At 40.1% G+C, this 72,089-nt stretch overlaps 2 protein-coding genes across 2 annotated transcripts in view; one reads left to right on the top strand and one right to left on the bottom strand.

The window, feature by feature from the left end:
- glrbb (glycine receptor, beta b) overlaps nucleotides 1-13,499 on the bottom strand; it is a 20,512-nt gene extending 7,013 nt beyond the window's left edge. Inside the window, exons 1-6 of the mRNA XM_070913083.1 lie at nucleotides 13,378-13,499; nucleotides 10,771-10,877; nucleotides 9,490-9,557; nucleotides 5,380-5,606; nucleotides 4,426-4,508; nucleotides 3,120-3,260 (exon numbers count right to left, since the gene is read on the bottom strand). Coding sequence (XP_070769184.1) covers nucleotides 3,120-3,260; nucleotides 4,426-4,508; nucleotides 5,380-5,606; nucleotides 9,490-9,557; nucleotides 10,771-10,877; nucleotides 13,378-13,499 — 748 coding nt within the window. The remainder of the gene's footprint in view (nucleotides 1-3,119; nucleotides 3,261-4,425; nucleotides 4,509-5,379; nucleotides 5,607-9,489; nucleotides 9,558-10,770; nucleotides 10,878-13,377) is intronic.
- An 11,019-nt stretch (nucleotides 13,500-24,518) lies between these two features.
- On the top strand, nucleotides 24,519-66,984 carry pdgfc (platelet derived growth factor c). The gene is made up of 6 exons (XM_070913651.1): nucleotides 24,519-24,696; nucleotides 51,649-51,841; nucleotides 56,286-56,466; nucleotides 65,360-65,567; nucleotides 65,818-66,035; nucleotides 66,871-66,984. The coding sequence occupies exons 1-6, from the start codon at nucleotides 24,519-24,521 to the stop codon at nucleotides 66,982-66,984; spliced, it is 1,092 nt and encodes a 363-aa protein (XP_070769752.1).
- The last annotated feature ends 5,105 nt before the right edge of the window (nucleotides 66,985-72,089 follow it).

Genomic DNA, 72,089 nt, shown 5'->3' with positions numbered 1-72,089 from the left:
TATAACTCCTTTTAAATTCATCGTATTGGTGTTAACATTGGATTTTGTAGTTCTTTTCACCAAGTGGGAGAAATTCCAACTCTCCAACTTGGAATTACAAGGTGGCCGATGTGAACTTTTTTTTTTTCACATTGCTCGTAATAAGACCACCACCAATCAGACCATCTTTGTCAATTCAAATATGTTGGCTCACTATGACTTATTCTGTCTAGAAATATGAACTTCCAGGCCCTGAATTGAAACAGAGCAGGTGAGAGAAATGGCCCTACACTGACTTGCTCTATTAAATCCGTATTAGGTATTTAGAGGAAAGTAGGAGCCAGATGAAGTCATATATCTGATCTGCCTCCTTTCGTCCAGGCACAAAGCAAAGCACAGCTGTGTGCATCATTAGTAACAGAGAAAGCAAAAGAGAAGAGAAAGAAAAAGGTCAATGGGCATAAGGACTTTAACATCATTTCAGCTAACTTTGTTAAAGCTGAGACCTGTTTGAGCACTCAGGGCACCACCCCAAAAAGCACTGCTTCCAATTAATAATGTAGGAAACCTAGACCTGTTCATATAGGTTCATATTTTAAGTGGACAGGAACATGTTCCTGTTCTCAGAAGGTTATCATTCTTAACAGTACAGCATAAATTTCCATTCACAAATGATCCATTTTAACCGATCCGTCTCCACTGGAATTATGGTCTCCAGTTGGTCTTAAGGCGGTATGGAATAAGCATCGATACATTTCAGACCCCCTACGGCAGCGTTGCGTTTCTGCTCTTTGAGGCTGGTCGGTGGGTCCAATGGGATGGTGGAGTGGATGGACTGAAGTAATATTTAACTAGCCCGGGGATCTCTGGGTGAGCTTTATACAACATATAAGGGCTGCCTGTGTCACAGAGCAGGCTCGAACCAGTCGTACACAGAGGTGATCTTTGTGTCTGGCTAGGTTGTCATGGCAACTCGTTAAAAGGCTGACTCATTGCCAGCAGTGTGCCTCCAAAGCGCGAGAGCACTTAGGTCATACCAGCTCTGTTGGCTGATAGATGATTTTCCATTTCATTGTAAATGTCATTTTGTGGCTGTATGGCACAGTACCAGTACCTTTTTTTTGTAGTCTTCTATTTCATTATGGTAATATCAGTGTTTTTAGCCCTGCCAGCATCCTGGGGAGAAGCCAGTGTGACATGTCTTACATTAGTCTGAGTATGTTAGAGTTCATCTTAGCTACCTCCACCCAACATCTTTAAATCAAATGCTTATGTAGCCACACTAAAGATTGTACAATTTTACAATGTAAATCAGATTTTCCATGCAAAAAGTGACTTGTGCTTCCTGACAATCCAAGACACACTCGAGAAGTAACTACAAGGTTGAGATGGACAGGTACATACATCTGAGTTCAACTACTGAACCACTGAGCGACAGTGGGTGGCGGTAACCAGTGATGGGCCAACAGAGGCAGGGAAGAAGCTAGCGAGTAAACATGAATGTAGGCAAAAAATTCGGCTTTGCAAATGTTTCATGAGGAAGGAAATGCATTCAACACCTTTGTTAGACCTGAACACTGAACACTGAATGTGAAACTATTTTTTGTTTGTTCACAAGAAAACTCCACAGGGAACCGTGCATTTCTCAACTTATGCAAATATTAAAAAAGAAAAAAATATTTATTTGAAGAGTGAAGGTTTTTTTTATGCTTCATGCTTTTTTTTTTTTTTACAGAGGTTTGTTCAAAATAACCCTAATTCTAACTTGATATAACTCTGATATGGAGCTTTCTCAAAGCAAAGACGAACTAATGTCATTATCGATTACTTATTTCCATTCAGTTGTGCTAGAGGGGGTTCTGGTTGTTCATGCTGGCTCACGCCTGAATGTGATAGAAACATAATCAATAATAAATTACACCTGTGGTTTTCCAGCAATGACAGATCAAAATGTCTGCCACGACAAAGGTCTATGCTTTCAGACTATTATTGTGTGCTGTGCTTTTTGTCCTGGAAATGATCAGTTCACTTGGACAGGCGCAGAGAGTAACACCTTTGGCATGATCATACAACAATGCATACACATCATTGCTCTGTATTACAAAAGACTGAATCTCCACACTGCGAAATAATCCACAGTTCATCTTTACAATATTGTAGGTTACTGAGGTGTTAAAATTTAATTTCCTTGAGCAAACGGAAGCAGGATGATAGAGGTGTAATAATCTTTCGGATTTTACCAGAAAGATGGTCACACAGCATTACCTTTGGTAAGATAAGAACATGTAATTGAAGCTTGCCCACTGCTGCCCAGGATCTGGTCTGCTAAGATTCCATCTTTCAATGAACGGCACCAAACTAATCTTGCCTCAACAAAAAGAGTCATCATCCTCTCCTGACTTCTATGACTTGGAACCTTTAACAGTGCTTGTATGATGGCTACAGCCAGAAGGATAACAACCAGGGGTGTGACTGCTATTTGAAACTGTGGAACAATTTAGCAGCCTAACATTAATAATGTTAACAAATCAATTATGGTGTTGTAATGCTATCTGCATAAAATCACAGTCATTGCAAATAATAGTGCAATAATGAGAAGGAGCTGCTATAATTGATACGCTATCACCATGATCAATGAGGTAGTCAAGATCACAACAAAGCAATTCGTTTTTATTGTGTCCAAAGACAATTTTTGAGATGTCATGACAAAAAAAAAGCGTATTGGACAGGAGTGAATACATGAACTTCTTGGCGTGATAATAATCAGGACGAGCACCAGGCACACAAGCTTACCTCTGGGGTCTAAATGTAAGGACAGCATAGCTTTGAGCCTACCCAGAAGAAAATTTTCTCATTTCAGAGAGAATAATTAATGAATGGATGAAAGGAAAGATGAACAGCACTGAAGTCAAAACCTTGTTCAGCTTAGAGACATTGTGGTTGATGGAAATGCTTGAAAAAGTAAGTTTACTGGTTCAAAATATTTCACTCTGCTGTAAATTCAGTAAATTCAAAGGGGACATCTAGCGACTTTTGGCTCGACTAAAAGGAGCATTTTGAATGATTAAATAACTACTTTCCGTCATGACTTGCTGTTTAAAAATATGTAAGAAAAAATGAATTCATAACAAGGACAGTACCTGTTCCTGCATAGAATTTGGTGCAGTTCCCATAATCAATATCTTCATGTCTGATATCAAACTGTGGCAGAGCGATGGCGTCCATTTGCACTGGGTCGCCTGTCTGCCACATAAACTGCAGGTCGTCTGTGGTGTAGCCGACTGGATGAAAGAGGTACAAAAAGGCACACAAAAAGTTAAACACTCCTACACACAAATACACAAATGCATATATACATAGACCGTACCGTGTACACCCACAATATATGTCTGCACGTTGAGCACACTCACAAATAGAAACATACAATCAGAGTACAAAAATATAATGTGAATGCACACAGACCAGCAGAAAGCTATAACTCTCAGCACTCGGGTTTGGCATTAGTTAGTTTTGCTTATTTAAGTCTAAACTGCTTTGTAAACAAGATGCAATAACCACAGTCGAGCTCAATTAGCTGAGAGATTTTCACAACAACCTTAAAATATGATGATTTATTCCACTTCTGTGTTCGCCACTGAAATTGGCTTCTAAACACAAGCAAAAAGCTTTCATTTACCCCAAAACAACTATTTTAGAAAAACAACAAATATATTCCCAACTCATAAATACTAAATATAACAAGCAGATGTGTTAAAATCACTTTCAGTCTTCCATTTTTGTTGTCAAAAATAATGTCAATGTGCTTTTTAAATGTAAAGTTAATAGATTTTTACTATTAAAAGGAAGAAAAAAAAGGTCCTCAGCGCTTTGGCCTACATGTCTTGAGCAAACAGCATGTTGTTAGTGATACTGAAGAGTAAGGACCACACCAGTATCTAACTGGACCAAAGTGACATTTGCAGGTAAGTTAATATGCTGTTTAATGTGCTGCAGCCATCTATCATGCAAACATTTGCAGTGCACTTTTACCCAGAGAATGTTTGTTTGGTCACTCGTTCAAAAGCTAGTGTGCAGGACAAGACGTGTGTTCATGTTTGTTAGTTAGATAAGAAGGACACTTTGGCAGGAAAGCTACTGCGGGTTGTTGTTCAAAGTCTGTGGCTCTTGTGTTGTGTAGCAGGTTGCTGTCTGGCTCAGTGTGAAATTAGGTCTCCAAGTAGATGGATACCAGAGCGATATTCTGTCAAATTAATGCACAACTAGGGGGAGCCATCATGAAAGCCATCCCTTATGCTTTCTGATTTTTTTCTCAAAGGATAACACAGGCCACAGTGATATACAGAGCAGATATGTATGCTGGAGCAGACCAAAAAAGATGCATTTTAATTTCAGATAGACTTCAAATGATAAGGTGGTTTAAGGCGATATTATTTCAGGAAAACTCACAGCTTTCAAGTTGCATTTTACACCTCTGTGTGTCCATGGGGAACAACGTCAGATCCAGAGGACAAGAAAGGGTGACGGACAACCTGGAGGAGGATGAAGAAAATTCTGTTTTCAGTTTGTCATTATGTCCTGCTTTTGTTACTCTCTTAAGTACACTTATACTCACACAGAAGCCTTGTTTACATGACACCAGCATTACCTTGAGATCTCATAGGATTCAAGGGTTTACCCTTATGTCTCCTTTTTGAGAGGTGCATTTGTATGGGATGAACTAAATATTTTATACTCACAATTACAGACAAATTCATAAGGATTATCTCTGTAGACGGTTGAAACCTAACCCGGCAAAGTGTAGCTAGAGCCCCAAAAAGTGTACATTGAGCCCCTTGGAAGATAAAATGTTTTTTACCAAATGTTATGCATGTCAACAGTCTCATTATGTTTCGAGATTTCACTCGAGCAGCCTGCAGCCTCAATAATTCTTGACACAGAAAGAAAAAATACAAATATAGAAAACCCAGGGAATCGTTGCAAATATGGGAAAAAGACTACAAATGATCAATTATTACATTATCACATTAGGGTCTTCAGGTAATAGTCCTATGCAACTAGGCCTTAAATCATATGACATGTTTATTTACTCTTGTTTACACTCATATTTAAAGCTATATTTGGCAAACATGCACTTTCATGTCACCTGGCTAAGCTCTGATTGGTGAGTTGCTTCTCTAACTGGAGGAAATAGTCATTAATGGGTTGAACAGCAGACCATAGACTGTACCAGAGCTTTTAATTAACTGTGTGACATTTAAACATTATAAACATTCCATGAGAACTGTAAACTGGAGGACTATTGTTATTTTTGGATGCCATGCATATTAAATATTGACTGCAATTTGCCAATCACATTTTAACAAAGAAGACAATGAAAACAATATAATTAAAATTCATTACCTCATACTGATGAGGACGTCTCCATTACGGAAAATGAAGAGGAGAATGTTCTCCTGGGTAACGTCGTGAAAGTTGGCGCTCTTCTCGTTAGCGAAGAACAGATCAGGTTTCCAGAGACATTTGAACATCTTGGGATCGACGGTGAGAGAATCGGACTTGAAGTCCTGCGGTAGCTTCAGTCTGGGGTCGTTCCAGCGCTGCCGCAGGAAGATGTTCACTCTGTAGTCCTGTTAGCCACAACAACAGACGACCACAAACATGGTTAATGTCTGAACCGTGTTAGAGAAGTTGAAGAATAAATAAGACTAAAAGGAAAAAAACGTGCAAATGTTCCTGTTAGTTAGCACTTTTCCTACACTGCTTTTTAAGACAAGTGCTGCTTTAGTATACAGTAGTTCCACCTTACTGACAGGATTTTTTTTTTAACTCATTGACAAGCGGCATTTTCTCACAGCAAACATTTCAACTTCAACAAATCACTTAAGTGTGCCGAGTGACATTTCACAGCTGCAGCAGAAACACCCTTGACATTCACTTTTAAAGCAGTCAACATACAGAAAGCTGCACAGTCCAAGGGTCAAATGTCATCAATACAGCAACATGTGATACAGACAACATCTCATTACAGAGCTTATTAGTGAAATTTCCACATTCTTTTAGTGGGAAAGTATTTGCAACATTTTTTTTTTTGTGCCTGCTTTGGTGGCGTGCCTCAAGCTGTTCTGGGACCAGGTGTTAGGAAGCACTAGTAATGCTGAGGGTGAAGATGGATGACATGTCAAATCAGGCGGCCAAAATACCAGCTGTATGTGTGTGTGTGTGTGTGTGTGTGTGTGTGCACTCCTGGATAAAAAAACAACTTCATAACCTATTTTTATGATATTTTTTATTATTCTTAAAATTTTTGTTTGATGCAGTAGCTCATGTAGAGTCTTCTTAAAGGCAACATTTGTCATTGCTTCATGCTCGGCACTGTTTTCAGATTAAAAATCTCATATATATCTCATATACTGAGAACACAGTGAATTGCAGGCTTTCATGAAAAATCAGCAGCAGGGCCCATAATGGACCATGATAACATTCATATGAAAATTATCCATTAATGCGGCTGTTGGTGGTCTTATAACAAAATATTGAACTTAATGGTTAAAATTGTCAGTAGTTGGTCAGTAGTTTTAGAACATATGTCGCTTAAGAAACTTACATTATAATTTTACAGCTGTTTCTTCTGTCATGGATGTGTTTGGGTCACATGAACTGCACTTCCAACTTGGGCCACTGTGACATAAATCACCAAACCCGTCTCTTGGGGCTAACTTTAAACTGAAGTGATCCTTTTACTTACTTACTTAATCTTGTCCATCTCAGCGCAACCTTTGGGATGCTACCTGCCTCCATTCACAACACTTAATTATACAAAACAAATTCTATTCAGAGTTAGACCCAGCATTGTGCAAGTGTTGAGCATATAATTCTCATATAAAACTAAATATCATACTGTATACATCCAGGATACACAGTACACACTCATTTTCCTGGCAACAATGCAGAAAAGATATGATATGTGGTTGATCCATGTATTTGGTTCTGGTGCATGTTGATGTAAAATGAGAAGGTATATTTCCTCATTATGAATTATGAATAGGTGGGAACTATTTCAAAAACTTCTATACACAGATGTCTTAGGATGGTTTATAAATTCAGCAGTAACCCACAATGTGCTTTATTTTCCTGTCAGTAAACATTTTTGGGAGGGAGAGCAGTGGTCAAATTGTTGATATCTCATTTTGGAAAGCAAGCCGTCTTTTCTATACAACCTAATTTTAGACTCAAATGTCCAACTAGTCCTCAAGCGACAGCCTGAATAGCTACTGCTGTCTGACAGAGACGCAGGCCAATTCCCACACCTTCGCCTTTCTGAAAACTAGACAAGGAGATTTATCTTCCCTCTGGCTCGATATCAAGCTGCCAGTACTGCATTCGATTCCGGAGAGATTTAACACAACCGCTCGCTGTAATCAACGAGGAAAACTCAAGCTGAGAAGCAGTAAAAAAAAAATAAAAAAAACATACACACAGCCGCAATGTATTTCATCTCACAACATTAAATTAGTCATCATCTCCTGATGAATACAATCACAAAGTGAAAATAGATGTGTTAACTACAGTGGACGCGGGGTGGTGTTTGGCAGAGGGAGGTGTAAATGATGAGACAGGGTTTCTTGAGATCAGATACCCCACAGAGCGATAAATTGAGGAGGAGAGGTGACCAGCTGTCTCTTCTTTCTCCTCCCGGGTTTGTCTTGAACAATCTTCACTTTGATTCTCTTTCTGTCTTTCGTTGGGCGTCCAGGTGGAAGTGGGAAGACATGAGTTGCCTCCTGGGAGTCTCTCATCTCATCTGTCTCTCAGTTTTAGCTCTTACTTGTTCTTTTTCGATCATATCTGTTTCCTTCTCCTCTGTCTTTCAATTCTTCCCTTCCTTGCTCTCTTTGCATCTTCTCTGCTTTTCTCTTACTTCATCCTTTCCACTTATCGTCTTATTCTTATTCCTCCAACCTTCTCTGTTCCTCTTCACTTTAACTTCGTCATACTCCTTTTCTTTCCTTTTTGTCTAACTTTCTCTTCTTCTTTCTTCCACCATCCGTGCACCCTTCTTCTACACTTTGACTTTAAAGGATTTTCCCCTTTCAGTATGTATCACCCTAACTGGTCCGTAATTGGTCCTGGTGTGACACTCTCCACTGGAAGATTTTATAAGAGAACGCACTCTACTGATCTACAGCCAAAAGAAACATTTCCAGAGTAGATTTTCATGCAGCTCCAGTTCCAGGATATAGGATCTAAGGCTTCGTTCAGAGTATCACTCCTCATGTAATGAAGTAGGAGAACATTGATCACTGCTTAGGAATGAGACACTGTCCAGACCTGCAACAGGACTCTGGAAATAAAGGTCTAAAATCTGGTACTCTATCTGTTCTTATGAAGGCTGAGGTTGGCAGTATATTCCATAACTAAAACTGGATTGTTCTTAGCGAGCGAAAGGCACAGAGTTGTATGTTGGCTGCCACACAGTCTGCCACAGGTTTGCCTGCTAAACTTGTGAAAAACGTTTACCCAAATGTTTTCTTGAAAGTCTTTAAGGCTAAAATGCATTGCTATGATTTTACGTTTAGCTGTTTTTTTAAGGAGCATGCAAATAGTGTTTGCTCCCCATCACAATTTGTGGTCCTCTGGAGACAGTGACCAGGCAGCGCTAATATATGCACATTGTGAATGAAAAGGAATTTGCCAGCAGCGCTGCATTTGACAACAGTTTGACAGCTTTGAAGACACACACTAGATTTTGACTGCATTTCAGTTAGTTAGTTCAGTTATTTATGTAAAACTAAGTGTTTTAGTGTTGTTTATTATTTGGTATGTCAAATGGTAGGACAAAATAAAATTTCGAACGTTGATGTTTTATCAGATTATGCTTGACGATCCATCTTGTTACTTATAAGTCCAATAAGTCCCTGCATGTTGAAGTCTTGTTTTATTCCTGTGCTTTCAATTATTCCGTGAGAATTTGGGTCTTCTTTTGGAATAAAACCAGATTACAACCTGTAACCTGCATTGAGGAGTTCATGAAACAGAATCAAGTCAAACTGTGGATTCTGTCATTCTGCACTGCCATCATTTCAATTACCTTGTCCCATGATTTAATATATTTACTGAGAGGGACACTTAATGATTATTGGCTCCACCCAACAGCTTTAAATTAAAACACACCAGTAAACCTGGCTCATTAGAAACCTTCAGGAATGTTCCCTTTATTGTTTCCTAAGTGATCCAGATTCGACCCAGCGCCGTCCTTGAGTTTAATCTGCTCACTAGCATTCAAACTGCACTTCTTTATCAGCAATTAAGCCATCAGATAAATGAGGCATGAAAACCCCAGTCTTCATAATGATTCACTGCTAAATGGCCTGATTTAGAAAACATGCTCATGCATTCTTCCTAAAACTTGTATGATAAAGCAGTTTTCAGCTCGGATCCACTGCTGCTGATTGGCAGAAGTATTGATTCCCAATACTGTCAGGCTGAAGTGGGATTGAAGTGAAATCTTACCATGGTCGTTTCCTGAATGGAGCCAAAACTGTTGATGAAAATGTTCACTCTGTCTTCCACAGGAATTCCTGGATTTAGAAAGAGGAAAGAAGACATAGTAGTATTGAGTCCACTGTGTTTTACAGCTGCTTTGTAATGGAAGTGAGGCACTGTTGTGTTTGTATGTCACAATAAGTGTCAGTATGCTTTATAAAACCCTGTATGCCTTTATTTCTACATATTGTACCTGGTGATTCAATTGATTATGTTACTGATCAGGATTTGTGAAAGACTTTATCAACATTGCAAAGTAATCCCCTCTGCAAAGATAACATTGTAAACATATGAACTGGCATCTCTCTCTCGTCTTTTGCATAAACTAATAGAAGCCTTGATGAATGCAGACTGCTCATCCTGCTTTGAATAAATTATTTCCTTTGAGGTGTTTGCTGAGGCTCATGAGTTTCACAGGATAAATTATATCAAGCAATTCACAAAATAAATGTGCATAACATGGAAGAGGCATATAGCTCACGTCTTCCATGCATTAATGCACCAAAGCAAACAAATTAATATTCAAAAAACATTTCTGGTGTTAACTTAAAATTCTCTACATGGTGTATAAAAGCAGCTCACCATTTTATAGGCCTGGACAAAGTCATGCACAAGGTACAGTTTAAGGTGTAATTTGGGAGATTATGACATGGATGTTAATGGACGGGGAGCTTTCAGCCCACCCTGAAATCAAGAGCAGATGTTTGGCCGCTGGACCAGTGGCAGGCAGTCAGAGAGGGAGCTGATTCTGCTCACAACACATCAAACATCGAGTCCCACATACAGCTCCCGCTGCCAAGTGCCAGAGGATGGAAACTAACTGAGGATCTACCTGAAGACTGGTAAGACCATCCGTCAGACGTAGAGGTCGCCAAGCACCTCTTTGTTATTTTTATGGCTGTTTCTGTGAGAGTGAAGCCTGTTACTCCCTACAGGGGAGACATTTACAGCCCACTGTAAACACTGTATGAGAATGAAAAAAACACAGGCATTTCCTTTTTTTTTTTTTGTTATTGTAGAAAAAAGTTTATAATTCAAGTAATAAGGTTAATAGAATATCAAACAGCATTTTCACCAAAAGAAAAGTCATTTTCATTAATGTCTCAAGCCAGATGTATGCAGAAACCTGGAAGAAATCTGGAGGTACATATTTATCGTATACTTATTTCTTTAATTAGCATGACAGCACTGCAGCAAAAATATAAATTAAAAATAGACAGAGACAGATGAAGAGTCAAAGAGACTTGCCTTTGAAGTTGGGCCTTATTCTGGGATCATAGGTGATCAGTAACCTGTTCAAGATGTTACTGGTTGAATTCGCAGGCACTCTTGCCAGATCCTCGGATGACAGCTGTCTGCAAAAAAAAAAAGCAAAAAAAGAGGGAACTGTAGGCACGATTACATTAGCAGGTCAAATTCCTGGCAGATGAACAGTGCAGTTGCATAGTGCACACACTTCTACTCTGTCTACTCTTTGATTAAACTATAACCTGAGAGAGCAACCAGTCAGGAATGAAATTAGCTTTTAACATTTGGACCACGCGGGAAACATTAGAGCGAGGGAATGTTTAGAAATGAGACGTGGTGCTACTCTAAGATGATTCAGATCATGACAGAAGTTGACACGATCCTTCAGGCAGACAGAGGACACATTTTTCAACCCTCTAGGACAATTACACAACAGCTTTTGACTAAAAATCTGTACTAATGTATTAAGTCATTTAGGATCACATTTCTACAGCCATGCTGGCAGCTCTGGGAGGTTGTACTTGTAGCTGTGCTTTAAGCTAAAAGCTAACGTCGGCACGCTAACAAGCTCACAGTGACAACGCTAACATGCTGATGTTTAGTAGGTAATGTTTACCATGTTTACCATCTTACCGTGTTATCATGCTAACATTTGCTAATTAGCACCAAACATAGTAAAGCTGAGGCTAAGTAAATGGATTTTGGTTTGTCTAAAGATATGTAAAGATACAGGGGTCAAAGGTTTGATACAAAACAGTAACTCTACCATTCTCAAGAAAATTTATTTTCAATTATTTTCCCCCATTTTTAAAAAAATATATTTTTAGTTGCCCTGAGAAAAAACTCCTGATTCCTAAAAGAATTTAGTCAATTAATCTGCCATGTGGTTGGCAAGACATTTCTTGCAGTGTACTTCCACTTTTTATTGACCCCAAAGTGAAATCGTCCCTTTGAAACATCCTGCAAAATATCAAAAAACATCTGTCAACTCAAAATTACCAGCATAACATAAAAGTGGCAACTTTCAAAGACGTTCAGCCAAACAGGATTTGTTGAGGTTGACTGATGAAAAAACAATGGGACAGAGAGAGGGGAAAGGGGAGAACAGGATCTGGCAGGAGAGAAAGGAGAAACAGAAAGCCTCCTTGTGGGTGGCAATGAATTCTCCTGCCAAAGAATTTCCCCTTCTCAGAGCACTTTACATATCATTATGTAAACCTTATCATGCACCGAGGATGAGTTAAAGTGCTCCACAGGAATGCTGTGCAGTGTGTGTATGTTCTGCGGTTGCTCTGATCAAAGTGAAACACATAATTCCCATCCACTAAACCTCTTTTTTCTCTCTCTCTTTTAACAGACCCTTCTGACAACCTCAAGCACAACAGCTAAACTGGAACCAAGTGGTTCCCCTGATCCACAAAGGCATCTGCAGCACTAAACACGAAATATGTCATAGAGCTTACACTTGCCAATACTGGGACTACATCAAACGGTTTCTCCCTCATTTCAGGACGTTTCATTGTCGAGCCATTTGTTACCATTTAAGGAAGTAGAGGGTGCAGCTCTCCACTGAATAGAGACAACGGACAGTCCAAAGGCATGTCAGGATATATTGATGTCCATTCTTTTATGAGGCATATATACAGAATTCACCTTTTTTAGTTTATACATGACTTGACAACTTCCCTGTTTATCTAACACGTCCTTACACGGTTGCATATGTTACCAGACAGCTGCAGACAGCCAGCAAAGAGTAAATAAGGAAGTGCTAAAGCAGTGACCAAGGTAACATGAGTCTTGTACAAAAAGCTGGCTTTTTTAAACAATTGCAAACTGAGACCTTTTGAAAACATTTCGAGTATCTAGTACTTTTAAGAACATGCTTTTGGTGGATATGGTGTTGATTACTGGGATGTCCATTTTTCTTAGTGACTGTGTTAAAGATTCATATCAGACTTGAGTAGCTCTGCAGTGAAGCAGCTGATGAGATCTAGTGAAACATGACTTTATGGTGGATAAACACCAGAAAAGTAAGATCCATCAGGCGTAACATAGACTAAGTTCTGCTTTAACTGAATGTTTAACTGTCGATATTTGGGCCTCAAAAGGACTTTAAAGGGAAACTCTGGAGGAGCTTCGTCAAGTCTGAGAAAACAACCTTGGTGATGTCATCAGGGTTATCCGACTTGGACTTGGAAACTACAAATTTACAACAAAAAGCTTGTGTTAAGAACTGGGGTCCTGGAGTTTCAAAGACATCAGTCCCAGGCAAGGAGATTCCAATGAAAAGATATTATTGGGAAATGTAGGTTCTTGTGTTTTTGGAGCTTGATAATAGGGAGTAAAAGTTGCACCGCAACTTTAAAGAAGTGCAACTCTAAATCACTGAGGTACCCAAGTTAAGTTATGCAATGAATATAAAATGTTGAGAAAATGAGTCATAATTTCAATTAGTTAGAAATTCGTTTGAGCAGATAGCCACCTTGAAACAGTACAGTTAAACTAACTCACAGCATGATCTCGTTGTTTCATTACTGTGCTTAGTATTTGCAATAAATGCTACACGAAATATACATGTTGTCAAGGTCTTGTTTATCCCATACTTACGATGGACAGTAAACCTGCTTCCCTTTTTTCTTTCCCTTCTTTGTTCCTTTTTCTTTGGCGGATCCTCCCTCTAGACAAAGAGAGAGGACCAGGAGAAAGATGGCGAGCCTCTTAATACCCATTCTGATGTGAGTTGAGCCTGTGGAGGAAAAAACAAACTGTTTAAATAAAGAGAAGAAGCGACAGCCTTTAAATCACTCAAATTTAATGGTGTGCAATTGAATAACCTAAACTGAAATGTTTTCTTTTCACGTTCAAAACTCAGCATTCATTTGCACATGCGACAGAAAACAGCAGCTACTTAAGCTTCGCCCTCAGTGGGAGTATTAAGGCTTATCTATTTCCTGAACAATGTGACTTTGCCCGTTACGTTCCTGACATGATGCATTCCCATTTACTCTGGATGCATGTCACATACAGTGAATGTCTGAAATGTAAATTAATCAATCTGACATGGTTTAATCAAGTAGTGCAAGTTCAAGCATAAATCCAATCAGTGGAGTAATGCACCTGAATAACGATGGTCATTCAGGACTCGTCAGGTGACTGTGACCTCTAAAGGATGGCTGAAAAAAAAGTATTACCTGAAATACCCTCTACTTCAGTCAAGAACCTGCGGAGAAAAGACTTAATAACAATGTTTCAGCAAGCAGCTGTAGGTTTCCATTTTTATTGCCACCGTTGTTTATTGTGATCTATGTAGACTATATCATTTGGTTTAATCTATGATAGCTGTGGTGTTATAGTTCAATCCTTTCTCACACCACAAATGCTAAACTGTAGGAGATAATGTGGTTCTGTTTGTTTACCATAAATCTCTTTGTTAAAAAAATCCAAAGCCAGGTCTAACGGCAACACAACTATACCTATACAAATGTACCCTTCTGTGCACAAGCAGTGCCTTTTTGCATTTCTTGATAGGGGCCATTAATCAGCTAGTAGCCCTAGTACCTGTGTGATTCATTCCCCATCTAGGAAACCGGTGCCCTTTCATTGCATAGGGACATCGAGACCAACAGCAAAGCCAACAGTCTCATCTCCCCTCCCCACCCCACCCTGCCAGCACGACTATATATTAACTGAAGCAGTTTATTGTCTAGACAGAGACACTCTCTCTCTTTCTCAGTGCCTTGGCCCAGTAACTCCCCGACTGCTCCTCGCCTGCACATTGATCATCATCTTCTCCAGCGGAAATCGTTTCCACCGCTCTGCTCAGCGCCTTTTGTCTCCATGCAAACACCCAAGCTAAGTCAACGCTAATTTATTGAGTCGGAAGATTCCTGCAAAATGGAAGGTTGGTTGGTGTTCCCATTGTGGAGGAGAAAATGGCCAACAAGCGCCAACACTGACCCACACATATCAGATGGCAGCAGCTGGAGTGATGGGGAGAGTTTAACTTGTGACCTACAATTCCTACGTCCCATCTCTTTTCTAGCATTTCTCTATAGGACCACTCTGACCATCTACCCCAGTCTCCCTGACAAGGAGGAGGAAGGAGCACAGGATGGGTCGATAATGCATGCCACTGAAGAGATTAAATGAGTTACATCACAAAATAAGACACTTTTATTTTAGATCTTGATGTTGCCAATCACAATGCAACCACTGGCTGGAACATACATCACATTATGTCACTGTTTCCCAGCCTGTTTGGCTTGTAACCCCTTAATAGTCAAACAACGTCACACTTCAACTCTTTGTCACAGGTTACATGTGTCTTTAAGATGTGAGCAGATTAACTTAAGAGTGTGGTTCCCCTCTCAAATTTCAAGTCCTAAAGAGGAAAATTGGGGGAAAAAAAATAAACAGGTTTGCACATCAGAAATGTAACGTCCTTAGATTTTAAATTTCAGTAGTCCTGAAGGAGGAAAACTCTGAAAAGTCAGAAAAATAAATATAAGAAATTTGTGCAAATGTCGTTTCTTCTTCTTTCCTATCCTGTGAATCAACTCGTGACCCCTAAGATTTATCTTGCGACCCCTTGCAGGGTTCTATATTATATGCCTCATGCAGTTAGTGAGAAAGTTCTTTACAATTAAAAAAGTTGCACAACTCCTCTGCAATAAACTATGCTTCATTACCCAAACTTTAGCCTACAGTATTATCAGAAGCTGTTTTCTAGTTTGCGGGTGACTGATGCACGGTATATTAAAGCAGATTTGAGTGACTTGTTTAATTTAGCTTTTCTTGTATTGAAGCTCACACTTGTCTGCACCTTGCTGTGTTCTCAACCAGGACATTGTGCACACGGAAGATAAGCTGATTCCTGTGCAAAAAATGTGGGTTCAGCTGAGATCGAGTCCATAAATTGACCTTGGTACCGCCTGAGTCAACTCTGTGCCACCAGTGTAGAACATTGGCCTTGCTGTGTTTTACTACTGGCAATGTTAAAACTGCTGAGGCTCTGTCATACAGAGGCTGACAGTGACTCAAGCAGCCTTTCATGGTCTGCCCCATGGGTCCAAGGTCAATAAGCAATTCTGCTCTGCCCACATAGCTTCCTCAGGCAGTGCATTTTCAGAGTCTGGGCCATAAACATGCTGGTCAATGAAAAATAAATCCTGTAAGAAGGTGAGAATATTTAGGTAAATTAGTGTCTTTTTATTTATTTATGAGCTATTCATGTCAACAGTAACACAATGAAGATATGTGATTTTGTATACATTTTAATATTTTGTTTTAATAATTTGATACACTTCAATGAACTGGCATCCTTATCTAACTGCAAAATGCTTTAATCCACGAGGAGAGGCCTGTTCTCTGCTTATGTAAATGCTGATATGCAGCCAATGCAAAACAACCGGTGTACGCCGACCACCGGGGCTCTCACAACCTGTGGCTGCACCTCGCTTTAACAAGAGAAAAGTAAGCAACAGAGGCGGACACTTGCCCAAAGCCTGAGCATCAGAGGAGCAGAGGGACTCTGGACGGAGAACAACACAGCAAACAGCATCCACCATGACGGGGGAGGGGGGGGGGGGGCAGGAAGAAGACGCCAATACATATGAACGCGAGCATGCGATTTCACCTCACATGAGCGCACGCTACGAACATAAATAACACGGAAGTCGTTTATCACAAAATATGTCACGCAGTCTCACTCACCGTTAGGCTTAGTCCCCCGGCAGTGCCTTAGAAAACTCGACCTAGTAAAGCTGACAGTGCAAGTAGTCGTTAGAGCCTCACAGACCAGCCGCTGTCTGTCTTTCCCATGCTGTTCTCCGCGCTCTTCACTGAAGCAATTTCTTGAATGGGTTTCGGAGAAGAAAAAGTTACATCTCGGCAAATTGCCAATTTTTTTTTTATTTCCCGGTTTGTTGTTATTTTGGAGTCAGTGTGTTTATGGCTGCTGCCCTTTCGCCTCAGCTCGGGATGCCCAAGATGGAGGCTTGCGTGTACCTGACATGCAACATGCGCAGTAGCGGCTGCACGGAGCCGGAGAGCATCAGTCCTCCCATCAGCACCACGGACAGCCGCTCCCCGCCTCCACAGCCGCTGCTAAACGCTGAAAACGTGACGTGACGGCAGGAAGAGACGCTCTCGTTCACGTGATGGACACAAACGCCTCACTATTTATGCCAGCGCCCGTGTGGTGTTTAGCGACAGATGGACGTGAACAGTGACGGCTGTAGAAACCATAAAGCAGAGACCCACTGCACATTATGGAGGCAATACAGGCTCAGGCTGAGGGCTTCCATTGGTATTTATTGTTGTTAATTCTGTGGTATTCAAAGACCAGACTAGGCTTTACAGACTGATGAGCATGAGGTTTTTATGTCTAAATGTAAATGAGTAAATGACTGAGAGAAACAAACAATGCACCATCAATTGACAATCAATGACCTTACATCAGGGCAATTCTAATTCTATTATGCTGACGTGTTTATTACTGATCTAAACAAACATTTAGTATGATTAAAAAACTATCTCACCACAAGGTCCATTAACTTGCTCTTACAGGAGCTTTCAATCATGTCCCATGATCTTCATCAGCAGATGAAGATTAAAGTCCGTCAAGTGCTCAGAAATGGTTTTAAATTGTGGCAACTGGGCAAACTACACCTTCTGATGAAGATAACGTGAGGCCAATGATTTAGATTTAGCTGTTAGCTGCTTGAAATGTCTCCGTGGTGGGTGACCCCTTTTGTTTACATCTTGCTTGTGAGACAATGAATGAACTGAAGAACAACTGAGAAGTGATGAATGAATGAATAAATGGTTTATATTAGAAAAAAAAAAGGTTTCGCAAAGGACCAGGAGCTCATCAAATATTATTACTTAATATGTTCACACCATTAATTTGATATACAGTCTATGAGATAAAGGGATTTTACGCAGCATGTGTAGGATTTTTATACGACACATGATTGATGTTCCTCTTCAGCACAAAGTATTCTGTATGGAGCTGAGCTTTCTGCTGGTGGCGAGTAGCAATTCAAGTGTCTCTCTGCTCTAGAAATCGGAGGCTGGGAAGCTCAACTAACATAACGTTTGTTTACAGGAATGTGTGTGTATTAGGCTTAGATGAGCTTCGATATAATGTCGACAACTGCTAATGTGATGGAGTGTCGACAGCCACACACTGTAGATGAAATCTTTGAAAACTCGTTCAGGTGAAAATGAAATTGCTTTAGATGAGGTACAGCAGGCAGGGTAATCTGCTGTACCTCATTTAAAGCAATTTCATTTTCAAAACAGAGGTTGTGTCGCAACATAGTATAGTGCAGTTTAGGGGAATCGCTGGAGAAGCACTGAAGGCAATGAATGTATTTTTTTGCATATAACAGCTATCAGCCACTTACTGTGAGTGTTTGTATCAGTTGCACCTTAGCTTTTTAGTTTTAACTGGCGTCCAGATGGCTCATATACAACTGTTGTAAGCTTGGTGATGATAGAAATTACTTTTAATGTTTTGTATGCTCAACAGATTTGGCATTCATTTCTATAAACCCTAGCATGTGCCTTGATTTTGGTGTGGTTATAACTTTTCTACGTAAACCACTTTTTACAAACTGTGTCATTTTTCATTCGTTTTGTGACTTTAGTTGAAACACATTAAAAGACGCTTGATCTTTTGTTCTGTCAGTGAAAATAAAATCCATCGCAGAACGCAGCTGAGCTGATTTTTTCCCACAGTTTTGATCCATATCTCATTCATCACTTTGTGTCAAACAACTTGGGCGGCCTTTCCAAATTGATCCCCGTAGGATAATTTTGACTGACAAGGCATTTAATTTGCATACACAAATTAATCAGCACCATATGCATAGAGATTAATGATTTATGTCACAGGGCACGGCTCTGGTGTTACAGTCAAGAGGGGCTTGCAATCGAGCACAAGGATCCTTTTGTGTTGTCTACAAAAATGTTCACTGGCTGGATATGAGCCATATGTCTGATGGACAACCATGTGCCATTCCAGAAATATGTCAGGCTGGATTGAACCAATCTACTGTGGTTTTATACCTGGCATGCAGAGCACATTTCTACGACTACTGTAGCTCAGATGAGTTATAATGTGTTGTCACATTCTTATTCAGATGAAAATAAAGCTTTTGACAAAGGCAGACTCGCACAAGTGCTACTAAACATCTTTTTCTCGATGTGCTGCTAAGCAACACGTTTGTTTTCAATTCAGAAGTGATGGGTGATTCTTTAACTGAACCCAGATAAGCTTCCCGGGCATAACTTTAGATCTCACTGATCTAAGTATCAAGGTAAATTGCTTGGAAGATGAAGGAGTCAAAGCGAATGAGACTGATGAAAATCATCAAAGGGCAGCAGGACTCATGGAATTTGAATATGTTGAATTGTGTGTGTGCAAAGTGAATTTGATGTTGGTCATTTTGATGAATGATAACATTATACATTATTGTGGGTAAAGAAATAAAAAGGAAATACTAAATGGTAAGTGGGGATGTACGATGATGTTAGCTGTGACTGTAAATATATTGTTGATGTTATCTGATGTGTAGCCTCCTCTTCAAGGGGAGCAATAAACCGCTTCTCTTTGCCAGCACATCTATTATTTAAAGATTTGTTTTTTTCTGTTTACCTCCGCGTTTACCTCTGCTTTTTTTAGCACTATGTCTGAAGATGACCCAGAATAAAAATGGTTACTGTTCTTGAGCTTTTTTTATGATAGTTCTGATCCTGGTCTCTTTGACATTTACTACATTACATAAAAAATGTAAATAAGTGATACTGACTTGAACCTGTTTTCCCTATTCAAAACCATGTAATTATTTGCTGGCTTGAGACAGAAAGTCCTTTATTTTTTTGGATCAGCACCCTCATTACAGCAGCACAGTAAACGGCAGGTTGACATTGACATGATCAGGTATCGACATCTTCCAAGTTGCTGAGTTCTCCCTTTAGTTATTGATTAGCCTCTTTCCCCTCTGCATGGTGCTTCCCCTATCTGTATCAAAACATGTATGAACCCAAAGAGACCCCTAATATAGATGCTGAAGCACTTTAATACAAGACTGATTTGCAACATCTTTCACAACACATATCAGTACATAAAATCCAAACTGCACATATTCAGTATGCATATTTTATAAATTGGATAGGTAAGAGTAGACGTGTGCACAGAGCTGCAGGTTTGCAGATGTTCACCCTCAAGCTATTCATCACGGCACGGTGCTGGGCTCCAGTACAATACTGTATTGATGAAGTTTGGCAGTGTAGTAGATTTGACCCCTGGATCATTAAGATTGCCATTATGGAAACTGAGTCTTCCCCTCCGTCAGCAGATGTTTAATAAGTGCAACACCGACCAAGATTATGATGGAGGCATCGAGCCAGGAAGCTGTTCAGCGGGAGAGCTCCTTCCCAGTAGTTTTGGACTCTGCTCTCTACTCAAGGTTAAGGAGGGAAATCCTCAAGGAGCAAGAGGTTCTTTCCAAGATGATTTTAATGTTACACTGACTGGAAATATGAGTTTTTTGTTGAGATTTATAGTAAACTAATAATGGTTTGCTTGCAACATAATATCTCTGTCACAATATCAGCCTGATTTTTGCCCGTTTCCTCTCCTAGTCTGTTCATTTACCTGCTCACTAACTCTCTTATCATTTCAGACCCTGCCACCCCCTCCTGACCTGTTATAACCCGTCTTCCTACCATTCCCCTTCTCCTGACTGGCCCACCCACCTGCTCACCTGTTCCCACTTCCTATCCCTGCAGCTTGGATACCAGCCCATTTCCACCTGTTCCTGGTCCAGCCACTTTATCTGGCGGCCTGTTACCTGGCTGCATGATCTTTTGCCTTTTTGCCTCCTCGCCTGGTTAAGTTTGCCTTTCTTTGTTTGTCTGCCTGGTTTCCTGACTCCTACTAGTTTTTTTTTTTACTTTTAGTACAGGTAAACTGTATTTTAAAAATTTACTTGGTCTCTGGGTTGTGCTTTTGCATCCAAACCTACATTTACTTAGTCATTAGAAGCTCCTCTGTTTATGAGATCAGATGAAATCCTGAAAAATTAACACCACTTGAAATTAGATTTTATAATGTTATTATAATATTTATACTATTTCAACAGCACAATAAATCTCAACTTCAAATGAGGTATCTTGTTTTCATCCCAGCTTGTACTGTCAAGGTGCAGACTTTCCTCAGTCTCATTTTCACAGCATCCAGGATAATAACAAATAGAGTCAGACAGAGGCCACACAAGTAACAAGCGGATTTAAAATGAATTCAGTTCAGGTTCTGCTGTGAAACACTGGCTGCAGACAAATGTATCAGCAGCCAATAAAAAAACACTTGCAGATTATTTTCTTAAGGTAGATGAAGACCTTGGTGTCCAGCACCATTTGAGAAGCAGCGGGTTCTGGGGTTTCTGAGTCAGGGTCTGACTCGTAACTACAAACCAGGCACTGAAAAACAACGGTATAACCTTCTATGCTGTTCTAATGATGGGTGTTTCTAGAGGTGGAAAATGAAGGTTGGATGATTCCATTAGAAGATAGCATGTTAAGGTTGTACCCTTGAATTTATTTGAATCACATGATGACAAGCTTTCCTTTAGTAGAGACTCGAATCAAAACAAGCGTTGTTTTGTCCAGACCTGAGCCATGTTCCACAATACTAACAGTGGCTTCAACAAGTGTTCAAAGGGCAAAGGCCTGACTGTAGCCCTAAGGGGCACCACCAGGGGGCTCTGGTTTCAAAGCCAAGTGCAGTCAGGGGCAATTAATCACCGTGATGCCACACTTTTCAAATCTCAAACTTAAGCATTAAGTGTGTCCACATATTGAAGGACACTGCACTCTTAGAGCAAGCATTAGTACAACCTTGTGTCTGTGTTTTCAATGATAAGGCCATCAGGCAGTAAAATGAGTGTAAAAGACTTCAGTTTGTTAGAAAGTCGAAGAAAATGTGAGTCATTTCTTTCTAAATTCCTCTGCTGGCACATTTCCCACTTTCAGCAAACCACAGACGACTCCTCGCAGGACCACACAGCAAAACATCCTCCTGCTGCTACAGGAGGTTTTACCATATAAATGAAGTCATCTCAAAGGCCTTTTCCTTCAAGGTGCAAATAATGAGCTGCGATCTGGATTTAGCAAACATGTCCGCTCCCTTGTGTTTCACTTCATTCCACCTGGAACAAAACTGGTGTTTCGCAGACACTGTGACAGATGCGTTGTGTAATACAGACTGATTGGGAGAGGACATTTGTTTGTTTGACAGTACATGTCCCGAAAAGGCAAGCAAGTCTAATGGGATTTAGCTGGGAGCTGACAACTGTGAATTCTCCGTTGTATACATTTCCATCTCCACTCTGCTCGGAGGACTCAGAGCCCTCCTGGCTGGCATGTCTCTGTATGTTAGCCGTGACCCAAAAGACCCGCCTTGTTTCTAATTTCCTCTGTTTATTATAATTCTTTTATCAAAGCCTCCACGTTTCACAAGACCACCGTGGAAGCTGCAATCAAATGTGGACAAGGAGACAAAATACCCAGCTTTTACAGACAAAACCTCAAGGGGTGACTGAGTGTGTATGAGTGTGTGTGCGAAAGAGAGAGGGATTCCACAATGTGAAGTGCTGACATCTGCTGCAGGCCCTTGCAGGGCTGGAATGTGATACTCTCCTTTACACAAAGGGCCTTGGCCCTTGCAGCAGGCACAAGAAGACCTCTATATGCCCCTCTCTACGGGGGCAACACACATATGAAATGACTGTATCAATGCCCCATGCCTTTTTTCCCAGCCATTAACTTTGATTAAAACCACAAACCTTCCTTCATACCTTGATGCCGGAGAGATGGCTGCTCTGCACTCCCTTTGAGGTGGTGGTTTCTGAGCTATGTGAGACTGGGGGTAAATTGCTGCAGCATTGCATCATGTGTCTGGCTCAATGGGTTCAATATGTCTCCAGCTCTCCTTTGATTGTTGTGTCTGTGCTGCAGCAGACTTGCTATACAGTGGGGGGATACACTGGTGGATTTTGCCAACAATAGAATGGGAGGAACCACATGAAACGCAGTTGATGAGGTACAACAGTGTGCCGGAGAGAAAGGAAATTGGGAACAGGAGGGAGTATTGTTCCAAGCGGTGTCTCTGCTTTGATATGACAAATTGAGAAGCCCTTAAACATTTCCTTCCACAGTAACATTTAGGACGAATGCACAGCGGCGTGTTGAAAAGTCTTGTGCGGGTACACTTTTATTTTTCATCTCTCTACGGGGAAAATAATCAAGGCTTTAAACAATCACTCCATGGTTACAACAAGCTTACGTAGGCATAATCTTGAACGATGAAGCTCCTCATGTGAATATGCACTGTGGACTTCATTGTTTAACCATGTATGTGTTATAAATTTGATGGACCATGATGCACTGGGCAAAAAATGTAAGTGGGCCACAAAGGCCACAGTGATGTAGCCCAATAGAGAGAGTGGGAAAGAAAGATATTTATGAGCACAACACAGTGTGAGCAAATGGGAAACACACAGTAGGGGGGTGGATTTTGTGATATTTACTTTTCTTTTCCCAAATAGGCCAAATTGTTACAACAGCCTTCTTTTTCACTGACATTAGCCGAAACTATTCAGTTCAGTAAAATTCACAGTGATTAACCCAATGATCAAAAATTATATAAAATCATATTTTGTATTGTGTGGAGTGAAAAAATACACATCGTCTCATCTTAAGTCTGAAAACACAATTGTTGTTTGAACATGTGACAAATTTAGCCACCATAATGTGAAATTCTTCATTTTCTTTCTAATTCTGCTAACTTCTACTGTCTCTTGTATTGAGCTCTTCTATTGTTTTGTCTAATTGCCTCGCATCAAGACTCACTTCTCCACGACAGACTGTGCGGATCTGCTTTCCTCTCATAGTTATCTGAAGACGCCGACACTTTTCCTGGAAACTGCTGGAAACGTGTGAAACTGTTTGCAATAAGTGGAGCTGTATTTGCCAATTTGTGACTGACAGTGGGTGAAACACCTCATTGGACCAGGCAGCAACGGAATAGTTAACATGCCGGGGAGTTTCCTTGGCTGGGAAGTTGTACTTTATGTATAGCACCTGTTGTGCCGTCAGTTGGCAGTCTCCAAAAACCCAACCCCGGCCGCGCAGCGATATTTTATCTCAGTCTCCACCAAGTTATGACTCAAGACCTTGCCAGACAACAGAACTCGTCTCGGTGTTGCGAGTGGTTTCTGGGTACAGACTGTATCAGGTTGCTGGACTCTCTCGCTGTCTCTGTGTGTGAGCTTTTGCTGTAATGCGTAAAGATCTGCGGGGATTTATTCAGACGGAGTCGAGAACGCACCGTGGACGCGCGCTTTAGCCAAAATGCATCTGTGCTCTTCAAATGATCTCGTGCCATAGATGATATGACTGCACAAGGACGCTTTTACAACTAATTCCAGGATTATAATTACTTAAAGCCAAACTTTGTCCAACTCAGTATCCAACTTTCCACAGAACCAACAGGTGCTCACTTGCATTGCGCAGCAGCGGCAGTTCTGGAAGCTTTGGAGGAGGATTTGTCTTGATTTAGGGAGATATTAATTTCACTTTTTTTTCCCAGAAGGACTGATGATTAAGATTATGTGGATTCTACTCTGCGTTTATCCTCTCCAAATGTGTCCAAAACAGCACTGGTGTCCTGTAAACGACGCATGTGTGTGGTGATACAAACCATCCCGTCAACAGCGCTTTGTGATCGCCAACCACCACTCATCCAAATGATCCTTCCATTACTATTCCTTCTTGCATCGCTTCTCCAACAATATGGCTCGGAAGCTGAATCAAGTCATGTCAGCAAATTTCACCCTCCAAGTGTAAAGGAGCAAAACGGTGAGTTTCCATCGCTGTTTGTAACATTCATTAAATTGAACATGAACTCTGGTATTTCTCACACACATAACGAAATGCTTATTCTTACTAGGCTTCAAGCCATTCTTAAAAAAAATCACATCTTGCTTGAGTTTAAACTGCAATGAATGAGAGTGTTTCATTCGGTTCAAACAGCATTATCCAGGATAGGAAGTGCAAAATTACCTTGTACCTTTAAAGTGTACCCGTGTATGTTTAAGGGGGAAAACCCTCTGAAATTCCAGGTCCCCCGGGAGAAGTTTTCCCTGTGATCATAAAAAAGGGTCCATTCATGCAGCAGTAGTGGCTCCGGGCGATGTAATTTGCTTACCGTCTGAGCTGCACTGAGCTGCACTATCACATTCACAAGTGTTTAATGTTTCGTCCACGTTGGGCTGAAGTTGATGGTGTGTCTACCTTGAAGAAGTAGCCTGAATAATTACCCTCCAATGATTCGTTTTTTCCATAATGGCTAATTTGGCAATCAAGTTCTTTGTTGTTACAGAGTGTGTTGGCGCGCGTGTGTGGGCGCGAGCGTGTGTAGTGGGGAGCATCCTCTAAACTTAAATACATTTCTAGTGATGCATTTGATGCAGCAACTCTCCACTGGTTCTTTACTTTTACCAACAAGACACTCACTTACATACATACATAATTATACTATCATACAAATTAGTTTTAGTCTGTACAATATGATGCAATTAATTAAGAACAATAACGCCAGGTCAAGATATACTGGCAGTAGAAATGTAGACAGTTTTACCAAAATGAATCCGTCTTAAATGGGCATTTAACCAATCCTGTGCATGCTGCACAGGCCTTTAAGGGCGGAGCAGTAAAATGGGACTTATTCAAGGCACATAATCGCTTCACATTCTACAGTTAAGTGCATACCACTTTGTAATAATGCAGCCTTTATAAAAGGATTATAAACTGTACTTAAATGGGTAAAGTTAATGGTTAATAAATCCTATATACAAAGGCTTTCTAGATCAGTTAAGAACAACCTTTTGGTTGCTATTCTCCTCCAGCATGACACTTGCTTTGTCTTTTAAGCTCTTTAATTCATCAGGAAGAACCATCCAATGCACTATTTGACCACTTTAAAAGTTCATGTTAATAAGTTATATGATAATAAAATCAATGGATTTAGTCCATCGTATGTTGTTTTTTCATTAATGGCTTATAACTAAACAAACAAACATTTGTTTTGGACTGCCATATTGACAACATTAAGAGACAACAGGACCTCACAGGGTACAGTTTGAAGGAGCAGCATGCCTGTATCCTGTTGCACGGGTCAAACTTCATTCATTACTCAGTCCTCTATGGCCAGTGGGTTTGACTGGCCTTGTGTGAGGACATGCAGCGCTGACTTCACTACAGTAACAGTCAGGGCTGGGAAATCAGAGCCTCCCGCTGGGATCTCCAGGTTTAATCAGGACGGCTGAGAAAGGAAAACAATAAGGAGGAGAGAGGGGAGGGAGAGGGACGGAGGAGGGGGGGGGGGGGGGACGGGGGAGGTGGAGAGATGTTAAACTGTCAAAGAACTCTTTAAAACGACGGTCACGCATTGGCTGAGGGAGATGCTGGCCAGCCCCTCTGTAACCTTTGACTGGAGTGTCTGAGTGTTCACCGTTCTGGCGCTCTTGATTGGTGATGCTCTGTGAGACAATTTGATATTGATCTGAGGGAGCGCAAAGAGGCCTGTCTGGCATGTTTAGTAGTAGTTGCCTGGAGAGTTACAGTCCCCAGTCGTATTAAACTTGGCAAGCTGCTGCTGATGACTCTATAAGATATCAGAGGGGGCCGTCTCCCATCGAGGGCCGGTGCTGTGCGGGGTAACCATCTGTCACAATGAATGATTTGGACAAAAGTCTCAAAAAGGCTAACAGAATGGGCATGAACTCTGAAATGTAAATTTTGGGTGTTGTGGTGATAAATAATGTGAACATTTCCTTCCTCCACCATAGAGGATTGCGTTACAATAACATTTATCGCACATGTCATTTTCATGTGTTCGCCACATGGCTATAAAGTTTCATGGTTATTAAGAAAAACCATTGCTAAAAATGACATCTGCAGTTGCACTACAGAAATGCTTTATAAGATTCTAGAAATGAAATAGGGTTGAAAGAAAATGCACGTACACATCCACCCTGACCACCACCACAATCATAGCTTGTGTCTATAAGTTATCCTTTTCTTGTGAGAAAAAAATCTTTCTCCTTTTACAGAGGATGTTATTTGCAGGATATCAGGCTCAGTTATTCATGACGATTGGTAAAAGGCTTATGCAGTCATCATTGACCGCACTGATTTCTAAAGATTTATATACAACTAATTGCTTTGGCAAATATGTTTTGCAAGAAACGTAATGCCAAGTTGCATACGTTTTTATATCAACATAACGAGAAAACACGTATGTCAACTTTTTGTTTTACCTTCAATATTTGCTACTGGAGACTGCTGATTAACCGTTGTTTTGGTTACCTTATGTTAAGGCAACTCAATGCACTTGGTTCAGTCTGGGTTAAATATTTAACCAAAACTGCAATCTTTCTTCTGAAGAAAGTGTTTAAGTTGCCTAAATCTAACAACGTGATGCAAGACATCAACCACAGACAGCATTATGTTTCTTCCAAGAGGCATTTGGAAAAGCAAATTAGTAGTATATGAATACATTTCTGAGGAGACAGAGTTGTGATATGTTATAGAACTACAGGATTTATAGTCTGTGTATTTAATAGAGAATTTTTTAGAGAAAGTTCAATCAATGTTGTCCTCCCATTTAAGCAAATAGGCTCAGGCATATCACAATAAAGCTATAGCTGCACCTTGTCTTCAGGCTTATTAACTACCGGCCCATATAAGTTTGTTTCATTACACTGAGATGGCCTTTGTTCATGCTACAGTGTTTACAATACCTATTTCCATTAGGCTGTGATTTGCTGGTAGAGCCGCATGTTGTATAACACTGCAACATCTAGCTGGAGATGCATTTCAGCTTCCCAATCACACAGGTCATCTCAGGGGGCGCCTCTTCACATCACTTCTCCTAGTTAAGTGGTCTGGCTTCACTTTCCTGTAGAAGGCCATGTTCTCTCCCCCACCTAGCCCACCCATAAGCACAGGCCCGGGTCTTATTAGAAAAATCCGGCTGCAAATATTAGTAGGAGATGCGGATTACCTGCAAATATTCCCACATACACCCCCACACACACACACACCTCCAAGAGACGGTATGCAATGTGCTAGACCTGCCAATGATCACAGAGGCTTCTGTTCCGCTAAAGATTACGAGATTAGGGGGAGGACTGGGGTTATAAGGGTCACAGGCCCTTGGGGACCATGTGCAATTTTCCACGTATACATACATACATGAAGCGTTGAAGATACAGAGGTGCATTGTGCATTCATTAGATTATGATGCGGACAAATAAGCAGTTTATAGTGGGGACTTAAAAAGCAGGAAAGAGAGTGGGTGGCCTTGTTAGGAATCGTGACTGTTTCAAGTGTAGTGTGAAGTGTACATCACTCATTCATTCAACAGTTAATAGTGGGAGGAGTTATTTTGGTCCTGTTCATTATTTACATAGACAATGTTAGGTGACTGACTAAGGCTAAGGCTTCTATAAGCACAGCACTCTCACGTTTGAATAGGTGAAGATTAGCAAGTGCATTCGAAAATATCTGCTTCTGTCATAAAATGTCAAAGGTACAACCCTACTGTACATAAAACCTTATAGTAATAAGGCATTCAGCAGTTTAAATTCATTCACTTTCGGATTTTGGGTCAATTTTAGATTAATTCAGTAACTATTACAATGACAGAGCATTCTGAATTTGCTTCTTTCCCTCAGAAATGGCAGCTGAAGGAAATATAATTAACAGAAAAAGTAGTAGTAGTAAAATAGTTTGAAACAAATATTTTCTTTCATACAAAGTCAGACACCCTCATGTTGCCTCATATTGTAAATGCATGTTAAGAACAATCAAAATGTTTTTTCTCCTTCTCAGCCATCTGCTACCAAATCTGTCCTGAGTAGACCAAACACTGATTTATATAGTGTAGGTGCAAGACTCTTCTACTGGCAGCTACAAGTGTGGCCAGCTGGCATTCAAGTTTCCACTATGTTATTTTAAGTGGTTTCCATAGTGCTTAACTCTATGTTTTAATTTGAAATTACGATACGCCTCTTAAACCAGTGAAACTAAACTGGCCGGTCTTGGAATCTCCTTTCATTCTTTAATACAGGTCAGATGTTTCCTGAGCCTGCTGCCCTGGGAAAAAAACTTGTTTCCAGTTAGAAGAGGCTGTACTTTGATGGATATGCTTGAATGAATGAATGCAGCACTATGCAGTTAATCATTGTAGTGGGCAGTGCAATAGCAGCCAGTATGCTTGGCTGAATTAAAAGCATCAAAGAAAATGGACGCCTCGAATATTCAATGAACTCAGCCGGACGCAATGAGGGCAACAATTACACTGAGTATATCACTATTGTCAGATGAAAACCACATATATACAAAGAGGTTTGTCAGGATGGCTAAAATGGTTTTCCCTCGCTGATTTTTTCAATGAAGCCAATGTATTTTCTAATTTGAACAATGGATTGTTAACTGGTTTCACAGCCGTGTCCATTCAGTCACTAAACACGTCAGTTCCCATGTAAACATTCAGTGTATGTAAGAAAAAGAAAATCCCCAAATCTGCAGTTAAATGATTTTTCCACGATAGCAGCAGCAAAAACCCTTGACCTCTGAATACAGGCAGGTCTATGTCTACTGGCAGGAGGAGTTTTTCCCCTCAACATCTCACTCCAGAGAGGGGGACCCTGGATAACAGTGTCTATGTTTTCCCTGTCAGCACTATTTGAACATAGAGTGCTGTATTTGGCAAGCAAAGCATGCCACCGCCTGCCTGCTGTTTGTCATTTCAGGCAGCGAGAGCACCGTCTCCCCCACCTCCTCAAGCAGCCAAGGGAGTTTTCAAGGGATCTGGGTCACAGGTTTAAGCTCTACTGGAGAAGAAAATGTCCTCCACAGACACCAAATCTGTCTGGGCCCTGAATCTATGTTAGAGAAGTTTTCTTTGCTTACTGTCAATGCTTTGGCAAAAAAGCAGTAGTGACCAAAAAGTGGATGAGCATGGTGCTTTGAACTTGCAATGATATATTTTTTTGGCCACTAGAGGGCAACGCAACAAGCTGTAAACACAACTTTATCAAGTTGATATGTCGAACGTGTTAGCAAACAGTTTACACATCCAGCAGCAGCGTTTACCTCTATTTGGAGTCGTGTTTTTGACCGCCTGATAATTGTAAGTACAACATTCACTTTCTTTTTAGGTCTGTTTTGGGCTCCATCCAAATCAGCTATTTTCAAGTATGAAAGATTCCTCCCCTGGAGACTTGAAAAGTGGCTGTAAAATGCTTGTTGGCTGTTGTCAGCTTGGATTCACATCAATTCCAATGGTGACAAGTTGTCATGGAGGAAAAAAGTATGAAATTGTAACCACTCCTGCAGCATCATACACTTCTAATCTATCCATATGACCCATAGGCTCTGAATTGGATGTGCAGTTTCACGATATCACACGGGGGGGGGGGGGGGGGGGGGTTGGGGGTGAGCTGGCATGGGATAGTTTGTTTGATTGTTTTTTTTAATGTATATGCATGGGTGTAAATAAAGGATGAATGGATGAATAAATTAATTTAAGTTTTCTTAAGCAAGGCACTTAACCCCAGGCTACTGAGCGGCCAGTTCAGTGGGTGTACTCGCAGCTCCCAGGTGTGTCTGAAAGTGTCTGAATAGAATTCAGGGTATTGGTGAGGAAACACATTCATGCTCAGCAAACATTGCCTTTATAAATAACGTCTTTAAATAATACCTTTGATGAGGCACTGTGTTTCTCTGCTTTCAGTTTCTTATCGGCTCAGCTTCTGTGGTGGCCTCATTGTCCTTTCTCCACCGGCTGCCCTCCAATAAGGAAAGCCACTTTCTGAAATATTACCAGTTTGCAGATAAGGATTGTCAGCGGGCAATATCATTTCAAATGTTTGGCTTTTACATTGCAAATGCTTGTTCTGAAAGCTGCCATTTCATTGGCAGTTGTAAAGATTGTGTATTGCCACTTTCCTTCACAAGCCAAATAAATACAGATAACATTTCTATCCTGTTTTTTTCCCCCTTATCTACAGAATGAAATTACTTGAATTGAGAAGCAATTTAGCTTCCTTAGCGGATGGACTTGGTGAATATTATCAGCTGTTTCTGCACCATGACTCAAGTAGCTACAGTCTGACCAGCTGGCACAGACCAAAGCAGCTCCACATGAAGCAGACTGAATAAAACAAAGCAAAAGAGAAAATCAGCAATTGCGAGTCAAGTCAAGTGCGTGTTTCTGAGACTCCCAGAGCAGAAAAATGTACAGTATATAACTTTAGACTTCTAAACAAGGAACTCTAAAGAGTCCCAATGCTAACATTGATTCTGACGGGCAGAGGAAAGTGTCTGCCTGCTGCAGTCTAAACATGAAGGGTGGAGTATGTCTGCCTGAAGTCAAGATTACTTGTCAGAGCAAATACCTGACATTCACTGAGAGCTAGCATCGTTTCCTCAGCTTTCCCTTTGTTTTTTTTGTACTGGGCTGATTGTTGTCCCGGCCAACTGCTTTACTGCTCTGCTCTAATATATTGCTGTTGTGTGTCAACAACACATCTACGAAGGAACGTGTGCTTACTTTTTTAGCCGCTCAGAAGGACCTTAAGGGTCATGAAACTTAACTCAAAATTGAAAATGTATACAGTAGATTCACCATAACCCAAGCAACATATCCCTGAAAACCTATTCAGCATAACATATTTTGTTTCCATAGTTTTATCTACATAAATGACGTAATCTTCATTAAGGGGTATATCAGAATGGTAATTTATGTGCATTTTGCATGTCCAGGCAAGTAAATGTATTTATCTCCTAAGCTAGTATAAAAGCTATGATAGTCTGAAAAAAACAGAAGCTCTGAAAGATTGTTTGATCTCCTGTAAATGTTGGCAAGAACGATTATCATTCTTGTTGTTACACAACTGATTTCCTCTAAAACAGAAGCTTCCATTGATAAAACATTTGGATCAACTTTAGGTTGTGAGGGTGGAACCATTGCCAGTATGCCACTGCTTTTATACAGACCTCAGTTGTCCTGTGAGTATTGGTTTTCTTTTGGCAACTGGAATTCCACTGGACTTAAAATCTTGGCAGCGAGATGAGTTGACCTTGGATACCGTCTCTGGAGGGCATGTCTGCATAGCTTGGCAGATGTCATCACCTCCTATCAGAGAGGTATGTCAAAGTGTCCTGTAATGACTCTAGTCTTCAGTTCACCGGGCTTCATGGGCATCACCTTGCAGTTGACTGACAGGGAGCTTGACCCAGATCAAGTGCTGAGGAATCCCACAGCTGTGTCTTTTGTGAGTTTCTTGGTAACGCTTTACAATAAGGTAGACAAAATGGTTTGATCCACAGCTCCGCCAGTGCCCTTGTGCAAGACAATGAACCCCACATTGTTGGAGCGCTTTGGATAAAAGAACTATATAAATGCCACCATTTGAAATAGTTGCCTGTATATATAAAATACTGAGTCGTTACCAAGGAACATGTAAGAAACAAATCAGAAACTAAATTCTAATTTATGAATAGCTCTGAGTTCCAGAAAAACTTTGAATCAAGACCTATATAAGTTAATTGAGAACAGATACTTAATGAACCAGTGTCTAATGATCTACATACTGGCCATTTTCTAAATGAATCATCCCTGATTAGTTCTATATTAGGTGGCAAATGAAATGTAATCAATAAGCAATCATTAATTCCATATTATGTGCAATATTAGTCATTATTTGTGTTCCATTCTGTCCCCATTTGTGATAAACAGAAACGTTTTAACTTGTAATACACCATTTGTTTATGAACGACACCTCCAACAATCAAACAACTTCATAACTGAATAAAGATCCTTCAGGATTCATTCTAAAACTGCATTAGTATAATTAATATATCAATTATTGTAGCCATGAAATTACCAAAACTTATTTCAGTCTGTTCCCCGTGGGGCCATATTTTCTAATAAAATCATGTGTTTATGTTGCATTTCTCTAGTATTTCCACAGAAACACTAGACAATGTAGCCGCATTGCTTGATAGCAAAAACCTTACTGTCTCAGAGGTCACAGTAATGAAACCCATCACTGTGGCAGAAACAAACTCAACTGGTTCCACTTTACTGTGTCTCCCTTCCTCTTCATTATTATATGAAGGGTTCCTCATGTGTGAAACCGAGCTACTAGATTCATCAGATGCAGCAGAAACATTTCATGGTTATCAAGCACCATCATTAATGATGCTAATTTTAGAAAGCAGCAATGAGAGTTAGTGATGTGTGAAAAGCCTCCTACAGTTTAGAATTCACATTGGACACCTCAGTGCATGAATCAGCAGTTGAAAGAAAATGAAGATGTGACAATTGTTACAACATTTTACTGACTTCCAAACATTATTGTGCAAATCAAAAGTGTGTGCCGTACTAACAGAATCTATTGAGGTAGACTGGATGATATTATCTTAACTAATAACACGGTGACTGCAAAAACATATTTAAAAGCCCTTCTTGTATTTTATACATTTACTGAACAGACTCATGGTGCACTGCTGCTCAGGTTTGTGCTCAATCAGATCTTAACACAGTAAGGACTTACAAGGTTGTATAGATGGTGACCTGCTTGTCCGGCCAAATGTTGGTTTATCTTTCACTGCATATAATGCCAAATATTGTTTTGGACTTTTGCAGTTTGAAATTGCACATCTTACGTGTGAGTTGATACTTATTACACGACAGGTTGCTATAGAATAAATTGCTAGTAAATGTCAGTAATAGTAACTTCAAAACTCACCAGTACACTCCTTTTTCCAGTTGATGACCTTTCAGTTACTGTATATTATATTTATATTAACCTCCTATATTATACATTAATCTATGTTAATCTCTTTTCTGCAGTGCAGCCTTATGTACCTCAGGTTTGAGATACTACTGGGACACTGGGCTTGTTTGGCTTGCTAGAGCTCATGTATGCCTAGTAAATGTAAACCTTGACAGACCCTTTTTTCTCCATGTATTGTTGACGCAGCACACAGTGCATCCTGCCGTTGACTCGTCACTCAAATATGTCTCCCTCCAAAGTTTATTTGGAGACATTTTTCTTGCTTTCAGTTCCCCATTACCTAAAATACTTAAATACTAACTCATAAGTCATGCATGCCCATGGAAATCCAACACCACTGTGTCTTCTTTATGTGCCATCGGAGGAGAGTGAGAAAAGAACCAGAAGCTATTAAATGGAGATGTGAAATATCCCAGCTCTAATGCATTTAGGTGGGGAAATAAAAAACACACCTGTCCCAGTAATCATCGGCGCAGGGCCGTCCCGTGCTCGCTGGATTATGTCACCTTGCACATGGTGAGATGTGATATACGACACTGTGCCAGTGGAATACAGACACGGTAACCCAATCACACATACTATTTTGAGAATGTATGGCTTTTCCCAAAGCACAAATAGGTTTTCGGTGCAGACTGGATACGCTCTGCCACGGCATGCTTACACTTGGATCCCCATGGGAGAGTATCCATTTCTACGGCCCAAATGGAATGAAAATGCACATTAGCTATTAGGTCGTATGACTTGCCGGAATGATTTTGCCAACTGTGTGCGTGTGTGTTTGTGTGTAGCTGTCTGCACACCAAACAGGATCTGCACCAATCTCCATTTAATAAAATAGAGTAAAATGACCTCTTACTCAAGCCAGCTCCTCTGTAATACAGGATTGTGTCTGCGGTACTGGAAAATGTTTTGTCTTGGAGCTACAGCCTCGTACCATGTCACTCTGGTAGCTTCTACTGTTGGTGATCTGGAATTTTACTCTGCTGTGACATTAAAAAAGGACAAGGGTAATAGAGGACACACTTTAATACTCAGTCAATGATTTTAAGAGCAGGGGTATACAGAATATCCTGGCCCTTAGCTTTGCCTTTTCTGTTCCCAATTGTTCATTGAGGAAACGTTTGTTGTGAATACGATACAATGTGCAATCTGTAACTGTTGCAGCACGAGGAGCTGCTGTCCTTGTACAATGTAAAAAATAACTTGGCAACACTGACTGATTTACTGGAAGAGTGCATTTATTCATTGAACAGCCCTGTACCGAAGGACACAGAGCCTTCCAGTAAGTCAGTTAAACATGCCCAGTTATTTTTCACATTTGATTCTCTTGTTACTTGGACATCTAGTCGACTGCTGAAGTCGCGACACTCTTCCTACAAGTCCTTTGAACTGTGTGCCAGTGCGAACTATGAGTACGTGATTTGTCTCTGCACACGTTGCCATGCTAAATGCCTGTAAACGTATCGGACTGGATGATTAAAATGGAGTCCGATTCTAGATGTGGTTAGACACATGGTGCAGAGGTGTGGAGAGGAAAGGGCTCAATGCCCAGATGTTGCGTGGCTCAGTACCAGTTGAGGCATACCACTTATGACAAATTCAGTCAAGTGGTGAAAACACAGGCAAGTTTAAAAAGGATCTGGAATTACACACAGAGACAAGATGGTTAGCAGAGGATGTCAAATGAGCTTAGAACTGGAAGTAATGTGATATATGCCAGTTGGTTGATGCACCAAAGTAGGAAGTACTCTAGGAAGCTACTGTAGGTAGGATGCATTTTGACTATACAGTTCAGAAACAAATAATAATAATCAGAATCAGAAATACTTTCAGAAATACTTTCCCTGTGGGGAAATTAGACAAGTTACAGGTGCTCCCATTCAAGAGTAGAAGAAGTAGCAAAGAGCTAGAAATGAGAACTATGTAAAAATATAAGATATAAAAAAATATGTAAGAAATATATACAATTGCAGTATTTAAGTGAAAAATAAAAATATATATAATGACAATGTATATGTATGTATATATATCTGTATTGCACTGGTGAATTATTGCATAGATTATTGTAATTTTAAGTCAGTAACAGTCAGTAGTGCACAGTTCAAGTATAAATATAAATATAGAATAAATAATGAGGTAGTAGTTGCTGACCGACGGGAAATGAGTCCAGAATCAGTCTGTTCATTCTGAGTGTCTGACACTCAGAGGGAGGAGTTGAACAGTTTGATGGCCACAGGCAGGAATGATTTCCTGTGGCACTCCGTTGTGCATTTGGGTGGAATGAGTCTCTCACTGAAGGTACTCTTGTGCCCGACCAGCACATCATGGAGAGGATGTGAGACATTGTCCTAGATGACCCGTAGCTTGGACTGCATCCTCCTCTCTGACACCACCGTCAGAGAGTCCAGCTCCACCCCGACAACGTCACTGGCCTTCACTGGATCAGTTTAAATCAATAAATGGAGAATCTTAATCGTAGGGGATGTGGCTAGCTAATAGGCATTTCTCACAGTGAATATTTTGACTTGTCATAGCAGGAAAAGCACAGGTGTAACTAATAACCTTAATTATGGCTCTATTCCATTTAGGTATGCCAGTAAGCCGTGCCAATAGGCCAGAATGCAAAACACAGAGGTCCTAGAACTGGCACAACTTAATGCAGTGCAGCCTTTATTAATGTAAGTAGTTGGACCTGTGATTGACATGTCCACTGTGAGAAAGGTCTATTTAGTGTTGTTGGTGACACAACGTAGTGTGTACAGGAAACAAGAGAGGTCCAGAAATCCCAAAAAAGTATTATAAAAAAAATGTGTAAGTTCAAGGTCTTTAATCTTGAATGTGGTTAGCGATGGTGATCTTGGTCTGGAATGTGTGTGGAGTGAGTTGGTGTTTCCGTCCAGGTGATAATTAACATGACATAAACTGGGCAGTTCGCCACTCACGTCAGTAACGGGCATTAGGAAAAGGAAAACAGTGTTTCAGCCTTGGCACATTCGCTGTTCGTTTATGTGTACTTTACACACACGGCTGCTCTCTTATCTGTTCTGTCAGCAGTTTGGTGTTAAATCTCAGTTATCAAACACATGGGCAATGCAATTTTTGCTTTTTCTAAGGTATGTATTCCTCTTTGTTCCTCTTCCATCCACACTAAACCGCCATTTTTCACAACGGAAAGTGGTGCTTAAAACTGCTCTCCAGAGTGGCTAAGTCTTAAATTGATGGTCTTACATTATAGTGTAGAAGCAAGTTATTTTCAGATTTATCTGCCTTAGTCGGGCCTAAATCGCACGCTATACATTTGAAGCTGTACCAATGCATCAGTGTACACAGTAAACAACTACTGCTGATTCATCGAAGTGTGCACACCAACCTTTTTCTACAGATACTCAAAATCTACAAATCTACATATACTTAAACATAAAAAATAAAAACAAACAAGGAAAAAGACCTGATAGTACCATTCAAAATGTTTGTCTGCAATCTGTAAGAGCTGCAGTACCAACATGACATGCAATAACTGCTCAGATTAAATAGATAATATACAGAGATATGTAGGTTCCTCTACAGAACACCTTCATACTTTGAAGCACTATGAGACGGACCGACCAGAATGTTAAACATTTTACTCTCTTCATATCCCCTCAAGACTTTTCTCACTCCATTTTCTTCTTCACAGGGAGGATTGTGTGATCACAGCTTGAAAGGACACCTTGTGAATGAATAATGCTGAGAGAAAGACAGACTCTGTAAGAAGAGTATGACAGGTTACCAACCAGTTAGGAGAAAAGGTGTTAAGCCCCCCCCCCCCCCCCCCCCCCATATCTTCATCTGTTCAGCTGCCTCTAATTAGGGCTTTTAGAGACGACAGCATTAAAATAGCCCGGAAGCACACCAACTAATGAGACGCCATTGACAAGGCAGATCTTTCATGCACAACTTTGTCAAAATCTATCTTTCATTTTCTGCCTTGACAGCCAAAGTTTGTTCAACACTTTGTCTGCCTTCACACCTGTTGACAGGCCTGAGCTGAGATTTAAAGAGGGTCACTGAGTTGGTTTGTTTTTGCCGTAGTTTGCAGAACCGGATGCTCGTGGTGATGGATTTTTCTCAGGCAGATCGTTGGCATGTTTGCATGCATGCTGTGGACATGAACCATTTTCACCACTCAGTTGTTGCCAGTATTTCTATTATGCTGAGCAGAGTCAATTCATCCTTACGCTCTTACAAAGCATTTTTGTTCACAGATAGAGAGCGAGAGCAGTGCAATTGAAACCCACATTAGCTCAGTAGCTGCATATCATACATTTCTTTTACATGGTATTACAATTCAAAGAGAGCACTGATGCACATTAGCTTCCAAAACACAAGCATTTTGTGACCAAGTATAAAATACAAAGTATAACAATGAGACCTAACCTACTAAAACCACAATAGCGTGGTCTTACATCATTGAAACACGGTCATTAAAAATGTAGATAATTACCATTTTTAAATGTCCTAAACAATGATTGCTAGTGAAAGGAATCAAACAAGGGATGACGACATCATTTGGAGGAGATACAATTAATTTTGGGGTACATGAAAAAGGGGATTAACCTCATTCACTGCCAAATATGAGCTATTATTAGCTGAGTGTGTGTTGATAGGTAAGATAACTATGACCTTATGAACACTCCTCTCAGGGCTGAAGCTATAATAACCCTTTAAAAGTAGGAGTAATGTGAATAGCTCATGTATTCACAACACAAATGAGTAATTATAATTGACACATATAACTATTTTGTAGCTATTTGATGATAATTGATCTGTTCTCATCAAGTCATTTACTGCAAAATATTGTGCTGAGAATTATGTCATGAACTGTTAAGTCAGAAGTAACAATTACTACTCATATATATATAATTATATAATATAATTATTATTCAGTCTTGGTGGTCTAATATAGAGCAACTTTCCAGATCATTTACCCAACAATTAACTAATCAGTAATACACTTTTGATTTATGGGAAACCAACTCTGCAGTTCCTCATAAACATGCTAATTACTGGTTGCTGCTTAGGCCACAGCTTGTGATTGGGAATTTAATTGTGAAGTTTTAGTAAGAAGTATTTACCCAGATGTACAAAACCACTTTCCACAAGCACCGGAGAGAAAGGCATCTGCTTTGTAAACATTTATCTCAGGAGGTAATTACTATTGATGACACTATTGTTCCTTAAATGCAGCTTCATGAATATTAATTGTTCCCAAAGATAAAATAAAGCTTTTAGCGGCTGGCTGTGTGCTTCCATTTCTTGTTCATGTTTTTCCGATAACGATTGCATCAAACAACGGGGTTATGTTTAGAGCCAAATGGACACAGATGATTGAAAGGCTTTCTCATGAGCAGTTAGAGAGAGTCAGACATGAGTGAGTGCTGGGAGGCCTTTTGTCAAACGGTGGACAGTCAGAGGCTTAATGACCTGTGTAGACTATTAGAAAGGCAAACTGGGTGCTAAGTGCTTAGCGGCTCCATTTATTTGTCATTTCTCAAACCATTCCCCAAACAAGCTCATAAAAATGAGACCCACTGAGTTTAGTGACATCACAGCAGCCCCCAGCATATTAGTCATGGTGGCGTGTGAACGTGGTTGGATGCAAAGGTGATTGAAGGTCAAACAAGAGTTACTTGCAGTTCGGGTTCATAAAGAGACTTCCACCTCTGCAATAAGAGACATGATGAGTTACAATTACATCAGAGGGCGACTGATTAGATAACATACCACTGGGTTGTCTAGATGTGAGTAAATCATAATCACTTTGCTTTTTCAATTACAGCTGCAGGTTTTTAATTTAGTCGCTGGAGGTGTTAATATGGAGCAGGCTTGTTTCAAATGAGAATCAAGGTCAAGGTCCAGCTAAGGTGAAGCACGAACCGTCTCTGAATCCTCATCTTCATTTGGTGTTCAATAAGTGAATCAAGGAGTAAACTTCCTCCATGTTTTTGAGAAGACAGTGGCTTGACTATCAGACTCAATTGCCTTTTCCTTTCAATTCATTCATTCAGCCGGGCTACCTAACCCATGTTAGCCGATTTTTTGTAAGGAAGGAGTTATTCAGTTTTTGTTGTCGTTGTGTTTTTTTTCATAACCAATCAGTAGGGAGCGCCAAATCAATCCCTTCGACGTAATTTAACATTGATGTGAATTTACAACAACTTTCTTAACCACGCTTGTGTGCATTTTTCTGTGGATATTTTTCATGAATGTACTGTAGCTCGGTAGCTAAGTAGCTATGTAGGAAGATGATGTCCCCATTCTTAATCTCACATAAACTCTGATAGGTCAACTGTTTCTCTAACTTATTGATTGGTTGTTTTGGGGTGAATAGCCATCAACACCAGACCTAAATAAATCGCAGATTTGAAAACAAATCTGAAATGTGGACGACACGTTGTTTTGATTCGAATTTCATACTTCTGACATATGGCCAACTTTTGAAAGACTACTTTACTGAACTAATTTAACACTAAATAACACTTGAGATGAAACAATTAATAAAAAGATTTTAAGTTTCAGAGTTTTGCCAGTTGTAACTTTGCTTTCCAAAATGTGTATACACTCCAGTGTCTTTCTTTAAACAGTGGTGCCACAGTGATTGAAATACAAATCCTTTGGAAACCCTTGGATGAATGGATCCATAGAGAGCTGCTCTGTGAGCAGCATTGCAATTATACAATAATTGTATTCCCCTCTTATGGGAATTAACCTGCAGACACTAAGTCACTGCCCTCGCCTACAGACGTTTCCCCTAAGAAACATCATCATCCCATTTTCTAATCCTCAAATTGCTACTCATGTCAACTCTGAGGATCCAGGTACAAACTTGCTTGGTTTAGCAAAGCCAGCCCTGTGGCAAGTTGTTATACTGGGATGTATGCTCAGACATTGTTCCCTGGAGTTTGGAGGAAATGCATTTGGTTTTGGTATTGAAGGTAGAAAGCAGTGGACTGCGTGGATGCATGGTGGTGACTGAATTAGTAGCAAAGCAAGCTTTTGAGCAGGGGGTCGTCAGTTTGAATCCTGTGAGAATGTTAGGCAGTAAATTAAACACACTCCTCTCCTTTTTCAACAACTGCAGTCACAGTGCTTTAGACCAAAGCGGGAAACCGTGGCTGTAGTGGGTTGCAACAGGCCTGTGTGAGCCAGAGCAGGATGTTACAGGAAAAGAGCAGTTGTGTTCAGCAAACCCTCCCTTGGTAAATAGAGGTTGAAAGGAATATACTTTCACTACCCTGGGTTCTGCACTGCAGCTCCTTTTCCTTACACAGCTGAGCCAAAAGGTTACGAAGGCTTGTTTGGGTGGCAGTAATTAGAGATCCAGGGCAACCCGCTTAAAGAAATCAATCTGTATCTGGAAGTAAAGCCAGAGACCAGAGAATTTTATCCTTAAACTGCCACAATTAAAATGTTATTTTACTTGTCTCCTTGTCTGCTGCTTTGGATTAATCATTCGATTTGCCACAGCTGAAAATCTCATCAGACCTTTGAAGGCTTTACCCAGATTTGCTTGCATTGCTCGTAGCTTCTTAAAGGGTTGTTCAGAGGTTATGTTTGCCATGTAAATTGTATGATTTTTTGGAATTCTACACAGCTGTTGTGTTTAGATGAATATTTGCTAGTGGCTATAATACTCATTTTTAAGAGCCAGGGAATTTAATACAGTGAGCGCTGTGTTACTTTGATTTTCATGATTTAAGATAAGATTAAAGTAATGGGACAAGAGGTGTGAAGGCAAACTCACTCGGTGTGTGAATTTGGACATTATCCAAGTTGCAACCTAAGCTTTACTGAGATTCCAGGGCAGATATGTGCGCTCCCAGTTCAATTTAGAAATCATTACTTGAAAATATTATTGACCCGTTGCAAGCTGTTCATTGCAGATTTGAGTGTTTCTGTCTTGGGGCCAGGGAGCTACAAAGTGGATTGTGAGCTGCTATCAATCCTCTCAGCTACGTTCATTGCAAAACCTGCATCTTTGATCAGCCTTAATGGCAGTGTCTGGACCTGGTACGGCAAAGCTGTCTTCCAATCTGGCTCGCCACAGATCAAACTGTAATTTTCTCCAAACATCCAGCTGTCCAGCTCACAGATGTGACTACAAGGCAGCCTGGAGCGGCCGTCCACAGCTGTGGAGAGAAGTTTTAAAAAAGACGTGGTTCATCTGTCAACGCCTGGTTTCCAGCCAGAAGGGGAGGTTAGGCCCATCTCCCAGTGTTTGTGAGAAACATCTCACAGCCTTTTTTACTTTCTTTTTTTTGTGCTAAACTATCAATACATCCACTTAACAATAATTAACTTTGATATTGATTCTGAGTTTGACGACTGACAAGCAAACTGAGGCTGATGCAGGGCACTCTGCATTAATGAAGGTGCAGGACATGATTGTAATTTGAAGAGAGAGACTTACAGGCCTATACACTGCTGTACCTTGCGTAGATCTACAATCAAGCAAAGATGAATTACACAAAATACATTTGTGCATATAAGAGTCCTACTCTTTATTGATGGCTTTAGCAACTGTCTTGGTTCTCTGTTAAACTCTTCTTGTTGTCTTGGTTACCGCTGTAGTATTTTTGCACTGCATCTCCTAGAGATCACTTGTTAATCATTGTCAGTGGTATTGTGGTGTCATGCTTTTCTTTTTCTGTGGTAGCTATCGCTCTTTTGTCATGCAAAACAAATCGAGGTTGATGCTAACAGAAATTTTGCCTCATAAATTAGATTACAATTGAGAGTAACAAAACGTGATAATTTTAAGAGGTTTTTACTTCTAATAAGAAATACTACATTGGATTTGCTTGAAAGTGTTGGTGCACTTTATAAATGAAAAGGAGAAATAGTAAGGTTGGATGGGTTTTCTTCGTTTCATAGCTGATTTTGGCACTGATATCATGTCTAAATCCAGGCTCAGGGGCTCAGACACAGAATACCAGAGGGTCAACACAAATAGACGGCTGTAGTGAAAAGACTGACACTCAATCTTCCTTTTTCTGGATGCCAAACACAAGTGTAGGCACTAATTAGAGGCTCCCAGAAATCATTCAGGGGTGGGGAACCATTGTAACCTGAGGAGAAGCCGTTGTGTGGTGACAAGTTTCAGTCGCTGTGCTGGACAAGCCAAAGCCTGAGGGGCTGAAAGACTTCAGTTTAGCTTTGGTGTGTCTGCTTTTCACACAACACACATGTGCTTGCACACTACTGTGCATTCGCTATCATTAACAGCCTGCAGCTGTGGCTTTATAAAACCTTATCACAATTTGTAATCATTTCTCAGATAACACTTTGTGCATAGCATTAAGGGTACATTTCATAGCAGTTGGAAGTTAAATCCTTCATGGGCTCGAGGGCCTCATTTGTTATTCAACTCAAGCTATTTTTAATGAAGAATTGACTGGATGTTGGTTCGTGCTTTAATTGTTTTCTAGAAACTGTGAGCAAAGTTTAAGGCTTGTTATGTTTGGTTCTTGAAATATTTTCACCATAAATTTCAAGTTTTTTAGATTTTTTTAGATTTTAAGTTTCTACACATTAAATGTTTCCTGCTCCAGGAAGACAAGAACTTTTCCCAAGATCCCCCTATATCATACTATGATACAGTTTACAATATGTTGCCATCTTCATTGTATGCTGGTTTACCACTAAAAATGTATGGTAAACTAACAAACAAATACCATTTGTTTGTAAAAATGTAAAATGTATGGTAAACTAACAAACAAATGTATTTGTTTGTTAGTTTTCCAAAATGTTCCTGGAGCTGTTTTATATACTTTGAATAAATATACCTTAATTCCAATAATTCCTCTTACTAATCTGTTTTAAGTAAATATAAACATACAAACATTTACCCACTATGGACCTTCTGTGAGAAAGCTGTAGACAGAATATGACAGTGTATACATACATACACACACACACACATACACACACACACACATACACACACACACACACACCAGTGGTATCAGGTTGGGCCATCTGATATGTTCTGCAGATGTTTTGCTTTGCCTCTGCAGCAGGTGTCAACAGATGTCCCTCTGGCTCACTTGGCCAGGTTGACCTCGTGGTTAGAGAAAGACCACCCTTCAGTCAGGCGACCTCTGAGTGCAGCACCCCTGCTGGAAATGATCTGCCCTGCTAAAGTGTTCCTGAGCAGGTCATTACCTCCCTGCCCCCTCAAGGGTCACTGGTCTGGCCTCCCTGTAGATAGAGGGGCATGGAAATGGAGCATTTCATAGCAGGGATCAATAAAGTATTACATTATTATGTTACGACACAGCAAAACCAAGGGGCTCAGTCCTATCAGTGCTGGGACTGATTACATTTCTTGTGACCTTTGACCTCTTCACTTAAAGGGCTTTCATGGGTCATAATTGTCCACCTGTTGACGACAGGACTTGAAGGGGTTTAAAAGATGAAGTAGACAATAGAGGGAGCTGATGCAAAATGCAAAATTATTAGTGTGATGTTTTGCCTCTTTTTGTCGGTTTTAAAACATTCGCACTTAAGTAACAAGTAAGCTTGCTGGCATGCTCTTATATATTCCATTAGCCAATGAAGTAACTGCCATATTTGTCATAGGTCCCATCACACACAGACACAGACTGTCCCCCTCCATCATACAAACCTACTTTTCTCTCTTTTCAGGCAAAGCAGATTGAAAAGGTTGTATTGTATCACCCAACCCTTAAAGGCTGAAAATCCCAGTATTCAAGGGTTGGGAAACCCCCCCAAATGTGGATTAATTTAAAAACCATAACATTTATTGAATGGATAGTATTTACACTGTGACTACATTTTGTAATGTGGAGCCATTGTGGGTTTTTTGCAGATGTGGGTGATTGGACAGTTAGTATTGGTGAGCCCCCTAGAGGTTTTGGACCCAACTGCATTTACACGCTCTGCATGTCTAATAGCTTTAGTTCTGTAGCTTTCATGACACATTTGGCTCAATACCAAACACTATAATATAATTTAAAAAACAGATATACTGATTAGAAATTACTTAAAGAAACTGAAAGACTGTTGATTATACATTATTATCATTAGCATCATCATTTATTTCATTAGTCGGGGAAAAAAGTGTCCAGTGTTCTTTTCCAGTGTGACTTACAATAAGTGAGTGAGGTAGAGGTCTGTTGTTTTGCTCAAGGGCACCTTAGCGGGTCAGACAGTATGTGTAGTTGGTGATCAATATTATCTGTGAAATTTCTGCCATGAGATGGTCTCTAATCACTGGGCCAGTCATGTGTGGAGATAAGCAAGATTATGCAGCTTTGCTCTCGCTGTCAATCAAACTGTATTGGATAAAAAAAAACCTTCGAATATTGAAAGAATTGTATTCTTACTTACTTTTAAAAACCATAACGTACACACACATTGAGTATAAATGTATACATTGTCAAACACACGATAAAGATATTTGTAAAGTCAGCTCGCGTTGGATCACACTAAATACCTGCAGTGAATAAATGATCCTTCACAGGGACTTAACATAGAGTGCAAATGTATATGTTGTATTGTTATATACTTTATGCACTTCAAAATACATGAGACACATGTCTGTTTTGCCTCACCAGCTCCTGCTATCTTTTCACCCTTATTTCAGCATCCTCTGCAGGGAATTTGGGCGTCAGACCTGTCAAACCTGTTTCCTCTTCAGCCCAACACACAGGAGCATATGCCTGGCAGATTAAATCGTTACAGAAGGGTCCCACGCAGCCAAAATAATTTTTTAATGGTATGAAAGATTCCCATGGCGTGTTTCAGCCCCTTTTTTGCCCGACCGACTGTAAACCCAAAAGCAATAAATATCCTAAGCAGGGTCGGGAATTTACTGCACCTGTAGTAACCACTGCACCGTCTTAATAAGCTACAGATGTTGGAGTGATTGCATTGAGCCTGGAACACATGCATTGAAAAAAGGGGATTCTTTGTTAGGCACAGTTTCATCACCTGACCAAAGCTGTTTTGACTCTGTTGCTCAGGGCCTCACATTCATTTTGATCAGAAGGTAACAGGGCTGAAATTAAAAACAATTTGGATTTAGTGTCACAGTGACTCGGCTGTCGATTACCGGACAGGAAATAGCTGTCGTGAATGGTTATCCATGATGCATTAGGCTGCACTGGACCAGTCTTTATTGGTCCATAATGTGTGAAAATTACAATTTAGCCAACTTACAGAGCAAATACAACCCTCATGGCGGTGTAATCCATACTGATTTGATTTTGCCCTAGTGGTATGAGAATTTTAACACATTTGTACTGTATTTAATTTTAGTCGGGACCACTTTGAAATGGTAAATAATGGCTGTTCCCCTTTAAAAGTATCTAGTCTGACCTCATATTTGAGGCAGGCAGAAATATTTACTGCTTTCTCAGGGCTGGATAGTGGTGTGGCCTAAATATTCCTAGTCTCCCAGAAGAAAGGCAAAGTTATGTCTACTATATCATGCAGTATGACCACCAGATAAACTCCAAAGCTAAGGGCCGATGTAGTGAGACACTGTAATGATACCATGTGAAGAGAGATGAATTTAGTGAGCCTAACAGAAGCCAGAATGAATGGTTTTCCTTCCTCCCACTCCTTTTTTATGAGAAACATGCAGCAGTCTGGACAAAGGGGCTGCACTCATCAGTCAATCTTTGCTTGAAGGCATCTAACATATATTAATGCATCTGGGTGTGCATGCACGTATGTCTGTGTGTGTTTGGGTGCATATGTGTGTGTGACAGGGTAGGGGTTTAGTTGTGTGTACACTAATGTACAATACTGTATCCACTGTACTGTGTGATCATTGAGCAGTCTTCTGTGTATATTTATATTACTCATTATTTAATCTATTATATTTTTTCTTATTATCATCACTAGTAGTAGTAGTAATAGATGCTTGTGTGCACTAATGTAACAGTGCGCACATGTCCATGGTTCTCTGCATGTGTGCTCCAGTATTGTTTTGGCAGGGGAAAGGTTAATGTTTAACAGCATGAATGGTTCACCCACTAATGTGTGAACAAAGCACAATGGCTGCAGTGTATAGGCTCCTATTTATTCAGAGTCACTTCCTCCCTTAATAGTCGGCTCTACTTTCCTCACAGAGGAAAAAAGTAGGTCAAGGAAAAGTCATGTTTGAGGTAATTCACTCTAGGGGACCGCTTCTCTGATCATTAGATGACATTGGTTAACCCCGAGAGTGAGGTCATTTTCAAGTCAAAGTTACACCCAGAATCCAGCCCGACTGGTAGCGTGTCTCTGCATTTTACAGCACACGGAGGGTAAATCGGAGAGGGAGGATATCAATGGGAAGGTTGAAAAGAGAGAAGCATGAAAAGACAGTATTGTTTATAGAAAAAGGTAAAAAAAAATAAAAAAAAACCTTCAGGGAAAAAAAAGGAAGGAGGCAGGTTTGTGACCTTGGGGATCTTGCTTTAATCAAATATTGGTTTTCAGCTGATGCGCTCTGAAGGAGCACACTCTTAAGGAGTTTCTGCTTTGATGCAAGTGAACAAAAGATTCTCGGCGAAGAATCACTTGGATGGTTCAATCTTGATCTCCATGCACAAAGACCTGAACCGAAGAGGAATGCAAACACATTGTTCCCCCCACCTACTGCAATTACTTGTGATGAGTGTGCAAGGATTAAGCAGGATATTTGCTGACGTTTTGGATAAAGTATGATTTCATCCACGCACATCTCTGGAATACCTTTTTATCAGGACCTAATGCCTTCATGTGGAGGCCTTTTTTTCTTCTTTTTCCCCTTTCTCTGCAACAGCAAGCTCAGATTTTATTTTCCCATTCTCCCCTTAATTACAGTCTTAATAAAGAAGCATACCAGGAATCATTTAACAGATTTTCCCATGGAATTATGTCCAGAGAGCCCTAAAAGTCTGACATCTATTTATAATTGTGCAAGTAAATTTTGGTTGTTTTTTTTGCCACTTTTATCACACATGCAATGCAGTACATCTGGACTCATATATTAAAGAATCACATTTTTTCACATTATTCATTATTTACTTTATGAGCCTGTATGTTGGAGCCCACAATAATGGGGATGTAATTAAAAACATGTCATTGTGATGGAGGGCCAAGCTTTAATAGCATGAAAGCTATCGGCTTGTTTCCTCCTGAGCCAGCAAATGGATATAAAAACAGTCAATCAAACCTAGTGTGTTGCTGCTACTTGCACCAAAGATTAAAAGAGTAATCAGCCATTTTTTCAGTAGTTTCTGCAAAGAAATCAAAGAAATATTGACAGCAGGGACAAAAAAACTTAGATTTCTTTTGATATGATCATGCTGTTATTAATCTCATGAAGAAGGTGTAGTCCTCAACCACAAAATATGGCTTCAAGGGGCTTTTTTTAATCCAACCCTAAATAAAATGTCTATTTTCTGTCCGCAAGGAGTGCAAGTATTATTTTGCAAAATGTTTGATTTGCCCGAAGAAGGTGGCCCTTATTTGGTGAGACAGTTTGTACTTGAGGCCAAACTCTTCTCACAGTTATGAAAGAGCCTGTTCATTGAGAAGTCATGCCTGGGCTTTGTTTTTCTTTGCATCTGGCACGCTGTCATTCAATCTGTTCCCACCTTGCTCACCACCAAACCCAAATGAAAACATCAAAGGGATATCTGCAATCTGAAGTAATTGTTTTTTAAAAGAAAGTGTCATTGGTGTTTTATCTACTTACTCTATTTGATAGACAGCATCAGTCGGGTTGCCAGTAGAGGAAGTCCGGATGTGATCAAGTTACATCTTGATAAAAATGCTGTTTTTTTTATTGAATCAGAGAGACGCCTTTCTATCAAAAATAAAAAAAAATAAACACAAAATTAAAAGGACATCCATGAAGAAGATTAAGATGCTATGCCAGTTTCTGGTGTAGGTAGAATTTATCTTATGATAATTGTTTATTATTAAAACTAATTAAAAATATTATAGTTCTGAAAAGCAAACAACTATTAAATGGATAATAATTGATGTGCATTTGTTTAGCAAAATTGACTGTTTGCTAAACCCCTCCACTGAACGACGATCGTCCAATCATAGCTGAGCAACTGTAACTAGGTACAGCAGGCCTGTCGAGCTTTGGAGTTCTCCACATGTTGAAGCGGTGTGCATGAGGCTGTGGAAAGAGTGATATTCAGCATTTAAGGAGTTTGGAGGTTGCTTCTTTTCTTAATTGCCTTTCCAAAACCCCAAAACGTGACTCTAGCAGCTCTGTGCTTTTCCTTACTGAGTTTGAGGAACATAGCCAATGGTTACGTTATGTAACACACTGGTTAGTCTTCATCCTAAATGTCTTTTCTCCTGTAACATTTAAAATGAACACATAAACTTCTGATCTTTCATTTTTCTTTATCATACTTTTAATACAATGACTTTCTCCACACTACAATAGAAAACCACACCTTCTGCAGCATTAGCTTCAGTCTTTTAGCACAAAATCATGTATGTAGCCATCAAGTGCATATTTAAGACCAATTTTACAGTGTGATTAAGCTGGAAACATTAAAAAGTCAGCCAGAGACAGCATTTTCAACTAACTCAAGAAGCTAAACGCCAAATTAGCAAGCTAGCTAGCTGATAAAACCTGCCAGCGATAGTTGACATTTCTGCCTGCTTTTGTCTACCCGTCTGAAATCAAGGATACATTTTTTAAAAAGTATTAGTAAGTAGTAATTTGACTGGCAAATCTATCACTGTCATTGTAAACCACATATGTGCCCTGTGAGGATGGAAAGCTTGACATGCGTAGGAACAGGGGAGGCAAACTGTCAAGTCTCTGAATTGTTACTGGCTGTAAATGATCAGAAAAAGTGAAAAACTGACAGTACCCTGGTGAAGTTGGTTTCACTCACTCATTTTCAGTGACCACTCCTTCAGACAGACTTGTTGTGCTTGGAACCGTTGAGAGAAACTCAGAGTTGCTGTGGAGCTTTTTGACATTATACAGGGTGAGCACATGGCACAAACTTAACCTGCCTGTGTTTTTGTTTCTATTGCAAGCAAATAACCTCAGAATTAATCACACTGCTGGGTATGAATCACATCCTTAAATCAAATTTATGGCTAAATAAAGAGTCGGCTAATCAAGCTCCAAATGTGTTTCAAATATAAATTTGTCTATACAAGGTGCATTGGGGAAATGGTTACTCATCCGTTTAATGCACTGACAAACTTCCAGCAGCACACTCCTTCTCCTGAGCACATTAGACCCCTGCTGGTTTCTCTGACTGCTAGACGTATTGGATTGGTTTGTGAATACTGATGATCATCAGTGATACTAAAATAAATACTACTTAAACAAATTGAGGAATGGCTGGGGATGGGATACATGTATCAGTGTAATCTCAGAGAAAGAAAGTTATCAACATTTCAACACAGCATGTTGATAACAGTATATTGAGTGAGTGTTTAAGTGTGTTGTTAAAAAATCTCTATTGGAGTGTTGACCTACAAGTTGTCTACTGTAATCACATAAAATATCAGTGCAGGGTTTTATCGCCTGTTGGCTTCTGTACTGCATTTCACTTCATTTCTATTTGTGACAATATGCTGCTCTCTCAAATGCAGCTACAGCAATACAACATATTGTGAAACCTTTTTTTAACGTAACAAGAGTCATATGAGAAGATTAGTATTCATTTCAGCTGTACATTCAATAAATAGCTACATGGCAGGTTTAGCCTAGCTTAGCACAAAGATCGGAGGCAGTGGGAAACAGCTAGCCTAGCTTCACCAAAAGTGCATACCACCAACTCGAACGCTGTCTGAAACATTCTTAGTTTAACAATATGTGCACATATTAAATATTAAAGCTATTTCTTCCCCAACAGTTCAGTCCGGCACTTACTGTGAATTTGATCATTTTTGCATACTTTCATAACTCTGAACAAAACCCAACCCAACTGACACTTGGTTTATAGCATGCTAGCTAACAAGATACAAAATGTGAATAAGAAAGGCATAATTTTCCCTAGTCTTAAGATTAGCTCTTTCTTCCTACGTTCAGTGCTTGTGCTATGCCATTGTATTGAAAAGAGTATTTGAGTTATAGGCTATTTGTCTAGTGTTTCAGTTTTGTGTTGCAATGGTGATGAAGGTGATTGTTCATGACAACTATACTCAGAGATTATAAGTTATTTGGAGAATTATACATTGATGCTTCTTTGTATTTATTCTGATTGCTTAAAACATGAAAATGGTAATATCTTCTGCCTGTACTTACATTTGATCTATTATTTTGACCTGGTGAATTGAAAACAGTCCTGCAATCAGCAGCTTCAGGGTGTTGTCAGGCTGGTGGAAGCATCCAACCAATTTTTCTCCTGAAAGTGACTGGGCCTGATGGAGCCCCGGGGGACTGAGTGACGAGCTTCCTCACTGTGATTAAATCCTGCAGCCAATGGTCCCAGTGGACCTTAATGGCTTCATGAGAGGAGCTTGGTGAATCAGGCAGTGTTACCTTTGAAGTACTCTGCATTGAGCAAATGTTTTAGATTTGTAAAGTTATGATAACAACACACAATTAAACACCATAACAGACCATACACATACAAATAATAAGGTAATATACAGGGAAGGAGCCAGATATGTCAGGGCTTCCCCGACAAGACTGTCTCATGGTGAATAAAACATTAAGGGAGCGTCAATCAGGTGTTCCTTCTTTAAAATCTCACCTTTTATATTGGACACTTGATCAATATTTCATATTGCAGAGTACCTCTTTGCAAGGTGCCTGACATGTTTATGTTTCAAATCATAAGATTAATGTCTTTTCCAAACCAAGCCCTCATCAGTGAAATAATGCATATGGCCCCCTGTTTTAATCTGAACCAATCAAACTGCCACAGTATATGCAAAACATATAACATTATGTTTTCTGTTTTAGGAGTGCACGATTCCCATCAGGAGAAGGTCATAACAGTGTCTGGAGAGGGAATGCTCCACAGCCCAGACTTCCCAAACACTTATCCCAGGAATACCGTGTTGGTCTGGAGACTAGTGGCGACCAGCAACATGAGGATCCAGCTCACCTTTGATGAGAGGTTTGGTCTGGAGGACCCCGAAGATGGCATATGCAAGTAAGAACATACAGTTTATACTAGTATCTCAGTATAAATAGTAGTAGATAATTAAAGAAGAATGCACTTAATTTGGGGGGACAATGCTAACAGACCATGCTAACATCCGTATTGATAGCAGTAGACTTGTCAGTTGTTTTTGATTTGAAGTTAACTTTATATTTGTAACAAAGTATGCCTGAGTATTGTAATGTATCACATTATTTTGTAAGATGTTCCTCTCCTTTCTTGGTTCCTGTCAACTAGACAGGATTTCATAGTCAGTGTAATGTGTGCTAAAGGCTTAGCATGAACCAAAAGCATTGGGACACATGGATCATTTTCAGGATCCTTTTCACCGACCAAACTCAGTGTATTCTTTAAGTGGTTTATGAATATAATTTTGAAAGATAAGACAAAGTAGCTTTTATTGTTTAAATGACAATGTGGTCCTTTAAGCTTGATGAGAAGGATAACCTCCTTCAGTAGTCGGCGGTAGCTGTGCACAGTTGGGACTTCCCCAGTTGGCATGCCAGATAAGTGTTGGGCTGGGGTAAAGACGTGTCCTGCCTGTGTTGTAGTCCATCTTTAAAGATTTAGAGTCAGAGTGTGGCCATTTGTGAAATTGCCTTTGGTCTGCCGTGGCAGCTCGTGAATATTGAAAACCCAGCAGCAGAGTGATTTGTTTCACCCAAGACACCATGATGACGTGGTTCAGGCCGACATGTTTTACTTGATGTAGTCGATATATATTTAGCTGCTCACGTGATTGTTCGTAGACAAGCGCCTCACCCTCTGACTGGCAACTCAAATGCACACATATACATTCAGTACATCCTCTGCTTTATAGAGGAGCCCACTTTCAATTACTACCTGGGTTTGCCTGTGTTGCCATTCAATTTAAACAGGGATTCCAAGCCCCAACTATCGATTTACCCTCTGTGCATTATACTCAGTGCTTTGCTGTTAATATATCACAACTGACTGGTTAGCATGAAGGAGGCAAATCAGTGGAAGGTGGAGAAGAGCTGGGGGAGGGTGACCTCGCTAGTCATTCCTGGAGAGCCCCCTAATGGATGACAAGCTGAATGACACTTCTCTACAGAGCTGACAAGGTTTAGATGTTGGACATGGCAGCACTAGATGAACATGTATCTTTTGGGAAATGATCTGTACATGTCAGGATATCAAAAGAAGAGATGGCCATAAATCAGTATGCTTCTGATCCAGTGACAGTTACTGGGCATTCAACTTCATTGATCAATGAGGAGTTTGTGATTCTGACTCAGATGTTGGTCTAGAGTTAAATATGGGTTGCAGCTGATGTAACTGTCTAATGTGCTCCCATCCAGGATTCATGCCTCTGTTCCACATTATACTTTATGCATCCTGTCTTTGGCTGCTGCTTATCAGAAAGAGAGTGAAGAAACAGTATGTGAGTGCAGGTAATTCGAGCCCACCAGCACACCTCTGTGGTGGGCCGGGTGCACGTTGACGAATGAGGTTAGTGTTGCTGTTGAAACCCCGTGAGGGAAAGTTCCACAGTGGGGCAGGGTGCAGATTGACAACTTTTGTGCCGTCCTGCCTTTACAAGACTGCACTAGTTGGCGTCCTCAGGGAGAGGGGCGAGAGACAATAACAACATCCTTTTCCAGGGTCATGCAAGTCATCGCCACGTCTACCGCTCCGGCCCCCCCCCCCTCCAAACAGGTTTTGATCAGATCCCAAGACACACACTCCTGGCAGTGTTGGCAGACAGATGAATGCAGCATGCAATCGCAAGCAGAAACAGACACACAGTCACAAGTCTATCTACTTCTGTTCTGTTCTCTCACCTTCTCTCCTTTTTCCTCTCACACACTCTCTCTGTCCCTCATACACACACTCCTCACGCCTCTGGCCTATTCTGCATATTATCTGCTTTATCTTTCATGTGTGTTTACAAATTTATTCACAAGATCTGCCCTTGGACCTTCACTCTACTGGTGTTACAGAAAAAAAAAACATTCATAAACAATGTTACTGATATGCAGCTCTTACCCCTGTGTCGCTGCACAATGTGATGCAAATAAACAAGACTGTAATCTCCTGTCCAGTGATTCACAGAAATGGCAGGGGATAAAACAAACAACAGTGGGAGATGTCTTCGGCTCTGGTTGCAAGCCTGGAGCGAGAAGTCTTTGCTAAGATGAGAGGGAGTCTGTATGGTTGAGATGCTCATTGGCTATTCTGTTTGTCTGTGGCACGATGAAAAGCATTCTTACCAAATCCACTGGAGGAGAGGCATATTGGAGGGGATTGGTCTTGCTGCTGGTTGGCATGGCAGCAGAGTCGTGCTTGACAGCTCACAGACAGGACTGTTCTCAGAGAGGCATTTATGCTCTCTGTGTTTAGTCTGAAAAGAGAGGACTAAAAACAGCATTTGTGTTGCTAATCTATGTCATTTCAGTGGTAGATCTATTAATAATGTACGAGGAAAAAACCTACGCAGGAGAAGGCTTTGCTCAGTTTCCTTATCCTATATGGTAATGCTGTGTATAAGGTTCCTTTGTTGTTCTGATCCTGTTCACTGTGACTGTACGTACAGTTTGGTATGTATGTCAGAGCATTTGTAAATCTGAGAAACCGCTGTTCGACATGGTGATTCTGAACACATGGCGATGTGTAATGATCAGGGCATCCTGCATTATTGATGAGCCATCTGTCAAAGCTCTAGAGCTGTCTGAGGGCTGATTTCTAGAGAGGAAAGCTTCTCTCTTCACTGACCTCCACTCCACTGAGAAGGCAGAAAGAAGCTAAACTGATATTTCATCCTTTTCCAAAACCATTTCATGCCAGCCTGGTTTGCATTCATATCAATGAATGTTTTACAGTTCATGCAGTTGTCTAACATTTGTACTTTTAAACTGTGGATGTATGGTTTTGCAAAAGAACAGTTTCCGTTTTACCTGTCCCAGTATGTGTGTTTGTGCAGATTACAAACTTCCTGTATAACTTTCCAAATCAAAGGCAGCAGAGTCAGTAAATTTATCGACCCCCCTCCCCTTCAGTTTATTTAACATCACAGAAAATCCATTTTTAGTCTTGCTCATGTCCCTCCATGTTGTTTTATTGAAACCAGCTTGAACTGAATCTGTCAAGCCTGTGCAAAATGTAAACAATGTCCTTGAAATCCAAATATCCGAATTGGCAGCACTGAATGAGAGGTTAGCGTGCCTGTTGACGCAAATGGCAAAGTGATTAATCCCAGACTGTGAAGAGTCAGTGAAACAAGGCTGTATTGAATGCAGTGCAGCCACTGGTTATGCACACAGGTATAAATAATAAAGACTGAACTCCTGAACTGCGTGTCTTAAGTGCTGAGGTTGGTCGATGTTAGCCTTGGCACAGAGTCTGGAGCATTGCCATATGCTTCTGCACTTCGTGATGTTTACTGGTATTATGGGTTGGCAGGGTGGCCGGTGGATAGACAGACTGTCCTGTAATTACAGGGTCGCAAAGTTTGATTCCCGCAAAAAGCAAATTGGTGCTTTTATTTTTATTTTCCTCAAATGAAATTAATATTATCACTTTATTTAGTGAAATTCATGACACTAAATCCTTGAAACCCCTAAATATCATTTCAAAAATTCATGGGATTTTATCAGATACAATCTTTTCAGCCACCAATAGCTTTTGTTGTTTTTTTGGTTTCAGTGATTGTTATGTGTAAAGCCAGAAAAACACTGTATACTTTAAACTCTGTTGCAGTCCAATTATGTGGGTTATTTCTGTGGGTATCGAAGAGGAGTCGCTTACAGTAAAACTGAAAACTGACGTACGATTCTGAATACTCAATATAATAATGGTTAAAAGATAAAAGCATATAATGGTGGGAGTTCAAGTAAAGAGGCCTGCAGCTCCCCCACAGTCAACATACAGTACATGGTACACTATAATGAGCTCAAGGTTTAATTAACAAGCATACTTCAATGACAGGTAGCAGTAGTGTAATAGGCCTCTCTAAATGCAGCATCAGCAGCCATAACCGCTAAATAGTAAGAACAGCTGCTTATGGGGCACTGGCAACCAACCTGAGAGTTGTGCTCAATACACTGGCAATATCCAGTTCATAATTCAGGCAGTAATGAACAGAAACAAATATCAGCTGTCATCGCTGTGATACTGTAACCTGCTGTTAAATATATTTTATATTTTTATTATTTTTATGAGGTTAAACCTTTATTTCCCCGGGCACTTTTACTGGTATTAACAATCTCAGCTTCGGAAGGGCCAGGCAGAGCTGAGGAGAGAGCACCATGGCAAACATGAAAGGTGCTGATGAGCTTACAACAAGCCAAAATACAATTAAACACTAATACACTAACATGTATGTGTAGAAGTCTTCAGAGTGGGCCCAATAACTGGTGATGTCTCAGAGACTAAAATAATCAGTTTCTGCACTTCCTCTGTCTCACTCTACCAGGTACGACTTCGTGGAGATAGAGGATCCGACTGAGAAGACCATCCTGGGCCGCTGGTGTGGGTCACAGTCGGCACCAGCTAGTCACACGTCCAAAGACAGTCAGATCAGGATCCGTTTCATCTCTGATGAGTACTTTCCCTCTGAGCCGGGATTCTGCATCCGCTACTCCCTTCTGCCTGTGGTACGTACAGTATCAATGTGCGCTGTGAGTGGTTGAGCGCTTAGCTGTCATTAGCTTTTCTCTGCCTCTAACTCCAACTTCAGGGAGTTCACGTGGCAGTAAGCAATGCCTCTGCATGCAAGCACAATTAAAGTAATTTGCTTGTTACATAACATGATGTCGTAATTTGCAATCATCCATTTCTGCTTTTGTGTACCCGAGGTTTTAAGCATCGTTGGGGAGAAATTATGTTTAAGCACTTTGGAACATCTGGCACCTGTACTATCATTTATTTTAGTTTTTGAAGATACACACATGCCAACAGCTCATACACTTATACACAGACACAGCACAACCTCTGCGATGACATCGGTGAGTACAAACCAAGTTGCCAACCTAAAGGTATATTCACCAAAACTACAACAGTACCTGAGTTTCCCTTCAAGGATCAAAATGGGAATTTTCTGTAAAGGCTCCTGAAATAGGTCTAAAACGTCAGACAGGACACAACCAATCAAAATATATTCACTTCAAATGGTTTCAAACTCTGTGATTTTCTCATTTTCTTGGCTCGTATTGCTTCCATTTTTAAACGATCATACTGTTATGATCTATCTTACTGTTCTATATAAAACCACATACCCTCTGAACCTGTACTGTATCTATAGATCCAGTCAGATGAGTCTGACAGTTGAGGTGTCTTAGTGTCACTGATGGTGATGCTTCAGACTGAGATGGAGAAAATAAGTGGTTACACATTTACAAAGAGGTCCTCTGACCCTCGGGGGGGATTCATTCAAGCCTCTGAAATGAAAGTAGGAATTAAGAGATAGAAGTGCTTTTTCTGGGGAAAATTGTCACGCTGCTGTCTGTCTCTTTCATTTTCTGTTCGCATTTTATCATCACATATGGCAGTTCAAAAGTCATATCCCCTTTTATGTGTTTTTACAGTACCCCACTTCACAAAGATACCCATGTTATTTTGGACTGAAATATATTTCTGGCAACAAAACGCAACCAGTCCTTCTCTCAGCTCTCTTCTGTTATTTCTCCCCTTCACTTGTCACTTTGCCTGTATCATAGACTATAATCACAAGTTCCATTCCTCGCTAATCTTTGTTTCCATCCACATTTTAGACTTTTGGCAGATACTTATCCAATAAAATTTAGGGTGTGTGCATAGCATAAGCCTAAACTCATTTGCTACATCCCAGCTTTGCTAAAGACGAGTGGAGAGCACAAGACTCAAGCAACAACTGCAGCCTTGAGGTGTGTGTGTCACAAGTGCGATGGTTTATGATAAAAAAAGATGTTATCTAAATATCAATGGGTGGAGCGACAGTACCAATATTTGTCAGAGCATAGTTTAAGTACAAAGTGAATGACAAAGACAGAAGCTCTTATCAGCTTCTTCCTTTCATGCCTCATGACCTGTTCGCTTGACCTCAGTCGGGCATTAGCCTGATAATCAGGCTGAATTATTTTGTTCTGTTTCGCCCTAACCAATCAGTGGCGAGTGACTATCCGTCTTGCTTATTTCATTTTCACTTGACAGAGAAGCTGCAGCAGCGGTTTCTAGGGGCAGTTAACTTTAATGTTTTTTTCCAAACGATCAGAGAAATGTACCATTTCAAAAGTTGACATTTGTAAATTCCTGTAGGTCAATTTACAACAACAACTGCATCAATTCTGTCCATACATGACGTGATTTTTGTGGCCATTCTGTCACTGTGTTGCATTGATAAAGCTAGCTAACTAGCTAGCTCTCTAGACATCCCCAAGCTTATTCCTGTCTACCAAGCTCTGATTGGTCAATTGTTTTTACAACCAGTTGAATTGCTGAACAAACTGAAAATGTGGGCAGTGGTCAAGAAGCAGCTAAGCTAGCTGGACATTACCTTACCAGAAAAACTACAGTTCTTTGGCTCCATCCTTTGAATTTAAAATTAAACAATGAGATAGGGCAGTTCTTCCTCCACCAAAAGCTTGCATAGCTACTGGAAAAATGTCTGGAGAAATGTGAGAAGAAAATACTGTGCCTGTGTACTTCTAGCCATCTTTGTCTCGATCTATCCTCTCCCCATTCCTCATTCTCCTTCACTTTCTTGCTTTTTTCCTGTCACTGTCTTTAGACCACACACACTGCTCCCTTCACTGACAAAAGCCCAGAGATAAACAGAAGAGACAACTACCATGTTTTAACCTGTCATGTTTTAGTTCTGTTCACTTGCTTTAAGTAAACATCTCCGCTCCTCATTAATCCCTAATGGCCTGCGGTGCTGTGAAATCTGACAACCACAAATAGTCAACTGAGGTCACTGATGGCACTTTGTATTCTCTTTGTAACAAAAGCTTTTTTGTCCTTTTTTCCCCCATACACCTAATCATTGCATTCTTTCTTCACCCTTAAAACCCAAAACACCATTGTTGATAGCACCACTAACTCTTTGATATGCTTAAACATACTGTCGTGCTGAGAATCAAAGCTGTATTTCTCAAAATGCAGATATGATAAGAATGAAAAGTCATTCATCACATATACTAGCTCCCCAAGGTAGAGTCAATACATTTAGCTGAATTATTGCAGACCATTAAGTTACTGAGAAGAAGGTTGTTCAGTCAGTCTCCAGGAATGATTGTCTTCATGTTAGGAATGAGTTGTTTCAAATTGTACCGTGCTGTATATCTAGCCTCCATAGACTGTAGTAAATGGTGATGTTAGAGCCACAAGCAAGGCCTTGCTTTATCTAATGGAGATGGATTAATCCAATAAGACACTATTACAAGGAGTTACTCGATTCCAAAATCCCTGAAGTGGAGGCAAGTGTCCTCTAATGATCAATTTCCGCTGGTGTTCTTTTTACTTGAGCAGCAGTCTGTGCTATAGTAAAGTCTTCAAAGGGTACTTGTACATTCCTTGGTATTGTTTTGACACTTTACACATTAATCATCCTAATTATTAGGTTGGATATCATTTAGAATTTCTTGATACAATACCTACCTAGTTTCAGTACCATCAAGCCAAGTAAGCCCATAATCACAAATTAGCTTCAAAAGGCTTTATAATTAGAACAACATACAACACCCTCTATCCTGAGACCCTCGATTTGGATAAAAACTTCCCCCAGCAAAACTTTAACATGAAAGATAAAGGAAGACATCTTATTGAGAGCAATAAAGGAGGGAACTTTCTTCCAGGATGGACAGACATGCAATGGATTTCATAGTCTCCGGATAGACAGAATAGAATGACAATGATAAAATCAGACTATGGAGAAACAGAACGACAATATTAGGTGGATAAATTGGAAACATCGGGCAACTTCCAGGTGCCAAACGATAGCAAAAACAATACTTTTCTCATGCCCTACTTTAAACTTGTTTTTCTACAAAACTAATTTCTTCATTTAAGAAAAAAAAGTTAAATGTTGTTTAAATACTGTTTGTCAGATTTTAGTATTTAAAAGTTATTCATACTCACTACACTACGACTACATTATGTCATTTTATGCTGTAAGTTATAACTTTAAAAAACACGACATTTTCTGAAATTATTTTACTTGAACATCCCACAAAACTGTGGATGTTTTGGAATTTAAAAGTCAAATTTAATTATTTTGCAGTAGAATGAAACTATTGTGGTGTTCAAATGTCTGCCACTAACTATATGATGGAACATGAGACCGGGTTTGTCTTTCATGTAGAAGGTGCGGAAACCATGAGGGGGGAAAAGGAAGCTTTGGCCTCTGCACGTTCAGTCTGGCTTCCCTTTGAACTTTCCTCTGACAGAGGAGCAGCACGCTAGAACAGCAGCACTCTGTTTCCTCTGTGGTCAACCAGCAGCTACTGGAACCTCGTGCCACGCAGGGGCCAGCACTTTAGTTTATATTTAAGCAAGCAATAATTTCTCCCCACCACTTCCATGGAATGGAATGGGGGAAAAAAATAAGACCCGGTCTGTAATTCACAGGAAGAGATTTTAGGAAAAGTGAAAGGGGCGAGGCAAAGAGGCTGCTAAATCATAGAAGAGAAGGAGTCTGTTGAATTGAGCATGAGGGGTGTTGAGTGGTGGGTTAAAGGAGTAAACAAAACATACATCATTGTCTCTGTGAGGTCCCAGTCTCACAATTAAACCCAACTGCTACCAAGGCACGAAGATCGCCATACCAGCTCTGTTTATTTTAATGGCGTGAAGAGAGTTTTACACACTCAGACTTGAATAGAGGGAGATATGACAGAAGAAGTAAGGAATATGAATCCTAGTTAAAGCAGATGGTAATGACTAGCAAAGCCATGCAGGAGGCTTAACGTTGGCATGATGAAATTGAGGTCTGTTTTTACACCAACCTCAATTGCAGTGTGTGGCGTATAGTGAGAGAAAATAACACTTTTTTCACGCACAACAGACCTTGTTGCTTACTCAAAGCTCTCTTGTGCAAGGAAGTGGTTTGCAACTCCATGTAAAAGAGAAGGTATTGTTTTCCAGAGCTCTCCCAAGATGCTATTTCAGAATTTTCATCTCAACATAGTTAGCTGAACCTGTCATTTTAGTTACCAGATATAAGATCCTGTGGTTGTGCTGCGTAAGAACAAAGAGAGCTGGAAATGAGGCAATCACAGCTTGAAAACAAGGTTATTTCTTGAGGGGTAGGGGGTTCAGAGTTTGGCAGCGATAGGGGGGGCGACGTTACAAGCTTTCACAGTTTGACTCTGTCTTCGGTCATCTAGAAGAATAAAAACACGTTCAGCTTTTAGCATTTAAAAAGCAAGTGCTCTTTTCAAAACACTCAATTATTTCAACAGAGTTGGACATTGCAATTTTGTTAAATATACTACTGCTGCCTGTCTGTGCATGTTATGTAACTGCTTATATTGTTATGTTCACAATTGCACATATTTTGGAACATTGTTTCAAACATATTACCTTCATTGAGTCTCTGATTTCTACTTTAAGCCTGCCTTGGTCTGCTGGCTCAGCTATTTTTTCATAAAAGATTCACATTAACTGCAACTAACAGGAACATAATGAAGAACATAATATGCCAAAGTAGGTTTGAGTTTAATACCTTTAGTCTGATTTCCCAACAGCAAGTTGTTCAGTTGTAGTTTTATTAGTATCACATCAGATATAGTTCACATCCAGTTTTGTGCAGAATTATGGAAGAAAATGTTCTAATTTAGTCCTAGATCGTTCAAAACATCATCAGAATCCTGAATTTTTCTGATCATGTAGACATAAGGAGTGTAATCTCTAAATGTACTTAACCTCGTTTTCTTGTTACATACTGCAAGACTTCTTATACAAAAGGCCTATTTCATAACAACATAATTTCCCCCTTTGCAACACTGCTACACTATCACAGCCTTTATTTATGTAGGGGACTATTGGATTCAGGACTTTCTTTTCACTGTGTACCTTGTCAGTGTCAGCTTTTAGGAACAAGCTTGTGCCTTTGGTAAATAACTTTCAGACACCTAGACACAAAGAAAATACCTGCAACAGGACCTGGACAGACCTGGAGCCTCAGTGGCAAAGTTACATCTGTCATCTCAACATCCTGTCTATTCCAAGGCTTTGTTAAATGTCACTCCACGAACACAGTTTCAATCCTTTCCTTTTATGTATTCTTTAAACTCTTATCATCACAAAAATGGCAACAATTGAGTTATGTTGATTAAAAACAGCTTTTTTATGTTTACTACCAAAAAGTCTTATGTTTTAAAAGCCATTCATCATAGCTCTTAATATGTCAAATCAAAGATTATTTTACAGCAAATAATTTGGGTCTCCACTGAGCCTAACTCAAAGGCCTTGTTTGCTTGTCCTCTAGTTCATCATGATTGTTCTAACGTTATTCCATCCAATACTGTATGTGTTCATGCATCTAGTCCTTATGTGTGGACACATGGACACTGCTCTGAATTGATGCCAGCTAGAAGTTGGTGGTCCATTTAAGTACTTTTTTTCGAGAATGTCTTAAATGGGAGCTCTCATCTGCTACTTATAGCTTTATTCACACCATCTTGATGTGTCTCTGAAGAATTGCTTGGCTTCTCTATCTGAAGCTGAGCTTGCAGAGAGCCGCTAATTGGGGGAGTGTTGCACCGTCGACATTCACAAGCTGTTAATGGCTTCCAGTGCACGCTGTTAGCCACTGCCAAGGCTCAACTAATAAGAATCACATCTTTCCTCTGCTGTCTGGAAATACAGCTCAGAGAAACGACTGCTCAATTTACTCTCACTTACTCTTCGATGACGCTATATGGCCAGTCCTCTCTCCACAAAAAATCCTTTCACATTTGTGTCTGTTTATCTCAGTAGGTGTCAAATAAACCAAGATATGTTCAGTGGTTATGAAGGCAGCCTCATTAGAATGAGTCAAATCTGAGGCATGAGCACAGCTGCGCATCAGCTGTATTTTTGTAGCCTGTGGTGCAGCCATGTCAAACCACTGGCATCTTATTTTAAAGTCTACGCCAAAGGGACTTGGATTTTGAGTATATCGGGTGGACTTACACAGTCACTAAATCTTATGGGTGTTTCATGTGTTGCTCCTATTATTCAGTGTAAAAATGCCAATACACCGACTGATCTGTTTTAGTGATTCATTGCCTGACCCTCGCGTCTAGTCGAGCTTGAAAAACGACTATATCCATCTTAAATATCAGCTGGCTCTACTGGCGGTTGATATCTGTATTCTTGTGAAATAAAATTATATAAGCCACTTGGTGGATAACTTTTGTCCAGGTGGTTTTAAAGTGCCACGAATACTGACGTTTTTAGCATAAGTTGTAAGTAGTAAATAAAAATCAAACCACAAATCCTTGTAATGTAAGTGCCTTGGCCTCTGACGAAAGGAAAACTTCTCCTCTTCCAACCCCCATTTCTCACTGGATTCCTTTCTAATTCACTCCTATAAGTCATCAAAGGGAAGATACAGATTCCTGGAATCATTTTTTTCTTTTCAAACATTTCTGCCTCTCCAAAAGCTTAAAGACCCAGCTGCCAGCAGCCGATGTCTTCAATGTTCCACAAGCTGCGTTTTTTTCTAAGTGTCACAATGTTGCCTTCTACCTGTCAGTCACATAAGATTAGAGAGACCAGCGAGCTGACATGTTGGACAAACGCAGCATCACAGGACTGAAAGGTTTAACAGATTAGCCTCTTCTCTCGTGGGAAGGCCGACACCCCAGGTATCAATCTTCTCTGTGACTGCACGCTGTAGCCTGGAGGGCTGGGAGCTTGAAACAAATAATACTGCTGCCTACGGGAGCTAAAGGGACAAATGTTGTTATGCAAAGTTGGCAGAGGAGGTGACGGAAGATGTGATCATATTTGACAACTTAAAAAATTATGCCATTAATTCACATTTGCCTCTCAACTTCAGTGCATGGAACAATTTCAGATATAGCCAGGGATTAAAAGTGAATTCCCGTCCTTATGTGCAGGATAACAGACTGTAGCTGAGGCAGGTACAGATCCAACATTCCCACAGTGTTGGCTGCAGTTGAAAACTGAGCTGCCAGGTGGAATATTTGATTAAAATATCCATTTGTCTCATATCAAGGATTGAACATTAGTGATAAGCCCTCTAAGATAAATATGTAAAAGAGCTTAATGTTGAAATCTCAGATAATGATTGTCTGTGAATTGGTGCCATCTACCAACACATATTTTTTGGAAATATCAGAAAATAACATTTTTGGGGAGAAATGGTACATAAACTGCCAATTTGATGGGAAAAAAAACATGTGCCAATAATCTACAAAATAATTTCCCAAAAAGGTTGTTTTTGTTACTGTCATTTTTTAATGTTGCAAATCTTTTGCCAATAAAAATTGGAATAGGAAATGGAATAGGTTTATATATGGCAAAGTGTATATCCAATGCATTGGCTAGTGTGGGAATGCTTTGCCAAACATCAGTCTGTCTGTAATCTTTAGTAGCTCCAGTCACAACTCCTCCACACATTACCAGGTCTAACATATAGAGCTTAAATTAGCCCCCAGCTGTCCTGGACTGTAATGGGTTCTGTTTAACTCAGCTGAAGTCCAAACCACTGTAGCATTTAATGAGCCTGAACCCAATTTAAACTCTTTTTTTTTTTTTTACCATGACATAAAATGTACCATTGCAGAGTCAAACTCCCCTTCTTTTTATACCTCAACAGTTTTTCACGTTGTAGAAATAAAACACATCTTGTCACTGCTGACAAAGTTGTTCCTTCTGTGTAATTTTCCTGTTTTAGTATGCGTAACCTAGAGCAAGCTTACAAGCTCTTAAATGTCACAAAAAGTGGCTGCTCTGTATCCTGAGGCAGTTGTTGCAATGAGGCAGTTTGGGTGTGGAAGCTACAGTATGTGCCTATCACACAAGCACTGTATGATCGGCACACAAGCAGTATACTGCTCTTTTTTGGTAACACTTTATAATACAGCCCAGATTTGCAGGGTCAGTTTGTTGTATGAATCAGGTTCTAATAAAATGTTTACCGTTTTTATGCTGGTACTTAAATGTAGGCACAGTGAAAGATAGTAAGACTATGGGGAACAAGGGAGCAACAATTAGGCATTTTAGAGGAAAGGAGAAATAAATTATTTTTTGTAAATACTGGTTGCCTTCGGGGTACAGTACTGAAAAACAAAACTGAAGTAAGTTTAAGTATAATTTATTTCTCATTTCCTCTAAAATGCCAAATTGTTACTCCCTTGTTCCCCTTGGTCTTGTCTTGTACCTACATTTAAGTACCAATGGGAAGCAATAGATATTTTATTGGTACTTGATCTTCAGTGTACAGGTCAATGAAAAGTCCACATCTAATACATTTTCCTGTTGTAACTTTATCGATGAATTACTGAATAAATTACCTTTCTTTTTCGTCTCTCTCCGTCTCATCTGCTGGTTTTCCTGCAGAGTGTATCAGAACCTGGAGTCCCTGCAGTTCTCCCTCCATCCCTGCAGGGTATTGAGGAGCTGTCAGAGGCTGTGGCGGGGCTGACCACCGTGGAGGAGGTCATGAAGTATCTGGAACCAGAGCGATGGCAGGTGGATATGGAGGAGCTGTACAAACCTACATGGCATGTGCTGGGGAAATCCTTCATCCATAATAAGAAAGCCAGAGGTAGGACATTTTTAACGTGTACATAAACCTTAACCTCTACAAAAGTTAAGATTACAATATGATCGTTTACAATTGTGGTAGATGCAAGAGTCACTCATAATCATAAAAAAATAAAAATTGTAAAACTTGTCATATTAGAAGTGACATTGAATATTAGCTCAATCTACCTAACAGGGTTATTTGCGTCATAGAAAATGTGAGTTTTGACAGGAAGTGATTTTGATCATGTCTTCTCTGGGTCTTTGAGGAGGAGCTGATCTCAATCTGTTGAGGGAGGAGGTGCGACTGTACAGCTGCACTCCACGCAACTTCTCTGTATCCTTGCGTGAGGAGCTGAAGAGGACAGATGCCATTTTCTGGCCAAGCTGCCTCCTGGTGAAACGCTGCGGCGGAAACTGTGCCTGCTGCTCTCACCGCTGCTACGACTGCCAGTGTGTTCCCGCCAGGGCCACAAAGAAATACCATGAGGTGAATATCAACATGGAACATGCAATCTGTTTATCATTTTGAGACATTTATCTACAGTATTTGAATTTTTTTATTAATGCCAGTTCAGAATCAAACATTTCAGAGGTCACCTTATGAAATGACTGATTAAGAATTTTACTAAACTATATTTCCAACTGACATAAGGTCTGAAACAAATTTGATTTGGGGGTATATGAATTGAGCAGTCTGCAAAACAGAGAAAAGTGAAGCCCACAGAAACTCAACCAGAAAACCAATAGTAGATTATCCAATCAAAGAAACTATGTAGCATCACCAAGTGTTATAGACGGATCTTATGAAACCCAGGACAAAATCACAGCACAGTTTAATAAGATATTGCCAAAATAAAGAAACATGAGGATGTTGCAGTTTACAATGTTCAAGGAATCTAGAACTTTTTTCCCCTCTGGCAGCAAAGACTAGGATTAGCAATGTTGGTTTATCCCTCTGTATTGTTTAATATTCACCCTTGCACCAACCAAATTATCAACTTTATATACAGGATAACTATTCATGAAAGAAAAGCAATATTTGAATTGGGCAACAGTGCAAAATACTATAGTAATTTAATTTCTTTGTCAGCTGCATACATTTACATACATACGAAAACCAGAAATGTAAGCTTCCCTGTAAGCTTCTGATGAGATTATGAGACTAGCATTATCATAACTCTTTAGACATACATTTTTTTTGTACTGGACCAGAAAAGTCAGTGAAAACCTTGGAACATGTTAAAAACCAAACAAACTGGTTTCATTACTGAATAACCCACTTGACGGCCAGCTGTTAACTACAGCATCCTCCTTTTTGGCAGGTTTTGCTGTTGAAACACAGAAGCGGGGGCAGAGGCCTGCAGAAGTCCATGACTGATGTGCCCTTGGAGCACCATGAGGAGTGTGCCTGTGTGTGTAAAGATGACTGGGACTGACCTCAGACATGTGTAATAGTTGCCACTGGAATCACACAGGACGTTAGAAATGAACCTCTGTCGCTGTTGCAATGTTCTGTATCTCATCCACTTCCACTGGAAGCTAACAAGATTCTCCCTTTTTCCTGTTGTCCTTTTGCTAATTGGATTAAGGAGAACAGACTGGAATCTAGTAAATCTCCTGAATGGATTTGCCTGCTGTGGAATACCAATAGTGTGCTCTGAGTGCGTTTTAGAGAGACATAAAGTCGCTGGAGCCGATCTGGACTATCACCTGTGTGCTCTGAAGACTATATTCTTTAGCTCCTCAGAGATAAGAACATTGAGGTATTTTTGCCTCTTCTTGAGGTCTTTTTTAAAGTTCAGTCAGCGTGGGCTGATACTGTCATGGAAAATGGGAGCTTCTTTGTTCAAGTACTTTATTTCTATATGTAAGCTGGCTCCAGCTGCCTTACCCCCTCACCCCTCTATTATTACCATCAAGGCATAGAAAGGTGCCTTTTCATGAGCAGTTTTACTTTGCTCCCCTCTTGTTTCACCACAGATTTAATCTATGGTGAAACACAGCCGTGGCATTGCTGAAATGCCTTGCTAATGAGACTGTGTTATTTGTAAATATTTCATTTACAGTTATTTTCTGTACTACCCTGCTTTTTCTACCAAAGATTCTCAAGGAGAAGATGAAAGTTGCACATGCAGAATCAGTTGGTTGTTATTCATTACAACTCTTCATTCAATCCATCTCAACAATGTCAAATCTGCTTGCTTCAGGAATGCCTAGCGTCAAGCAATTCTTGCTACATTTGAGATTGTTCGTATTAAATATTTATTTGTTTAATTAAAGGGAAATTTAGGTCCAAAACGTCTTGTTTGCTACACGTGTCACTGTACAGTAGTATTATCCTCCAGTTTTCATTGTTACTAATTTTACATAGCCATTGTGCCATGGGTGTTTTTCATTTTCTGTATGCCAAAGTTATTTATCTTTACTTTTGCAATAACTGTTTGTGTATTTCATTGTACTGAACATCAAAAATAAATTCTTCCATTTCTAATTGGAGGTACAGTACTTGAGACTGGTGAACAGTGAACAAACTCAAGAGAGAAGATAGAGAATATGATGTAAAACAATAACAAACAATAGCAAAAGCATTTCCAAATTGTTGCATTTACCAGAGTCCCAAAGCAAAGATACCCAATTCTGGACATGTGTTTAAAGACGTCACTAGCAGAAATTATGTTGACATTTGGAAAGGATACTATTTGTAGTTTCCAATATGCTAAAACCTCAAAGACCATTGGTAAATAAAGTCAGCCTAGAGGTTCTCTGTCAAGTGAACTTTTAACATGGTATCATCTGCATAGAAATGTGAAAAAAATGAATGATGTTTCCAAGTTGGCGCATCCCACTTAATTATCCAGATTTGTCCTGATGGGACTCTTCAATACCTTACTTTTGTACCAAAGTCACACCAAAGGGGTACACAAGTGGCCCCCTTGTGTGACCCTATAGGGAAAAGATGATTCTGATTTGCCCAATTGCATATACGTAAACAGTCATTAATCACAATCAGTAAGTGAAACCATCAGGAAATGTTAATTAAAGGAAACCTTTAGTTAGTTGTTTTTTTTCATCTTCAGTGTGTTGGTGAAGAAGTTGGTTCACATCTATACACAGTTATCTATGGGCTTAGACACTGTATTAGAGAGAATGATTTAGATCACTTGCCATATTTGTAACCATAATAGTAAGCATTTCTCCCTGAAGCCTTCTATTTTCTATTACTTCTATCATTTTTTTCTTTATTTTACAAGCCCCTTATCAGATACTGAGCAGTGTTATTTATTCTATCCTCGGCCATCAGGTCACCCAGGAGGAGGCTCTCATTTGTCCATCTCACGCTGCTGTCCTGGCCAATTATTCTGATCTAATGTGCGCCCTGGCAGGCATCTGCGGTGACGCCAGATGCTACTGCATAAACCCGCCGGCTCCCAGTGTGGTTTTTGTAATATTAAACAGACTGCCTGCTTTAGTTGGTGCAGCGTTTCTTTGCAGAGGAAACCTCACTGCACTGGCACAAGATGTGACACAGCATGGGCAGTTGGTCTGCCTCTTAGTGTGTTTGTATATGCGTGAGTGTGGATGTGTGCAACTACAATCCAGCACTTGTCGCTTTCACCCTTCACCCACATGCCCCTCTGCTCATTGCCTCCTTCGCTGTGAAACCAAAGCAGCCTCAGTCAGGCTAGACCGCAGCATCATCATGCAATTTAAGTGTCTCTACTTAACGCAAGAAGCAACAATTTCAATTAATTTTGTCTCTGAGGAAAAACAAACTCTTAACCTGTACCGAACGTTTTGCTCAAACAAATTAAACCTGTGAGTAATGAGTGTTAACAGCCACTGTGGGCCATATGGACAAAAGAAAGAGCAGAAACTGAAACTTTTCTAACATGAAATCCACTGTCACTGTGCAGTACATTTCACAAGGTAGTGCAGACACTAAACCAGTGGTTACTAAGCAACAGAGATTTTACCAAATAACGAAAAAAGCAGAGAATCTCACTGACTTAAGTCTTTTTATGCTTTTAGAATTTGACACTTGCTCTGACCAAAGGCTGAGCCACAATGACAGTCTCTTTCGTTTCTGCCGCCTCTACACATGAATCATCTCGACAACAGGCTCAGCTCCAACATATCCTCCTACAGAGACTCGTTCAGTTAAATCTCAGTTCTAATACATTACAGTTTTGACCTTTCCTCTATATATCCGAATAGCTCAAAAGATGGAGCCTCCTGCACTTCTATACACATACAGAAATACAAAATAATAAATGAAAACTCAGTGCGGTGCGTCACAGATGTAAGATTTGTCCCTGACATTTTTCAGCCAGTGGACAGTGTGGAGGTTGCATCGTTTTTAATCTTATATGGTTTCTTGTCCTTCTTTGGTCTTTATTATTGTTTTATTGCTATATTGTTGCTATAAGTATTTTTGTTTGCTCTTGTTGACAAAATCATCAGGTAGGCATCAGATTGACCAAAATACCAACCACTTGCTTCCCGCTGTCTCATTTGAATGAGCCTTTGACCTGTTTGCGCCTCTTCTCCTACCTGTGCACTGTGTGCTTGAGAACTCCTTGAAAAATAGCATATATATAGCATATAGAGTGTGACAGTTATATTTTGTTAGTTAATTAGATTGTTAATTTAAAGATAGGATTTGAGATTTGAGAATAAGCTTATTCACTTTCTTGCCGAGAGTGAGATGAAAAGATTGATACCACGCTCATTGCTGTCCGTCTTCAATTGGAAATTACAGCCAGCGGTTAGCCTAGCTTAGTATAAGGAGTGTTTGTATTCAGCATACAGACTGGGGAGTGAAATTCATGTTCTCATCTGACTCTCAGAAGCAAAATGAATAACTGTATTCCCCAAAATGTGGAGTTATTCCTTTAAGCCCTCCATTCATTCTGTCTACAACAGAATTATATTACATAATGTTACCATAACGGACTTTGTAGGGTTAGGAACGTAAGGATGGCATTCCCCTTCACATTCAAGTTTGAATGTTTGCTCACTTGCTGTCTTTCAGCTTGTTTTGCAGAATATTGAAAATAAACTCCATCTGTCACATTTGTCTGTTCCCGAGGGCTTAAAAACGCTCTCGCCCTGACTCAAATCTCAGCCACCAGCACTTTAGCCGAAGGCAGCCACAACACTGGTGTTGCAGTTTTTTCCATCACTGCAAACTCTTCCTAGACTACAATGTTGTGTGTGCATATGCACTACCTTCAAATATATTAATCTCAACATACCTTCAAGCTGACTTTTGATTCTAACTCACCTAACAGTCAAGGGATATTTTTGTTTTTGTATCTATTCTCCCTGAAGTGGCTTGCAAATGCTGTTAGCATGCCCCCGATAAAAGCATGGGTCACACCTTGCTGCAAGTGCATAGTTAGCTGTGCCTGTATGTTGAATGTTAATGATGCCATTGTAGGAACAATAAAGCACAGATATGGAAGCTTTTCTTTCCCCAAGTGTGACAGATATCTGGTGAAAAAGATGAACAACTACATTTGAAAATGTCAAAGTAATCCTGCAAACACACTCAAAATAACAGTCTGAAACCTCATCACCTATGCTGCATAAAAACAGGAGATGTGATCCAGAAAAGGAAGTGTTACAGCCCTGTCCTATTTTCCTTCAAGTCACAATGTTGTATCTACAAGAGGAAATCTTGGAAGATTCACTACAGCCCTTGCAGAGCCCTCACATCTCCTGTAACTGGCAGCTCACTATAAATTTCAACATGCAGTCTGGGAATCGATCGCAACTTGAGGTCATTTATAACTGTGCCGGATCTTTGAGCACTGACTGATGGGGAAAATATGGCAGCCCCATCCAAATGACATCTCCAGCATCCCTAATTGGTTCACGGTATATGGATGGAAAGGCCAAATTGACGGGTGCATGTTATGTTTTGATAATTATAGGGTGCTCCAGTTGTGGTTTTCGGAAAACCGGCTGTTGTTGCTGGGAATGTAAGGTCCTCGACTTTAGTGTAGTATTAATCATGGGTCAGGAAATCATTTACAAAGCAGCCCAGCAGAGGAGAGCTCCATGTTAAATATACTGTAGGTTGAATCATTTGACAGATGTCTCCCATTTCAGCCTTCATCTCCTCATTACGTCTAACGTTTAACCACTCCACATTACCACACCAAGATGAAAGGTTTTTACATTTACTCTGAACTCTATAATACACTATGCGTTAAACATCCTGCCATGAATCAAATACATAAGTGTATGGTATATACAACAATTTTACCAAACTGAGAAACCACAGGCCAAGTAGAGTACTCAACCTGATAGGACTAAAACTACTGGAAAGTTCAACATTTAGATTCTGTAGCAACCATCAACGATTTTCAAAACCAGTCATCAGGTGTGAATCATATTTGAATTCGGCCAGTTGTCACCTCCTCTGCCTCGATTGTATCATGTCAGTTTCAAATCACTTTGCAAATGTCATCAGACTGAGCTCATTACTCTGTCCCCGAGCACATCTGGGCCAGTGATACTCTGTGAGCTACATTCA

The sequence above is a fragment of the Enoplosus armatus genome, chromosome 10 (assembly GCF_043641665.1).
Source record: "Enoplosus armatus isolate fEnoArm2 chromosome 10, fEnoArm2.hap1, whole genome shotgun sequence".
Lineage (NCBI taxonomy): Eukaryota > Metazoa > Chordata > Actinopteri > Centrarchiformes > Enoplosidae > Enoplosus > Enoplosus armatus.
Note: the sequence above shows the minus strand (reverse complement) of the source record. Positions and strands in the feature narration are given on the sequence as shown.

Bases quoted from the DNA above. Each gene is read 5' to 3' on its own strand.
- pdgfc (XM_070913651.1), top strand. From the start codon at position 24,519: ATGTGTGTGGTGATACAAACCATCCCGTCAACAGCGCTTTGTGATCGC. The intron at 56,467-65,359 runs GTACGTACAGTA...GTTTTCCTGCAG, and splicing joins GCTACTCCCTTCTGCCTGTG to AGTGTATCAGAACCTGGAGT. The intron at 65,568-65,817 runs GTAGGACATTTT...GTCTTTGAGGAG, and splicing joins CCATAATAAGAAAGCCAGAG to GAGCTGATCTCAATCTGTTG.